The 70,755-nt window shown below is 49.2% G+C and overlaps 1 protein-coding gene across 2 annotated transcripts; it reads right to left on the reverse strand.

Annotated features, from left to right (window-relative positions):
- Positions 1-953: 953 nt before the first annotated feature.
- On the reverse strand, positions 954-19,729 carry Csf1 (colony stimulating factor 1). Of its 2 annotated transcripts, none has more exons than XM_074050801.1 (9): positions 19,376-19,729; positions 16,235-16,357; positions 15,011-15,073; positions 13,305-13,475; positions 9,734-9,881; positions 7,647-7,777; positions 7,049-7,101; positions 6,674-6,732; positions 954-3,006 (listed from the first exon to the last, which is right to left on the reverse strand). In XM_074050801.1, exons 1-8 carry the CDS (start codon positions 19,646-19,648, stop codon positions 6,687-6,689), a joined length of 1,008 nt encoding a protein of 335 aa, XP_073906902.1. In that variant the 5' UTR covers positions 19,649-19,729; the 3' UTR covers positions 954-3,006; positions 6,674-6,686. The 2 variants fall into 2 exon arrangements, with proteins under 2 accessions (XP_073906902.1, XP_020032552.1); XM_020176963.2 differs by having other exon boundaries at positions 7,647-8,671; positions 19,376-19,724.
- Positions 19,730-70,755: the final 51,026 nt, after the last annotated feature.

The raw sequence follows: 70,755 nt of genomic DNA on the forward strand, positions 1-70,755 counted from the left end.
AGAATTTCTGCAGTGATGCAAATGTCCTATTTCTGTGATGCCCAACATGGCTGCCACATGCCAAGTCCTTGAGATGTGGCTAGAGCAGCTGAGGAACTGAGTGCTTACTTTGCTTTCATTTTTAATGAATTTAAATTTAAATAACCACCATAGTCCACAATGTGGTTCTGGGTGCTTCTTACCCCGAATCCCATCTGAATCCTTTGAGGTGTGTTTTAAAAATTCTAGTGCCTAAGTCTTAACCCCTGACCCCCCCCCCCCACTCCCCGCCATGAGAGCCCCTGAGTTTGTTGATCTAGAGCAGGCTTAGTATCAGTGCTTTGTAAACAACCCAGATGATTCTCTGGTAAGCCAGGTGGAGAATCCTGGATCCAAAACTGTCAGCTCATTTGTCTCAGCTTTGTCTCTCTCAGGGAGGACCATGTTGTGCCAGTCCTGACACCTCTTTCCCAGGTGAAGGACACACCTCTGCTTCCAGTAGAAAGTTCAGGCCCTTGAGGTCTCTCATACAGACCACAGCCTCCCTTCCCTGCTAACCTCCCCCAGCCTGGAGCCAGCATCGTCCACCTCAGTGCACTGCTGGACCTGGCCAGCTCCCCTGAACAGCAGAGTTCAGTGGTCAAGGAGCCTTGCTGAGGATTCTGGGGCCCTTGGCCAGAGCCCAACCAGCCATTTTCCCAGGCTGGGCTGGGCTGGGCAGGAGCAGGGGCCAGTGGCCAGGCCTGAGGTTTGGCGCCTTTCTGCCCTTCTATTAAACAGATATGCGGATGAATGTGTTTGGGACAGCAATAGGACAGGAGGCTTTAGTAACAAGACTGAAATTTAGAGACAGCTCCCTTCCCCCTATGCCTTGGAAACGCTCTCTGAACTGGGGCTCACCCAGCAGCTGCTGTCCACCCACCCCTACTGCTGCCACCCACACCCCAAAAGCAACTTCTCCCATGACTCACACGTGGCAGCTTGTGCACTTCTTTTATTATTAAATATATAAGCAGCTTCCTATTTTTTAAATAGATATTTAAATGACCTTATATAAAATAATTCACCACTTCCAAGTATAAAAACGCAGTCTCACAGTTCGTGAGCCAATGGTCCCTCTGGGCTTTTTCAGAGGAAAGAAGGGTTCCTGTGCAGGTGGAGGGGGCACCCAGAGGTGGCTCTGGGGTTCCTCCTGCGCTGGTGTCACCAAGTGCCCACAAAGAGCTTCTGCAATGGGTTGAATTTGCCTTTTAAAAATACTCTGTGTTTAAGGTGGAGGGGTAGTGGAGAAATGCCTTTCTTTCTGTGTTTTTCCTTCCATTTAAAAATACGTATTTTCTAGCGTGGAATATAGAGTCTGTGACTAGAAGGATAAGCCCTACCAGAAAGTTCTTTGCTGCCCTTCCCTCAGCATCAGGACAGGGGTGGCAGGGCCTGCCTGATGACCCTCCCTCTCTCTGGCAAGAAGGGAAGGACATGAGTCCAACAGTTGGGGAGAGCAGGTTCTCTGAGTGGAGGGTCTGGGGTGGCAAGAAAGGAGGGACACAGCAGCATAAGGGGACTGAGGGGCAAGTGACAGCCCGATAACCCATTGCCCAGGTCTCAGAGCCACAGCCAGGGGCTGGCCCAGGAAGCCCTCAGAGCACAGTTGGAAGCAGATGCTTGATCTCCTGGTCCCTCCCCAGCCCTGGAGGGCCTGGCCAGAGATGCTGGGGGTGGAGGTGGGGTGGGAGAAGGAAGAGCCAGAGAGGATGGGAATTCAGAGTTATACTGGTAGGGCTGGATGATGGGGACAGCCTGCCAGCTCCAGGCTGCAGGCATCAGGGGAGGGAGACTGGGCTGACAGGCCGGGGTGCACACACCTCTCCCAATCTCAGGGCACACCCATATTTCCAAACCCATTTTCAGTCAGAGCTCTTACTGTGACCTCTCTACCTCTGCCTCCTCTTTCCCCCTCCCCCTAGTCACTTCCCTCTTGGGAATGTCAAAGTGCAAAATGCAGAAACCTGGGCAACCAACACAGCCCGAAGACCAGCTCCGGCTGGGGGCCCTGCAGCTCTCCACAGCTCCACCCTGGGGGAGTCAGAGGCTGGACAGGGGAAGGTCAGGGCTCAGGGGCTCCCCCAGTCAGCAGATGAGGCCAGCTCAGGGCAGGAAGCTGGGGAGAGGGGCGGAAGGACATTGGAAAGGATGATCATGAGGGTGGGACAGGGCAGGCCGTTCAGCAGGCAGGTTCAGTCTTCACAGTGCAATGGCTTCCTTCATGAGAAGAGCCTCTGCCGGGCCTCCCAGAGAAGCACTGGCAGGGGCTGGAGAGAGGGAAGAGCAGAGGCCAGAGCTTGGTCCTCCTCTTGGCATCCAGAGCCAGGTCAGGCAGGTCCTGAGGGCAGGGTTGGCCACTCCTCACTGTACGGTGACCAGCAGAGGGCACTTAGGCAAGTAGAGGATGTAGAAAGACCCCTCAGAGCTGTCAGCAAACAGCCAGAGGCCTCCTCTTCCTGTCTTTTGGGCTGCACGCCTTTACGGGAAATCAGGTGAACGCTGTCCCGCCCCATGAATCTCAGGCTCCTCTCCCTGGGGACAGGTCCCTGCCTGTCCATATGGGGAATCCTTGGCACCAGATGGCTCCTCTGGGTGCAGGGCTCTTCCATTCCTCAGCACCCACTCTGGTCTCCCACATGCCACAGGCCAGGAGCTGGCTTGTAGGAAAGTAAGAGGAGGGTGCAACCCCTAAAGAACAGGGTCCTGAGCCCAGCTTGCCTGCCTTCCTCAAGCACAAGGGGGCCTCCAGGGCCCACAATAAATAGCGGCAGCGTGGGGTTCATCTTCCAGCCCTCTTTCAGTCAGTTGAGGATCTAAGGGTCAAGGTGGAGGAATCCTAGCATGGCTGCTCTGATCCAGTCCTGGCAGGCAGGAGCTCTGGTTGGTGGTGGGCAGGCCACATTCCCAGGAGGACAGCCAAGAACAGTGACGGTCGATGTCCCTATCACATTCTCCTCTCATGGGGAGATGGTCCTGTGCAACCAGCTGTAGGGAGAGAAGGGAAGGCTGGTCAGCAAGTGGGAGTGTGGGGAGGGTCGCTGAGGACGTGGCTGGGGGGAAGTGTGACGTTCCTGTGGGCTGCTGGTAGACTCTGGGCAAGACTTCCTCTTATCCTGTCCCTTCCCTTGCCCTCCCAGCCACCTCAGACTCCGCAGAGGGATGAAGCGGTTTCCACTGGCAGCAGCCCAAGTCTCTGGACAGACTGGGCCTTACCTCCCACCTCCCTCTGGGGAACCAGGGACCACAGAGGGAGGTAACGGGACCTCAGTGAGGAAGGGGGAGGGAATCATTGCTCAGGCAGATGGACCTGAGGGAAAAGGGCAGTGGGCTTTTGAGCTCTGAGACGCCCTCACCAGGCAAAAGTGTCTCATTGGCTTTGGTCAGTAAACTAAGGGTGACTTAGTTTAGTAAATAATTTTTTATTTCCACCTTCACACTATTCACTACAAGAGGGTCCTCACAGATGATAGGCAGGCAAAGATAAATGAAGAGGAAGGACTTAGGCCCAAGGGTTAGAGTCTAGAGGTGGTACTGGGACAAGGAAACTCCCACCCTGCCATTAGGCATGCTAACGTCTGAGCAACCTAGCCTCCTCCCGGATGAGCCAAGGGACTTGCCTTGCCTCTCGCATCATCCATGAGAGTCAGGGTCCTGCCCTCGCCTCACCCCACCCCCATCCTTGTCCCCTTGCCCAGCATCCTCAGAACACTTTGTTCCCAGAGCAGAAATCCCCTGGACTCTATCCAGCAATTTGACTTTGGACCCTGTGTGGTGCCTCCCTCCTAACGACATCCACGGCCCTACTGGCAAAGCCTGTGATGGATAAGGAGGGAAGATGGGACCCACAGCCTCTGGCTTCCAGCACATTCCCAAGTTCTGGAGGGGAAATAGGGGGAGCTATAAACCGGACAGGAGCCATGCTGGTATGGCTAGGTCATAGGCTCTGCCAAGCCCCAGAGGGCATGCACTGGCATGCTGCTCCCTCTGCCAGCTTTTGGGGACTGAGGTGCTGGAGCCTGAGTTTTCTGTAGTTCTGTGTCCCTCATTCAGTCTCTCTGCCTGTGTTTCTCACTCTCATCTTCTCAGAGCAGCAATCTGGATAGAGGCACTCAACTTCCAGAGCCTTCTGGTGCTCGACATGGGGGACCACCTTAGGGCTAGACCCACTGAGCCAAGCAAGTCCCTCTCCAAGTGAAATCTTAAGGGGAGGAAGAGGCTGGAACAGGCCTGAGTAGGGAGGTGGGGAAAGGAGAATGATGGCACAGAGGACTCAGGGCAGAAGGCCAAGACCTTGGAGGGGAGCAGTGAGGAAAACTGGTGGCTCATGGCGGTGGCTAGCACTGAGCCATAAAGTCCCCAGGGACCTCAATCCTCTGTTCACTAGTTCTGAGGAGCCCTGGGTCCTTCTCACAGCCTTACCTGGGCCCCAGCTGATCCACTCACCCATCCCAACTCACCCTACTACCAAGAGGACCCCCTGCCAGGATTCCAGGTATATTGTCACTATTTGTTCTTTTCCAAATGAGTTCCCCTGATTTGGTTCCCTTCTGTAGGAGGGGCCAACATCTGTCACCTTACACATGAGACAGCTTGCTTACAGGAGGGAAAGGGTGTGACTGGAAATTTGAATGGGTAGCCCAGCTACTCTGCTGGTCAGCCACTTAGCTAATCAATCAGGCGATCTGCCAGCTATTTAGTTAACCAGTCAGCTCACCAATCAACAACTAGCCAGTTAGGCAATTACCAGCTAGTCAGTTGGTTAGTCAATCACCCAACTAGTTGGTCAGTTGGAGTTGATTAGTTAGCTGGTTAATTGGCTAGCCAGAGGCTAGTTAGTTAGAAATAGCTGGCCAGGGTCAGTCAGTGAGTCAGTCCTGAAGTCAGCCAGTTAACATTTATTGATTTTTTGGCAAGCTTGAAGGGCCCTCTCTGTACTAGAACCCAGGATGGAAAAAGAAATGAAAAAAGTGTAGGACAGTTCCTGCCCTCAAGGAACTTACAGTCTTCTTAGTAGTGCAGAATATATGTATGCAGATTAAATGAATTTAAAAAATATAACAACATCCAAATACATGCAAATCGATACAGTATTAACCACATACAACAGAGCAGAAGGGGAATGAATTAAAGGAGTAAACCAGAGTGTGGTGGAGACCGTCAGGAAGGTTTCCTGATGGTCTGATTGTGGGCTGGGGTTTGGAGGGGGAAAATCCTGATCACATCTTTGTAACAGTGTGGGCAAGGCTAACAGAAGGCCCTCATGGATGTGTGCATGGGACACACCTGGGAGGGCTATGCAGGTGGCAGAATTAGGAGTTAAAACAATTTCGGTAGGCTCAAAGCATGGGCAGAAACCAACGGAGTGGTTTTAACAAGGGTGATTACAAACTCCTGCGCTTTGGTTTAAAAAAAGTTAAGTTGTACAAGAATGGGATGGTGAAGTTCTGCTGGACAGAGGGTCACAGAAAATAGAACTAGGGGTTTTAATAGACCACAAGCTCAATATATGACAACATTCTGATGCAGTTGTTAAAACTAAAGCACCCTTAATCTGCACGAATAGAGGAGTACTGTCCAGATCAAGGAAGGCAACAATCCCACTGTACTCTGAGCTGGTCAGACAACATCTGGAGTACTGTGTGCAGGGCTGGGCACCACATTTTCAGAGGGACATTGACAAACAAGTGTGTCCAGGATGATGAGGGGTCTGAAAACCATATCATATAAGGAATGTTTGAGGGACTTGGCCACACTTAGGACAGAGAATTTTTTTTTTTAGTACTGAGGATTAAACCCAGGGCCTCTTGTATGCTAGGCAAACACTCAACCACTGAGCTACATTCCCAGTACTAAGGATTCTTGAAGGGAACATGGATGGCTGACTTTAAGTATCTGAGAAAGTGGGGAAGAGCTGTGAGAAGGGGCAGGGAAGGCAGCTTTGCCCCACATGAGGAAGGCCCTTCTCCCAGCGTTTTATGAAGGTGGCACAGTTCCAGGAAGGGAGCTGGCCTAGAACAGAGAATGTATGGCAGAAATCTGACTGACTCCCTGATGGGTATGCAGAGAGGGGTGGCTCCTTTGGGGAGCCCCTAGGAATCTTCTATGTCCTCAGATGTCCTCTAGGAATCTTCCCAAGCCTAAGGTTCTATGGACCGTGATTCTAAAACAGGGAGGTAGCAATGACCTTGACTAGGGAAGAGGGCCAAATGGGGAGCAGTCTGGCAAGAGGTACATGATGGGGGCAGCTGCTGAAGGAGTTTGGAAGCCAAGCTGAGAATGCTGGGTTTGATGTGGCTGGCCATGCAGAGCTACAAAAAATTTCCCAGGAAGGTAGAGACCTTATAAAAGTCACATTGGAGGAAGAGGATGTGGTTACTTTGGGATGGAAGGGGCAGCAGGACTAGAAAGGCAAAGGTAACAGTATCTGCCCTTGGGTATAGGGAGGGGATACAAGGGTAGAGGGAGACCTGATGCCTGGAAGGGAGGGACTTAGCTGGATCTGGTGACAAATGGGTGGAAAAGGGAGCAGGACAGAGGGGAGAGTGTCAAGTGTGGAGACCTTGGGAGTTGGTGTCAGCAACAGGGGAGGGAGACTAGAAAAGAGTACAAGTTCTTTTTAAGGGGTAGAGCAAGATGAAAATCAGAACCTTACCTTAGAATTCTCTCTACACTGGAAGTTCCACCTGTCTGTCCTCATCCTGGGTCAGGGGGCTGCAGGCAGAGCACAGGGTTGACATAAGACTTCAATTCAGCAGGAGCAGGAGAGTGAGGGGGCTCTCTAGGTCTGCCCCTAACTGCACACATTTGCCCAGCCCTCTCAGAGTTAGAAGACCCAGGGCTACCCAACTCTAGGAAGAATCAGAAAAGCCCTGATATCTAGAAAGAGTGGTCTTTCCTCCTCCTCACCCCCACCCTGTTCCAAAGCTCCATTTATTTAGAGCAAGTAGAAGAAGACCCCTCAGTCTAGAGGTGAAATAGCTCCCAAGCTAGGACTCGGATCCTCCCAGAGCCCTACCCAACTGCTCACCTGCCTTCTGGCTGCCCCATAGGAGAATCCAATGTCTGAGCCTCTCCATGGATCTGGGGACAGAAAAGAGAAGGGTCACTGAGAAGCTGGGGGAGCTGGGAGACACTGTCCCCATTCTCAACCAGGGCTGCCCCAGGTATTAATGAGAATTTCACAGGTCCTTCCTGAAAGTGTGGGTCATTCAGAGGGCCAGGGGAGGATTCCTGAGGCCTCTCTGTTGACAACACTCCCTTTCCTCTCCCCTCCATGCAGTCTGCCTCCTACAGGTCCTCATGCCCAGGTTTGCAGAGCTCCCAGCGTGGCATTGCTCTCCTCCTTCTTTCCCCTTCCTGCCCAACTGTTATCCTGCTGTCAGCCCAAGAATCTTCTCTTCCCCTCCCTTCTGCTCCTATCCCTTCCTGTTGATCTCCTGACCAGAACCTTCCCAGTTCTTGAAGAACCCTACATCTCTGACTCCCATCCTCGGGGCCCAGGAAACCCTGTCACCCAGCATCTGCAGGACCCAGTCAAACCCAGGTTGTCCTCCAACCTGTACCCCAACCCCAGCCTGTGCCCTGCCCTTAAGGGACACCCTCCTCTCCTCCTGGGATGTCCTTACCCTCCGCCTCCACCTGTAGAATAGGAGGCCACCGACAGCAAGCAAGACCAGGATGATGCTGGGCACCAGCAGGTGGAAGACAAACCCCGAGAGCTGGGGGTCGGAGGATCTTGAATGCTGCCTCGCATGGCCTGTGTCAGTCAAAGGAACGGAGTTAAAGTGGGCTGGGGGTCTGGCTGCCCCCTCACTTGTTCGTCCTCCTTCCAGCTCTGTGAGGCTCCTCCGATCCCGGGTGCTCCTCTTGCCCTCCAGCTCTCCAAGGGGCAGCACAAAGCCCCGGGAGTGGCTTCCAGGAGGCTGTGACTGAGCAGAGAGGGTAGCAGGGTTGTCCAGTCCTTGCGGGTGCAGTGATGAGGTCTGGGGAGAGCCTGGCTCCTGGTGATCTCTGGGCAAGGTAGATGAACCATCTGTCTTCTCAGGAGTGTGATTCTGAGTCAGGCCAGTGGCTCTCATGGGGTCCATCTTGAGCAACGGGGTGCTTGGTACATCTGCTGGCTGTTGGTCCTCTGTTGATGTTGGAAGTGGCGAAGATGCTGAGAGGAGGTGGCTGGGTCTGGTGGTCTCTGCCTGGATGCTGCCCCCTACTGGCTTGGAGGGGGATAGCTCTGCCTCTTGGGGCACAAGACCCTCACGAGCCTCTCCAGAGGCCTCTTCTGGGTCCCAGTTAGTGCCCAGTAGAGAGTCAAGAATATCCTCCACTTCAGGGATGAGGGTCTCAGCAGAAGGGTGAATCTGTGGTGAACTCTCAGTGGGGCTGTCCTGGAGGCCTGGGGTCTCTGTTGACTCCAGGCTTTGGCAGGTGCTCCTGGGTAGTCGCTGCTTGGCACTGCCTGGGTCCACTTTGCGAAGGGGCTGCTTACTGGGCAAGAGGGAGTTGCCTTTTGGCCCCTTAGAATCAGCCCAGGTCAAGCCAGTCATAGGGGCTGTGGAGGGAGTGAGGGGCTGGTGTGGGGAGACAGAGGCCGGGTCACTGCTAGGGGTGGCTTTAGGGTACAGGCAGTTGCAATCAGGCTTGGTCACCACATCTGAAAGAACGACAGAGGGGGGAGAGAGAAAGACAGGGAGGAAATAGAGTCACCAGCCGCCAGCACAGCTCCCCGAGAGGGATCAAGAGGGGGAAATGGGTCCTCTCCTAACTTAGCCCTGGGGCTGAGGAGACGACAGATGGACAGATGCTCATGACACAGAGCACAGGCAGGAAGGTGCAGCGTGCAGTGTGTTGTGGGCAGAGAGCGGGGACACAGACACACACACCAAGGTCACAGAGTGAGGAAGCCTGTACTGGGCTCCAGGCAGCCAGAGACCAAACTAGGAGTGAGCAACAGCCTCCTGGACTAACACAAGACACTCTGAAACCCTCAAGACACCAGTTTCATGCTCAGCCAAGAAGCCACACAGCCACAGCCAAAGGCAGGAACAGGCTGGGGTTGGAAAGTGGCCAGTGGGATTGAAGCAATAAGACTGGACTTGGCCTCTACAGGTCACAGGGCCTCAGCCTGTCTCTGGGAGCAAGGATGAATGTAGGAGGGTATATGTGGCACAGGACTCAGAGATGAGGACATGCAGTGTGCACAGGTATGCAGCTGAGCCAACGGTGGGAGAGTTTAAATGATGTTCAGACTTCAAATCCAGCCTTGTCCCTTGAGGGGACATCCTGGGGGCTTCTGGAGCCAGGGTATCCTGGTGATCCACATCAGGGCACCTGGAGCAATGACCCTGACTCCCAGATGGAGCATGTGCTGTCTCCATGAAATTCCCATTTGTCCAGTCTGCAGAGCCCAGTGGGGGAGTCACCATGCCTACATGGCTGTCTGAGAGGGGCTCTTTTCCACTTCCTAACATCACAGCTACCAGCATGAGTCTCTAGATGACTCCACATGCAGACATACTAAGTGTACATGCACACACATGTCAGAAAAGGTGTGTGCCTGGGACCTCGAGGTGTATGAAGCCACATAAGGTACATGAAAGAAGCATATCCACACACAGAGAAACACACATAGCAGCTAGTCTGCCTCTGGGAGTTCCTCCATCCCACAGCTCACCTTCCACACACCCTCCCATGTGCTGGCCCCTTCTGTGCTTACCTTGGCTGGAACACTTAGCAAAGCTGTTGTTGCAGCTCTTGCTGAAAATATTCCAGTCCTTTTCAAGGAGATTCTTTGTTTCATTAAACACATTCTTGATCTTCTCCAGCAACTGGAGGGGAGTCTCATAGAAAGTTCGGATGCAGGCCTGGAAGGAGAGATGGACCTTTTGTGGGCATGACCATCAGCCCCCTGTCACAATCTCGTTTGTCAAATTCCACTGGGCTGGGCTGGTGGTGTTTGAGCCACCAGCCCAGGTAAGAGTGCCTGCCTAGCAAGCATGAGTCCCTGAGTTCAAATCTTAGTACAGCCAAAAAAAGAAAAAATTCCCTTGGGCTGTCTCATAACCGTCATCACCCCCACCTATCTAGTTTGCAGCTGAATCAGTCCTGAGGTTGTCAGAGACGTCACTCACTCACGAATCCATCCAACACATATTTAAGTGACAGGCATATGGTAATTACCTGGGCATTGTGCAATGGACAAAAGAGAGGTGGTTGCTGGCCAGGTCGACACTGGGTCCAGCAGGGTCATTGTAACTAATCACATTTTTTCCTATGCAGTGAGTCCTACTAGGAAGTGCTGAGCAATCTGAAGGTATATAACGAAAGGGAGCTGAATGAGGGTTCAAGGACAACTTCTTTGATCACAGATCAGCAAGAGTTAACCAGGAAAGGTGGGGTTGGGGAGAGTAGCCCAGACAGTGAGAGCATACTGTGAAAAGGTCCTGAGGTGGGAAAAAAGCACGAAATGCCAAGAGAATGAAAGAAGTGACTGCAGTAGTGCCACCTAGAAGTAGAAGGAAAGCAGCAAGTGACATAAATCGAGTAAGTTCAACCTGGGCTCTGTGAGCCAGGTCAGGAGCTTTTAATTTTAGCCATAGAGCAAAGGGAAAATTTTGAAAGGCTGTTGGGGAGGTAGGAAGTGGCATGATAAGACTTGAGTTTTAGGTCTGGGTTGCAGCTCAATGGTACAGCGCTTGCCCAGCGTGTGCAAGGCCCTGGGGTTCTATCCCCAGCAATGTAAAACCAACCAACCAAAACCAAAAGCAAGCAAAAAAGACTTAAGATTTAGAAAAATCATCCTGCTATGGTGTGGAAGATGGATGGGGTGTCCACAGAAGGTGAGGGTCCTTTGCTGGTGCTGGGCGGGCTGAGATGTCCCACGCCTGTGTGTTGGCTGAGCCTCCTGGGCTCCTTCCATCTCTCCAGCTGCTTCTTCAGGCTCATTACCAGGTTCCTGACTTCTAAATGTTAGGGTTCCTCAGGGTTCTGTCCTGAGCCCTTCTCTTCTTTCATACCAGGTCACACCAAGTATGACCACAGTTTCATCTACAGCCACTTGCTGGTGACTCCCGAGTGCCAAGTTTTTCCTTCAACGTTTTGAACAATAGCAGGGAGGAACTATGAGTTTCCCTAAGCTACTGCAAAGTCCTTAAAGGCATGGCTGCGTCCTCCTGGCCTGTAAACAACAGCCCATAATAAACTTTTGGCCTGGGCTCAGCTGCAGCACTCACCAGCTAGGTGACAAGACTCAACTGAACTATCCTGGTTATTTCCTCTTCTCTCCTCTCCCATCCAGCCTCTCCTCAGGGCTGTTGAAGCTCCCACCTTATCTTGCACTTAAAGAAAACAAGAATCCTCAGCTGGAGGCTCTGATGCCCAAGCTCAGTAGTGGAAATGCCTGCCCTGCTTAGGAAATCCCTCCATGCTGTTTTCTCAGGCCTCTGCTGGGGGCTCACTTCTCTGGCTCCTCCTCCTGGGCCCATCCCTCGGCATTCATTGGCTGTCCCGTGGGTGAATGGGCACCTAGTGAGTCCATCAAAGGACCTTCCATTCTCAATTGCAGGTGGATCAGCTTCTTTCAATGCAGAATCCTGGGCCAACCTGGCACCCAGGGAAGCAGACTCTGTGTTCACTGGGACTCTGCACGTTAAACAAGCTCCCCAAGGAACCTTCGTGTTGGAAAGGCATAGGTTTAGTAACTCTCACTAAAGGGCTGTTCCTCCCTCAACCACACTCTCTCCAGTCACATCTGTTCTTCTGTCCCCCTTTGGAGCCCAAGTTCTCCACGGTGTGATCGCCACTTCCTCTCTTTCCATTCTCTCTGATTTGCTTTCAACAGCCACCTCCACGTTGTCAAATCCCACTGATCTACAGATACTTTTCGGCTTTTATTTGTTTGACTTTTCAACTCCATTTGATATAATTGACTACTTCCATCTTGAAACCCAGTGACAAGGCTTTCTGGTAGAGCAGCCTGAGGAGGATCAAATGCTTGGGTTCCTGGGCCTGTTTCTCTACTCACAGTGGGCAACGCTGTGCAGTCTTGCGGCTTCACAGAGGACCTCCTGGTGTGTCCTCTATGTGTGTTGCTAGTTACACTCAAGACCAGTGTCTCCTGCTGCCTGCTGAGCCTCACCTGTCTGTGAGCCCCAAATTGAACCCGGCTACTCCCCAAACCCACTCTGTCTGCCATCATCCTCATTTTGGCATCCTTGACATATCCAGGTGACAAAACCATCTTGACTCTTCCTTTCCCTCAGCCCCTCCCATCCCCTGCATGCACCAAGTCCTGTGGGCCCAAGCCATAGGAGTACAATCTGCTCGCCTCCATTCTTGCTACACCACCTTGACCCAAGCTGCCTCTATCTCTGGCCTGGGTTTGAACCTCCTAATGGCCTCTTGGCTTTCATTCCTGCTCCCACTAGCCAACTCTCCATATAACAACCAGAACAGTCACCCGTGATGTCTCACGATGGCTTCCCTTGCATTGAAGACAAAATCCCACAACTTTGGCACCCCAAGTGGTCTGTTTTCTGCCTTTTTTCCTCTTCACTATTTATGCCTTGGCTGTGCTGGTCACTCTGTAGGTCCCTGAATATGCATCTTCCTGTTCACCTTTGGACTCATGCAAAGCATGCCTTGTTCTAGAATGTTCTTCCAGTGATTGCTTTCTAACTCTTACTCATGTTTGGAGTGACAATGTTTTCTTATTCAGGAGTCTGTCTTTTCTTCCGCCCTCCCAGTTGTTCTCTCAGAGCCCCAGGTTATTGGTCATGGCTCTCTCACCTCTTTCAAGCCTCCCCTCCCCTGTTTTTCTCTTCTCTAGTACAGTTATATCCATCCTCCACCCACATAATTTACTTGTTTATTTTGTTAACTCTCTCACTCCTCCCCCATGTAATCTCCATGATTGTGGGGATTTTTGCCTGTTTTGATCACAGCTGTTTCCTGGTGTTTAGAACACTTGGTACACAATGGGCACTGGATAACTATTTGTTGAATGAGTGAACAGTCCTCCTGGTTTGTAATTATATTCACTTATACCATTGTTTAACAGCTGCCCACCTCTTGTGACCATAGGCTCAGTGAGGGTAGGAACCAGGAATTTCTTGCTCCTAGGGTGTCATCAAGGCACTACACCTCCTGACTAGTTAGTCCTTAGTAAAAGTTTGTGGCATGAATGAATGAGTGAATGGGAGAGTGTGTGAGCGGTGGCATGAAGCAGGGTGGCACCTCCGCAGCTGCCCTATGTCCTTACTCATGCTCCAGTCTCCGGGACCTCCTACCTTGTCATGCTCTTCGTAGTCCTTAGTGAAGCAGCTCTTCAGCCTCAGAGAGAGTTCCTGAAGCCGCACGATGGCATTGGCGTTGGGGGTGTTGTCTTTGAAGCGCATGGTATCCTCCATTATGTCTTGCACCAGGGGAAATGCTTTCTTAAGGTAGCACACAGGATCTTCCTGAAAAGCCGGAACCGGAAGCTTAGGCCTGGCCAATGTGGCCTGGGAACTTGGGCTTGGTACTAGATGCCCACTAGCCCAGATAGATGAAAATCCTTTCAGCCTGCTCAACTCTGACCCCTGGGGAGGTGATGCAACACTCCTGAGAAGAGGAGAATGCTGGCTTGGCTTGTCTTGCACTCTCTCTGTTTGGGATTCAACACTACTGGGGACTAGGCTAGAGGGAAGGAAATGTGGATTCTAATTAGGGAGATCTTTGGGTTTCTAGAAAACAAGGGTTTAATCAGGATGATGTACAGAAGAAGGGTGGGCTTTGGTGACCCCAACCCCTTCTCTCTTTCTCTTCCTTGCAGCTTACTTTCACAAAAGTACTTTGCCCTATGGTCCCTTCAAATCTTCCAGGACATAGAGGTCCTAAGACTACCTCATGGTTCAAAGAATAACCTTAGGTTTTGTCTTCTGACAGAGATGGTGGTTACCTCAAAGATAGAAACTGCTTTAGCTCCGTGTCCCTAGTGTCCAGTCCACTGGGTATCTAGTAAGTGTATATTATGGTCCCATGCAGGCGTGAATGAATGAAATACAGGCTGTTCTTTGGCCTATGAGTGGGCTGCAGTTTTAACAGAGGTGAGCGTGGGTCTGATGTATGGGAGCTCAGACACAAACAGCTTCTGGGCAGCATGGCTGTTTTACATAAGGTGCAGATAGCCAAGCATGGCATAGAGGGTGAGGTGTGGCTCTTGGAAAGGCATGGCAGGCATTGGAAGGAGTGTGTGCAAAGACTGAGAGACAAGAGGGAGCAGAGAAGGGGGATGGGAGTGTGCCCATGTGCTGGAGACACCAGGCTAGACAGCCTGGGCTTTCTCCTGGGATGATGGGGGTCCTGGCAAGTTTTAATAAGAGAAGTGATGGCAGTGAGGTTTCAGGACATTCATCCTAGGTTTCTCCCTAAAGGTGGGATATGGAGTGCCCCAGTAAGGTGGTTTCTGAAATTGTCCAAGGGATTGACTAGGGGAAGGGGGTGAGATAGAACTTCAAGCTGCTGGGAGACAGAACCTGCCACACTTGGTGACTGGTTGGATGTGGGACAGGAATCCAGGCTGGACTGCCTCCCTGGCTGCTAGTGGTCTGGTGGATGCAGGTACCATGATCTCACAGAGCACATGATCTGAAGAAGTGTCTTAGTTTGCCTTCTGCCCTAGGTTCAAATCAGACCTCTACCACTTCCTAGCTATTCTCTTTAACCTTTGCATGAATAAATGAACAGTATTTGTGGACCTCATCAGAGTACTGTCAGAACCAACTTAGAAAAGTGCCTGACCTTCAGTAACTACTCAATACATGCCAGGTCAGGGAGACAGAAAAGCAAGGAACTTGGGCCTGGACCCTGCCCAGCTCTGGATGCCGAGCAGCCACAAACCCTCATCCTCATACATCATGCTGTAGAATTTCTGTTACCTTCATGATCCCACATGTCCCTACCTTGGGGGAACACACAGGTGGGCACATGGGCCTTGCAAGTAGTCACAACTCACCAACTGCTCCTGGTCTACAAACTCAAAGGCAATCTGGCACGAGGTCTCCATTTGACTGTCAATCTATAAGAGGGAGAAGGTCAAAGGTTACTGAGCTGGCCTCACGGCTGGGACCCTAGCCTCTGGGTGGATCAAGGTTTGAACTTCATCTGCCTCCCCCCCAGCTATACCTAGAAAGACAGAGACAAGGCTGGGGGAAGCCCTACGCCTGTCACAGCCCCCAGAGGAGGGCTACAGAAGAGCAAAGCTTCTCATTTTACTTCCCACCCCATGAAATCACAGATGCTAGTTGATTATAAGGCAGAATCATCTCAAGGAGAATGTAGAATATCATTGCTGTGGAGGGAGTAAGCACTCTATTGTAGCAGGAATTCAAGCAGAGACTGACCACACTCTGGGGAGGGAGGATCTGGGAGGCTTGGAGTAGATGCCTTAAGGCCCTGCCACCCCTGCCACTGACTAATGTGTTCTAAGTCTCAGAGGATAATGTGGCACGTGGTCTTCCTTGGACTGCTGCAGCAGCATACACGGGCAGAGCAGTGAAGTGGCAAGGGAGGCAGGAGGTCCAACCAGCAGGCCCCAAGTTCAGGGCCCTGGGGCTGGCCTTAGCCAGTGGTGCCCCACCCTGCCTGGCTGGCCAGAGGGATGGTAAATTCCCCTCTGAGAAGGACAGGGGCCATGACAACAACCTGACCCTGCCTGGCTGGACCATGTTTGGAATTGTTGACGGTTCTGTTGGCCTGATTAGAATGAGACATGGGCTCCTTCATGGCCCAGATGAGCTGGTCACCCCAGCTCCAAGGGCAAGAGCCAGGGGAGGTGAGGGTGGAGAGCTGGGAGCCGGTCAGGAGCCTCTCCCCTCCAAATCTGGGTGGGGCCTTGGTGCCAGGCTGGCTGCATAACTGGGAGTTCAGAAGATGTACACAACATCTGGACCCGGCAAGCAAGTTGGGCCGACTTCCCAGAGGAGGCATTCCCTGAGTGAGATAGGCCTTAGGGAGTTCACAGTGGACAGTCCTAGGCAATTGTTCCCCAGGTAGTCACCCAGAAGCCCACCGACTTATTGTCTGTGGGAGTTGGTGGGACCTGAGGTCCTGACTTGGGAAGGTCAGTGAGAAGACACAAGGCCCAGTCAGCTCTATTTCCTGCAACCCCTCTCTTCACCTGCTCCCTGGGCCATGTCTCCGTTTCCCCAGTGGGAAAAAGGCATGGCCACACACTCACCAGCTGCTGTAGGAACTGCAGGTGTCCTTTTCCAATCATGTGACTACAGTGCTCTGACACCTCTTCGGCAATACTCCTGCTTACCAGGAGACAGACCAGCAGCAGCCAGGGTCCCAGCCATGTCTGTGACGGAAAGGGAATAATTTCTCTCCTGCTCTCACTCTTCCCAGGTACCCTCATGCCCTGCCCAGGACACAAGATCTCACGCTCTGGCAACCCAAATGTCACCTTTTCCAAGAAGCCTTCCCAGATTAACCCAGGCCAGCCCAACTACACGAAGAACACCTCATATGACACAGGTGGTATGCCAGTCTAAATTCTAGAGGCACAAGAAATTCCTGGAGGGCAAGATTTTCACCCACCCATTATTGGATCCCTGCAACATTAATACTGAGCCAAGCACCTTTCGAGCTGTCCTCAAGTTCATGTTTATGTAACAGCTTCCAAAATGCAAGCCAGAGACATTTTCCAAGGGTGGGGGGCGTAGCCCTTCCTCCCACCTGGTTCCACTCAAGTCTAACTCTGCCACTAGAAATGACAGGGTACCAAACTCAGTTTCACTGGGAACTCATCCCACGCCAGAGACCCCCTGGAGTCCTGAGTATATGTTTCAAAAGGAGCTCAATTGATTAATCAGAGGCAGTGGTGCCAGCTCTGGGCCCTCCCTGGCTGGCACCTGCCTGTCAGAGTCCCATCACACTGTGCATCCAGCCAGCTCTTGCCACAGCAGGGAAGTCTTCTCCCCTGTGCCAGCAACTACCTGGCCCAGTAGCTGCTCAGTCCCAGAGGAATGGGACTGGCTCCTGATACCCAGTCTTTGGCCTTTCTTCTTCCTTCCTCCCTCCTCCTCCCCAGAATCCTCTCATCCTTGTGGGCTCCTATAGAAAGTCCTAGGGCTCCCTTTCTCCAGCCAGATGCAGAGAAGCCTTGGACTTTCCTTCCTCAGCTTGAGGTTGCTTCCTGAGAGCAACTAAATCCTCTGGCAGTTGATACCTCCAGATTCAGGGAACAGGTTAAGGTGAGGGCTGGCACATTCCTGGAGCTGGGCTTTGCCTGAGTAATCCAGATGATGCCACAAATACTGCAAATAAGTAGCATATTGGAAAAACACAGGAAAGCTAGAAGAACCCACAACAGCTTGCTGATAACATCTAAAAGCCCACAGCCTTTCCAGTTCTTCCCAGGGTGAAGAGGCAGCTCTGACTGTCCCATGGGGAGCTGCAGAGGGAGGAGGGACCCAGTGAGGCCTTAAAAGATGGTAGAAGTTGATGGGGAAGGGGATAGAGGAAAGAGGTAGTGGCCCAATTCAGCACAGGGCCTGTGAGGGTCCTGGCCTGGCCTGAGAAGGAGTGGGGGCGAGGGGGAGAACAGTCATGGGTAGTGGGTACTTCAGGCTCTGATGGGAAGTGGGGGGGGAGTGTAACTCTGGGTGGCAAGGGTTGCCCACATCCTCAGGATCCTTTGGCTCAGAACCTATTAAAGGAAATGGCTGCCCCAGGCTGGCTGCCACTGAGGCTCTGAACCCCAAGTGTGAACAGCATGTAGGAAAAGACTTTGTGGACTGACATATTCAGGAAGATCTCACGCCAGGCACTTCAAGACATTGATGTCTGCGGACACAACGAGAGGGCAGGGCTTAACCCCTAGAGCTGCCTGGCTTTGGGCTGTATTTTAGGCATCCTGAAATACGTTGGGCCTGGGGGTGGAGGTCAGGGGGGATTACAACAACCATATGGAAGGCTGACTCTGAAGATAGCCAAAGGTGGCCACCCTCAGACCTGGGGCCCCAGTGTCGCCACAGAGGAGGATCCAGATGGGCGCCCAAGGGTTAACACTCTAGCTTGCATCTGGCAGGGCAGGCTCTTCCCGGCTTCCATTCTTCCTCCCACCCACCCTCAGTTTCTGCCTGTGGGAGCAGCCCTGGAAGGAATCCCTGAAGCTCAGAGAGATGCAGGCTGTCTCGGTACAACTGTCTATTCTCAGCTGCCACCGATCCCATTTCATCTTCCCCTTCAACAAGGTCCTGGTACAACCAGACCCTTTGACTTGTCTAAGCCTGGTTCCTTTTCTTTCCTCCTGCTCTCACCTCCAGCCCCTTCTTTGCCTGTTGCCTAGGGCCTAGCCCTCCTTCCTTTCTCCATCCTCTGCCTCTCAGTTGGGAGCTTCCTCCCTCTGGATCCACTCTTCTCCCTCTCACCTTCTCCTTCCTCTCACCCCACTGACAACCTGCTCCTTTCCACACCAAATATTGTTCTGCTCCTTTTCCCCAAGTTTCTCCTCTTGTTCCTCCTCTTGTTCCCCTCCAGGGCAGCAGAGAAGCAAACCCATTATGCTATACATTAAAAGTGCCAACCTGCACTTTCTAGAAGCTGCAGCAGTTATGGCCACTATTGGGGCAGAGTGTCCCCTTGTGTACTTCTGGCAGTCCTGTCTGAAGTTTGCACCTCCAAACTCTCCTTCTACCTTCCTCAATTAAGTGGAGCACAGAATATTCCCAACTCATTCACCCAGATTCTGCAAGAAAAAAGATTCAGGGCTAGCCCCATGCGGACCTGGGGCTCGTTCCCTTCAAATAGCCACCGGAGTCCTTAACAGCTCCCTGTCCATGGGCTGGAACAAGAAGCGGCTTGCCCATTTCTTTTTCTTTCAGTAGGTTGCTCAGCACAGGATGGGATGACCCCTGAACTTTGCACACCCCAAAGTGCCCACTCCCCAGCAGGGCCTGGAAACACGTGCGTTGGGGGAGGAAGATGCCCACTGGGGTGGACACCACACTGAGCGAGCCCACTCCACCTGGAGACAAGGCAGGGCGCCCTGGCTGACACTGGGCCTTCGCTGGTGGCTGCAAACCCCTCTCTCCTGCCTGAGGGTGGCTCAGTGTTCCCCTCTGTGCAATGGGGTGCACAACTTTCCCTTCCCCCTGGAAAGCGCTATAGTCCCAGGAGCAGCTACAGGGCTGCCATCAGGTTCAACCCAAGCGCCTGGAGCTTCCGTGCAGTGCCTGCGCAAAGGCGGTTGGAAGAAGCCGGAGCCCGCGGCCGCGGCGGGAACGCCAGAGCAGCCGGCGCGCCCGGGCTGTGGGCTCCGAGGGGCCCCCGGCCGCCGATCGTCTGCCCCAGCCCGGCCGCGGTCGTCGCTTACCGTGGGAGGGCAGCGCCCGGCGGCGCCCCGCGCGGTCATACGGGCAGCTGGGTCCCGGCCGGGCGCGTCGGCCGCGCTCGCTGGTTCGCTTGCTTGCTCGCTGGCTGCTGCAGAATCCGAGCCCCGATCGAGGGCCGCGCCGCTGTCCCGGGATGCGGAGAGAACCGCGGTGGCGGCGCGGAGAGGACCCAGGCAAACTTTCACTTTCCCCTGGCGGAGCTTCGCTGGCCAGCCCTCGGCACAGCCTTTTAAGCGGGCGGGCTCGCGGGGCATGTGGTTTATGGGAAATCACCCTGGCCAGGAGCCAGACGCGCGCACACACACACAGCACTGACACACACACACACACACACACACACACTCTCTGACAACACACTCCGCAGGCCCACTGAGCCTCCTCCCCCTCCCCCGCCCCTCCCCTCCCCCGCCCCTCCCCTCCCCCAGCGCGCCGGCTGCTCGTCCCGCTTGCTATTCCCTAGTCGCGCTGCGCTCTGGGCTCACTGTGCAGGCTTCAGCACAGTAACGCGGGCTCCACCGCTTCGCCATCCCGCCCTTCCTCGCACCCTTGCTGCACACAGCCTTTCCTTCCGAGCTCTCCAGGCCGGCCGAGCCGGTGTCATTATCCTCTTTCTAATACTGGTCCCGAGGGACTTTCCCTCTAGGCCTGAAAAAAATCCCCAGATCAGAGTAGGAAATGAACTAGAGCAGGGACAGTTATTGAGAAGGGGTGGGGATGTGGGGAGGCTAATCCACCCTCAGGAAGACTGACAACAGGTTTGCAGGCAGTAGCCTCCTTCCTATGCAGCCCCCAAGGAGCTGGCCATGCCGCCTGTCCCCTGTTCTGTGGGGCAGGGTACAGGCCAGGAGGCCAGCTACCCAGCGAGGAGAGGAGGGACTGTGTCCTGTGATAGCCAGCTGGGAGGTTCTGCCCTCGGTGCCAGGAGACACTTGACCCTCAGTCGGATGATGTGAACACTGGCTGGTACCCATGCTCTCTCCTTTCTCCAAATGCAGCTCAAATTGGAAAGGCTCTGCACCTGGGCCCTAGATTTCCCTTGATGCTTTTGGAATCGCGGTTACTGAGATGATTAATTATACTTTGTCTCTATATGAGAATGAATCTATTAGGATGAGCCTATTAAACTATAATGCCAGCACCACGAGCTTTCTCTTTCTTCAATTCATTATGATTTCAATGTGTTTCAATCCCTCTGTGAGACTTTCCTGTCCTATCTCCTGGTCTTTAAGAGGTATCTCTTGTCACTTGCCCTACATATCCCTTGCTCCAGCCCCAAGCAATGATTTTACACCCATGTACCTTTGCTCAGACCTGTCCCTCCGCTGGGAAGGCTTTTTTCCCCTGCTGACCTTAACGTCATCCATTAAGTTTGAAATCACATTTCATCCTCCTCCAAGAAAGCTTTCTCAACTCCCAGACAGATCAATGGCTCCTTTTTCCTACTGGACTTAGCTCCTTCCTCCCCATTAATTGTTTGTTACTCAGAAGTTGTTTGTTGTTCATTCTTCACATTCATTTTAGATAGTATTTAAGGTGGTACTGATGGTTACATTCTGATCCCACCCCAGCCTGGACTTCTTCTAAGGAGCATCCATTTCACTTATCTCGGAATCAGCAGAGCTAGCTTGTAATGGAGTGAACAAGACAAGTCCTTCATTTGATGCATGAGCAATGCCTACTGTGGCCCAGGCACTGCACTGGATCCTGGAATGCAATGATGGACATGCCAACGTGGACCTTGCTTTCATGGGTTTGTAGGTAGCAGATGCGAAAGACCTGGGGCAGTAACTGGTGCTCAGAGCTTCCTTGGAGGAAGACAGAGACAGAAGCCCAGCCACAGAAAGAAGAGTGAGAGGTAACTTCTACCCCCAGAAAACTTCCTTTAAGTGGACTTGGTACAATAAGACTTAAGATAACTTGTTGACACCATGGTTCTTAAGCATGATAAGAGCTTAGAGGAAGTCATGTTAGAAAGATAAGCCTGCAGACTTGTTGAGAAGGGAGATAAATTTTACTTGCTTCCCCTTTACCAACCCACCTCTGTCCCAGGCTCACTGAGATCTGGCAGAGGGCAGCCATCCTCTTGGGCAGGCGCAAGGCATGAGGTCCTCATTCTCCCTCTCCTGAAATCCCTCACATACCCAGCTTTGAACTTGACCCCACCACTTACAAGCTATTTGCCCTTGACAGCTCTGCCCAGTCATTTGCTGTGTGACTTTGGACATTTGCTATGTTGACTTTTTATAGACTCAGTGTCTATGAAATAGAGATGGTTTTCATCAAGAAGTTAGGAGAACTGAGTGAATAATGCCTGTGAGTGTTTAGCGAGGTCTGTTGTTGCTGTTTTTATTTTCTGCTTACTCAGTGGGTCTCCAGCAATGACATAACAGTGGTGTGGTGGACTTGGTTTGCTTGTTTTCTTGTGGTACAGGGGATCAAATCCAGGGCCTTGTGCATGCTAGGCAAACACTCAACCACTGAGCCACACTCCCAGCCCAGTGTGTGGTAGACTTGGGAATCCCAACACCTGAGTTTACTCTCAACTCCACCACTCATTTGCTGTGGGACTTTAGACCAACCCTTCATCTCTTCTGAACCTCTCTTTGCTCACTTGTGCAATGGCAATGATAAGCTCTTCCCCCAGGAGTGGTTTTGGGGTCCAGTAGGGTGATGTCAGAGTCTAGCACCATGAACAGCTTGGTTATGAAAGGCCTCTTTGGATGCATACACTGTGGGACTGTGGGAAACGATACCTGTGCAGAGTTGCAGAGGGATGAGCAAGGCCCTCTGTAACTGTGGGATTGCATCCATTTCATCTGTTACCTTAAAAGGAGAGACTGCAAATCTGCTCAACCCTAGATAAGCTTTGCCTCCAGCCTCAGGGAAATCGAGGCTGGAAGAGCAGATGACACAGCTGAATGGAAGTGCCTTCCCAGCAGTGGTTCCTCTATTTGCTCCTGCTCTAGGGCTGATTCTCTTGTCCCCCAAACCCACCACCACTTCTGCCTGGCTGGGCAGACAGGTCTTGGCTAGATCACAGGATCAAGTCCACAAGAACGCATCTGTCTGTATGTGGCTCCGTACAAACCCACGTGAGCCCATCATATGCAAGGAGTGATGGAACCACAGAACTAAATTCTTTTTCACTCTACATTGTGTTGGATGAGAAAATGGAGATCCAGAGAGGCTAAACCACCCGCTCCAGAATCACACACGAGTTAGTGGGATCTCAGGAGTGAGGCCTGGAATGAGAAGACTGGGTCAGATCAGCCACTGTCTTCCATGCTGACTACTGATGGAGTCATGTCCGGAGCCAGGTCCTGGGGGAGGTAGAGAGGAATTTGGCTCCATCTGAGATTGGGGTTTCAATGATTTCCTAATGTACTATCATCAAGGAGGCAGCAATCAGCTGACCCTGGGGGAGGGCAGGGATGATGGGAGAAGAATGAGCCAAGGGAAGGAGGAGAGATGGAAAAAAAAAAAAGAGAAATGGAGATGGATGGATGGCAGAAAGTGGGAGGAAAACCTCATTAGATGGCTGTCAAAATGTCATTTCCTTGAAGTTATTTGACAGGCAATTTCCTCTGGAGTCCTTTCCTAGAGAACTGACTTCTATGGTGCGGGGGTGCTCTCTCTTCTCTCTTGCTCTCCTATTCCCTCTCCTTTCTGTTCTTCCCTTTCTTCTTCCCGCCATTTCTCCCTTCTTTACTCCTTCCTTTCTAACTCTCCCCTCCCCCCCGCATCTCTTTCTTCCACCAAAGTGGTCCCCTGGCTCTTGAAGAAGTGGACCAGGATAGGCAGCAGTGGCTTTGGAAACCAGGGCTGCAGAATGCTGCACACCTGTTCCAGTGTTCCCTGCAAAGTGCTACAGAGACCCAAAATATAGTAAGGATAGGAAACAGGAGTCAGATCCTGGATACTCCTTCTCCCAGACTGCCCATCAGGACCTGATTCAGTGGCTGCCCTTCTTGTTGCATCTTTTCCCTTTTTCTTAGGGGAGGTTAGCTGGAAGGGTCAGGGTCGTAAAGCCATCAAAATGGAAGGACCCTCAGACTGAGTTTCTCTATCACTTAAGTGGGAATGGTAGCTCCCAGCCTGCTGGCTCCCAGGGCTGCTGTGAAGACTGCATATGTAACTTACCAGGAGCCAATGGCTGATACTATAGAAAACTACCAAGTTTATTGAGCTCACATCTTCCTCTGGCTGGAAGTCAGCTGTCTCCCTTGTCCCCATCACTGCACACACACCTGCTGGCTTCAGGGCTCATGCTGTGAGCTTCCTGAGGGCCCCTGCCCCTGGAATACAGTCACTGCTGGAAGACCTGACTACTCACAGTCCAGCTGCCTTCCAGGGCCCCAGCTTCTTCTCCTGCCTGGTTAAGCTCTGTCTCCTGAACTTTCAAAGTTAATAAATCTCACCCAGAAATTAAGAAATGACTTAGCCACAGTGAATTTTGGCTTCCTGAATGTCCTCCCTTATCCTCTGAAGTCAAAAATCCTCTGCTGAAGACCCTCCTTGAATAAAAACTTTTAATCTTCCTTGGAAAAAGAGAGTCACAAAAAGAGTGGCATGTTGACTGGTGTCCAAGCAAGGCACAAAGCCGGCTTCCTTTCCTTGGCTTTGTGTGACTTCAGAGCCAATGAGGCTGAGAATCATCTGGAAACAGGAAGTTAGAGACTCATCTGTTAATACAATGAATGTTTTGAGTGCCTGCTGATTGCTTGACCTGTGCTTGCTCACGGTTAGTTCAATTACGTGCTACCAGGGTCATTTTACCAATAAGCAGTGATGGTAGAGGAGCGTCCTGGAGGTGCCCAGAGTGGCTTGGCTTCCAAAATTACCCAAAGGAACCCAGAAACCAGAAGCAAAGAAGAAACTGGGAATTGGAAGAGTTTGGGTCCAGATATAGCCAGGAGAGCAGACCTCTCTGGAGATTTTCTTACCTTGGTTCTCTACGCTGGTTTGCCCAGTGCCAATGGGGAGTCCAAGAAGAGGCTTCCTCATGTGAGGCTGGTGTGATTGGGATTGGGGGAGGCCCAGGGCCAAAGAGGACAGGGAGAGGATGCCTTCCTGGGGCTACTGCATGCCAGGGAAGGGGAGGCCTGGGGATTCCTATTCTAGCTTGCTCATCTCTGTGGCTGTCCTGGCCCCAGGCCAGGGTTCCTGCCAGCCCTGGGCTCTCTATCCTGTCGATAAATCTCCTTTCTGCTGACTGGTGCTAAGCATTTCTACCCAGGGAGTAGCAAAGATTACAACATCGCTCACAGGTGGAACATGGAGGCAGAGAGCATTAGCTTTGTGGACAAATTGCTAGGGTTGCAATCCTAGGTTGCCTCCTGCTGGCTCTGTGACCCTGGAGGTATGTCCCCTTTCTGTGCCTCAGCTTCTTCATTGTAAAATGGGGATAACAATGTGGTTGCTGTAAGAAGCAGGTAAGGAGTTATTATGTGTCAAATGCCCAAATATAAGATGCTATATAAGGTAGAACTGTCATTAGAGCTGGTGAGGACTGTCATCTAAGCAGCGCCACTGCAGGCACCAGTGAAGGAGGACTCCAGAGTGGCCATGCCAAAGCCTCCTTGACCAGGGAACATTGGAGGTGAAGTTGGCATATGGCCAAGGCTGGTTCGTTCAAGAAAGCCCCTTCTAGGTCCCACGGTGGGGAAAGCCCCTGCTGTGGGGGCTTGGGGGATGAGGAGTGGGCTTGCTCCTGCAGCCAGGAGAGTTGGATGGGACCTGTGCTCTCATTTCTTGGTCCAGATCTTTGGGAGTTACTGACAAGAGCAGGAATGCAGCCTTCCTCAAGACACTCCTGCCTTTTCCTTACCACAATGGACTTTCAAAACCCGCATTTTGTACATTCATTAGAAAGCTTCCTGACTGCAGGCACCCAAGCACAGCTCTTCACCCTTCTCCCTCCATGCTGGCTCCCAGAGCAGCTGACCATTCGACCTGGAGCAACCTCCCCTTCCCTTCTCCCAGGACACAAGTCTGGGGCAGAGTCCAGGCAAGGCCACTGTATGGCACGAAGGCCCTTTGGGGACTGTTAGGTGAGGATTAGACTCCCAGAATTAAATTCCTTCTTCAACACATCAGTTCCCAGCTCTGTGCCAAAAGTAGCTAAAGGACCCAAACTAGATAATTCAGTCCCTGCTACAGTGTAACAGCAGGAATCCAGGGTCTGGCTTCTACTCAAATCTTGTGTTTATCATTTGCTCACAGGACATTCAGCAAATTGTTTGAACCCCCAAGCCTCAGTTTCTAAGAGCCATCATAATTTGAATCTTAGGATTATTGATAGAATCAAATTAGAAATTTACTGGAAATACTCTATAACCTTCAAAGACATATACTGTTGTTTGTCTAAGACTTTTTGAGTCTGAAATCAGAGCATCTGCATTTTGGTCCCAGATCTGCCGTTTTTCTAGCTGTGAGACCTGGGGCAACACTAGAAGTTCTACTCTTTTGTCCTTCAGTTTGCTCATCTGTTAAGTGGAAATCACATGACCTGCCTTGGAGCATGCAATAAGTCAATGCAGTTTAGAGCTGGGCCCTTGTTGCAGAAGGGGAGCCCAAGGACTGCTAGCCACAATGTCCCCCTGAAGTCAGGTTAATGGTATGATTTGAGGGAAGTCACCACAGAGAGCAAACCAGGCTTGCACATGTCTGTGTTCCACTCAGCTACAGCTCCTCATGCTGTGATCATCCAACAAACATTTGCTGATTGATTGAGGGTGATCAGTCCTGGATTCTGGGGCCAACTTCCTGAAACGTTTGAACTCCTGTCACTCCCAGTCTCTGCCTACGAGATGGAACAGCTTCCCTGGAGCCCTACTCCCTTCCCTTCACCCCGGCTTAGATCAGATATTTGCTTCCCTAAAAACTCATAAAGTGCTATGTCATTAAATTGTATTTTCACTTTCGCAAGAAAAGTGTCATGCCAAAGCTATTTTATTGTGAAGAAAGCAGAAAACCAGAAAATGTATTTTTAGAACACAACAATAGAAATTGTACTCTTGTTCTTCCTTGAATTTTAAAAATAAAATCACAGATCACATGTCTAATTTGGAAAGCCAAAGTTAAAAAAGGCACCTTCCCAGAGCTGAGTTTTAGGGGTTTGTACACTGTGGGCACGTCATTTTGGATACTATGCCCGTAAGGAGGTTTACCCGCTCTTGTAGGGAGGAGCGTGGACTTGAGAGGGAAGTTGGATCGAGTTTCTGGAATCACTAGGAATCTCCATACATTACTTACTTCATTTGTTTAATAAGTATTACTGAATGCCTACTCATTACAAGACCCTAGGGACTACAGTTAAAACCACTGACCCAAACCCATCCTAAACACCAGAGGACTCATAGTCTCCTGGAGGAGGCTGGCTTGTATCACACCGTTCTCACACAGTGAGAAGTACTTGGGTGGGAAGAGAGCCAGGAAGGCTTCTTGGAGGAGGAGAACCCGGAGCTGCGCAGAGGGCAAAAGTGCACCTGGCGCAGAGGTAGGTAAAGGAGCATTCTAGCCAGCAGCGTGCACAAAGGTCAGAAGGGGTGGCAGTGTGGTGGGCTCTGGGTAGTGTAATTATTCTGGAATAACTGGAGTGGGAGAAGAAGACTAGAGGAAGTGGGACAGAGGCCAGGTCAGCCCCCCCAGCCCCACTTATAATGCACCTTAGGTCATCCACAGGACATTTGACTTTACCTTGAGGGCCACTGAGGTAGCTGAGTCAGGTGACCCATCCATTTAGCAAATGCTTTCTTTTCTCCTCCTCCTCCTTCTCTTTCCCGGTGCTAGGAATTGAACCCAGGGCCTCAGGCTTGCTAGCTACACTCCCAACCCTAGCAAATACTTCCTGAGCCCTGTGCACCATCCTTAAATTCTGCAGTGCCCTGGAGAGGCATACAAGGTACTGCCTGAGCTCCTGGGCTTGGGAAATGCAACCTCTGCAGGTATTTGGGGAGTACCAGACTTAAGCACACTTACCAGCTAAAGGGGAGGTGCCTGTAGAGGAAGGGGCAGAGACAGAGGCCACTGAAGGAGCAGGGTTCTGTGGACAAGCAGGAGTAAGATCGAGGACATAAGGGGAGTCTTCGAGGGGCTAGGAGAAGGGACTTTTCACCTCTGCAGCAGAAGGAAGGGGGCTCAGGAGACCAGCACTGGTGAGAGTTCAGGTTCGATCAGGAGTGTCTGGGCAGGGAGAGGAGGGGCGCATCTGGACACATTCATTGCTGCATTGAACAAACAAGACAAATGATTATTGAGCACCCCGGAATTCGGGGAGGGACCTAGTCGCTTCTGCCTAGTCTGCTGCCCCTCTCCACCCTCCCGTGGCTTCTCGTTGGAATCATGCTTTTTTTTTCTTAATTGTAAAAAAAAATGGGGTTTCATTATGACATCAAACATGCATGTAATGTACTTAGATCAGATCATATTTTCTCCCCCGTCACCTTTTCTTGTCCTCTACGGACCCCTGGTCCCCTTCCTATTCCCAAATAGTTCTCCTCCCTTCTACTTTCCTATCTCCTCCCCATTTCCCCTGTAAAGAAATCTAGGGATTGAACTCAGGGCTCAGGATTGCTAGGCAATCCCACTTGCATCACAACCTCGTCCTTTTTGCTTTTTTTTTTAAGATTATTTTCTGAGTAGGGTCTCTTGCTTTTGCTCTGGCCAGCCTCAAACTCTAGTCTCTCTGCCTCCACGTCCTCAGCAGCTAGGATTACATGTGTGTGCCACCACACCCGGCTGTTTTTGTTTTTTAAAACCTAGATTCCCTATATGAGAGAAAATGTGTGATATTTGTCTCTCTCCGAGTCCTGCTTATTTCACTTTGATGACCTGCAGTGGCATCCATTTTCCTGCAGATGACATAATTCTGTCCTTTATAGCTAAATAAAACTCCATTGGTGACTGTGAATAGTGCTGTAGTAAACATGACTGTGTAGGTATCTCTGTAGTGTGCTGACGTGGATTCCTTTGGGTGTAATCCCAGGAGAGGTATTGCTGATCGTATGGTAGGTCTACAAGGAACCTCCATGTTGATTTCCGCAGCAGCTGTACTAACTAACATTCCCACCAATGGTCTATAGAGGTTCCTTTCCCCTCAATCCTGGCCAGCATTTGCTGTTTGTTATCTTGATGGTAGCCATTCTGGCTGGCGTGAGGTGGAATCTCAATGTAGTTTGGAGATTTGTACTCTCCTCCTACTGAACTATCAGACTGCTTTCATTTCCCACAGAACTTGGTACTCAGTAAAGGGTTGACTGTATGAAAGAATGGGATGGATGGATGGATGGATGGATGGATGGATGGATAGATGAATGGGTGGATTTCAGAGTCCAAGTAATTCTCAAATGCTGGAGATGACCTCTTCCCTTCCCTTGCTTCTAAGCCACGGGTCCCTCTGTTCACCCAACTGTGGCCTGTCCCAGACTGGCTGCTGGGTCACATGCTTGGCACAATCCCTCTGCACTTGCATGAGGTCATAAATTCTGGTAGGGTGCTAAAGCCGTGGGTTAGAACTCACACTGTCAGTGAATCCAGGTGTGAGCAGAACCTGAGGTCTTGTCCAGGCTCCCACAGGCTCTGGAGACCAGTGTGTACACAGGAGGCTGGAGCAACCATCAGCCTTTTGTTTTTGCAGTACTGGGAATTTGAACTCTGGGCTATGAACTTCAGTCACACCCCCATCCATTTCTGCCGCAGGTATTTTTCAAATAGGATCTCATTTATGTGCAGACCAGCTAGACAGTGATCTTTCTATTTGTGCTTCTGTGGAACAGGATGACAGGAGCATAGCACCGCTCCTACTTTTATTGGTTGAGATGGGTTCTCTGGCTTTTTGCCAGAGCTAGCCTCAAATCATGATCCTCCTGATTTCTGCCTCCCAAGTAGCTAGGATTACAGGTGTCAGCCACCAGTGCCTGGAAGCCTTCTCTCTCCTTGTTTCTCCCTTTTCCTCTCTAGTCCTTATGTGGCAAAGAAACCCTGTCAGTGGGCACCACTAACCACACTGCATCCTTGCCTAGAGCTGCCAGCACCTACACACACACACACACACACACACACACACACACACACACACACACACCACACACACACACACAGCATCAATGCTGGCACCCTTGCCTGAAGCCAGGCCCTCAGCTGGGTCCCAACATTCTTCTGCAAGCTCCTCTTTCCTTATATGCCCCTAGGCCTCGCATGCATTGGATCCCAGAGCACTGGGTAAATCTTTACTGAATGTTTACTCAAGGTTAACTGCTGGGATCTCCCAAATAAAAGATGGGCTACTGTCAAAAGCTCACAGTCCAATGGGGTTGGAGGGGGTTAGGCAAATAAGCAGCAGATTAACTGCACCCCATAGTTAATATGATGGGGGAGGAAGCCCAGGTTTCTGCGGGAATCCCAAAGAGGTGGCGTGGCAAGGGACAGCTTCCGGAGGAGTTGTTGGATGAATCAAAGAGATGGATTTTCGTGAGCTTTTTGCCAGGGCTAGCCTCGGATGAATCAAGGAAAGTAGAGAAGCTGGGAGAAGGGCAGGGCATCCCAGGCAGAGGGAGCAGCAAGGGCAGTGGGAAGAGTGCCTCCATGTGGCAGAGTGTGAGGGCATGAGCCAGAACCCTGGAGGGAAAGGAGGTAAGCAAGAAGCAGGGCATGCAGGTGTCACCATGTCCCAGTCCTCAAACTGTAGAAATAAACCCTCCTGAAGCCCTCTCAGTGCCCACCTCCTCCAGGAAGAGTTCCATCTCCCCAACCCATGTGGCTTCAACCTCCTCGGAGCCCCAACAGGGTTTTGTACCCCTTCCATGGCCTTCTTCACGGTCCATCTCGTTTTAGGCTCAGGTCTGAACCTGCCTTCCCACCCCCACCACATTGTGCATACCTCCAGAACAGGACTGATATTTCAACCCCTGCACAAATATCTAGTGAGGACCTACTCTGGCAGGTTTTGGGCACCAGGATACAGCAGAGAATGAGATGGACATATTGAACTGAAATCCCTAAATCGCCACCCAGATCATCCTGCTCCCAGATTGGGACTCTCCAGAGAGTTCTCAAGAGTTTCCTCCAAAGGATCAAGGAATCCATTCAAAGGAAAGGTTGTTACTTATTTGGTGCCCCTAACTCTGTGACTTTTACCAAGTTACATAACCTCTCTAAGGGATAAAGTAATTCCTCTCTCAGGTCCTTGTTGAGAGGAAATATGACAACGAATGTAAAGCACTCAGTAAACCTTGAAGTGGCCTCCAAAGGCCAGGGGCTTAATGGCAGGGACTTTCCCACTGCTTCTGATGGCATGCACCTTCCAGAACATTTTCCATCAGACCTAACTCTCTACATGGATGAGCTCAGTTCCCCTCCAGCTTGCCCTATCCTCCCCTAACCCTTTTTTTTTTTTGCATTTCTTATCAGCAAGAAGAAATTTCCAGCACTTGTAGGAAGCCTTGTGTGTGGGGCTATGGTTTCCAAGACTGCAGTTTATCTGCTGATTCTAGAAGATCTAATTCTTGTTTTCTTTAATTTCTGGGTTGAACTACATCCACATTTCAACATCAGAGGAATGAGAAGTTCTCAAACATGTTCAAACAGCTGAGTCCCCTAGCAGCCAGGACATTTTGTAGTGTGTGTGTGTGTGTGTAACTACAAAAATATTTTTAAAAACAATATGTCCAACTTCACATTCTCCTTATCAGTACTAAATCACTCAGTCTTGGGTTTTCATATAGCTAGACCATAGCCGGGATCAAAGTGTTAATAAATTCCAAGTGGAAAGTATTTGACAATCTTCAGATAGGAGGAAAATGAGGTATCCTTATTTATGTTTAGGGGCATAGCTTCTGCTCCAGGAACCAGAATTTGAGAGATCGGGGTCTCAGAGCAGAGCAAACCCTCAAAAAAGATGGCCCAAAGCTGGGCATGGTGGTTCATGGCTGTAATCTCAGTTCTTGGGTGACTGAGGCAGGAAGATCTTGAGTTCGAGGCCAGTCTGAGCTATACAGTGAGACTCTGTCTTAAATAAACACACATTAAAAACAAATAGATAAAAAGCAATGGCCTACAGCACTCCGCTGGCCTCCCAGGAGCCCTAGGTTTCTTTAATTTTCATTTTCCTTTCCTTTTTTACATTTGTGCTACTCCCATGGTGCCTGTGACAAGCCCAACACCTCTCCTGTTCATTCCTAGAAAAGACATGGAACATGGTAGCTAGCTGGGAATATAGGCCTGGGGCAAGACAGCCTGGGTTCAAATCCAGCCTCTGCACTTATTAGCTGTGTAATAGACAGGGTCTCAGGGACTTATTAGTAAAGTAGTGTCAATAACAGCTCTGATTTCCATGGCAATGGTGGGGACTGAGTGACTTAATACAGAGGCCAGCAGGTCTTTCCTGCAAAGGGCCAGACAGTAAACATTTTTAGTTTTCTGGCCATACTGTCCTTGTTACAACTACTCAACTCTGTATCACGAAAGCAGCTGTAGAAAAACCATACATGACTGGGTGTGTGTCCCAATAGTTATTTACAAAAACTGGTGGGGAGCCAGATTTGCCTGGAAGCCCAAAGTTCCAGGCTAACCCTCCAGTTTATGCAAAAGAAAGTGGTTGACACAAGGTGAGCACTCAACAAATATTAGTGGCTATTACTCATTCACAAATAAAGTAAGTATGTGAGCACCTCCTCAGTACTGAGCACTGCCCCACTGCTTGAGGTATAGCTGCCAACAACACAGACAAGGTTTCAGCTCTTTTTTTGGAGACAGGGTCTTGCTACACAGCCCAAGTTGGCCTCAAACTCTTGATCCTCCTGCCTCAGTCACTGAGCACTGGGACTACAGGCATGTACTACTGCATCCCACTAAGTCTCTGATCTTGTGGAGCGTCTACTGTGTACAGGGAGACAGAAATAAACAAGGAGGCTGATAGAGAAAATGCTGGGTAATGGTGAGTGCTTCATGAAAATAAAACCAGGGCTATAATAAATGATGTCAGGACAGACTGCATCAAAGGAGGCAGTCAGAGACAGCCTCTTGGAGTATGTGACATGTAAGCCAAGACCAGCTTGATGAGAAGGAGCCAGCTCTGTGGCAATTTCCAGAAGAGGATTTTCTAGGCAGAGGATAAACCAGTTCTGGCTCCCATTTCTGCCTTTAGCCCAGTTCAACAAGGTCTGCAGGCTGGATGGGCCAGGAGGGGATGGATGGAGGAGAGCAAAGAGGAGGAACAAAGACTGGACAGGAAAGACAACCCCAGTGCTTTGGAATTTTGCACATTGGAGTGCTGAGATGGCTGGGGGAGGGGAATGCTTCTCTCCTCTTCTTTGTCCTCAACCCCTCTCCCAGTAGATGTCCCTTTTTCTCCATGTCCTGACCCTGATCCCAGCACCTCCTTCATCTCTCTCTTCCCTCACCAACTGGCTCAAATCCCTCAGCCCAGACATGGCATTTCTCTTCCTCCCATCTGCCTTTCAGTCCCAGACTTGCTAAGGCCAGCTGTCCACCACCCAATACCAATGAAGCCTCCCTTCCTGCCTCCCAAAGAGGAGGAGGAGAAGGAGGGTCAGGACCCTGCTGCCTCCTCTTCAGGGAGGTTGAACTCCACATGGGGAATGGTGACACAGACCCTGTCATAAGGCTAGCAGTCATGTGGCATAGCTGGTTCCAAGCAGGTAGGTGGTGGCATGGGTTGGGGTGGGTGTGTTCTCCAGCCCACTGAGGAGATGACCTCCCCACAATTTTTTGTCTTTTGTTGCTGTCTTGGTGCCTGGGAAACTGGCTGCGGAGGGGAAAGATTGACCCCTCTTCCTGTCAACAATGACTTTCTGCTGGGAGCTGACCCCTCTAGGGTGAGTCACCAGGAAGGGCAACCCGTCTCTGCCTAGTAGAAGAGGAAGCTTGCCTTCCAAAATCATGGCCACCACAGGCTCTCAGCTGGATGAGGGTCTTCTGGCTGACAGAGGAGCTCAGAACAGGCTCCCTGCCGACCCCTAGAGTGGGGGTTTGTCTCTAATTCCTCCTCTCTCCCTTCATCTTCTACAGTGCAGCCACAGCACACTGATGTCCTTAACCATTGGTCTGTCCAGGTCTCGTCTTGTTCATCATGCTGTATAATGCAGTACTTAAAAGTTCGAATGCCTTGGCTTGGCTCTAACCTCCTTTGTGACTTGTCGCCCTTCACTACCCTCATGTCCTCAGCTTCAGGCAGGCCGACCTCCCACGAGCTAATCATGACAGAGTGCACATGGCCATCTCCACACTTGTGCCTTGCAGTGCCCCTTCTGCATTGATCCCAATGCTGGAATGCCTCTTCCTTTGCAGATATTCCCAGACTTTAGACACCACTTCCACTCTCACATTGGCCAACCATCTATTTGAAAAAGAGTTATTGACTGAGTGTGGTGGCTCATGCCTGTAATCCCAGCACTCAGGAGGTAGACGCAGGAGGATTGAGAGTTCAAGGCCAGCCTAAACTATAGAGAAAGACCCTGTCTCAAAAAAACAGTTATTGAACATTTCCTGTGCGTCAAGTCCTGTGCCAAGGGCTGAAGTTTCTACCTACTGTAAGCTAGTCTAGCACTTATGAATCCGCCAGGCCCAGGGAGACTACAGAGACATATACAGTCTCTCATAGTGTTGCTGGGTGACTCTGGGTGCCAGAGTGGATGAACGCGTCATCCAGCCTGGAGAAGATCAGAAAAGGAGTCCGGAGGAGGGAATCCGCTGATTTCTTGAGGCATGAGTAGAAGTTGGGTAAGCCAGGGAACCAAGGCAGGAGGGAGAAAGCAAGGCTATTTTACTAGTAGAAGCAAAATAGGAAGACTGAGGCAGTACGCCATGCACTCTAGGAACTGAAAGTTGATTCAAATCTGGAATGGGGGGAGGGGAGAAAAGCAATTGGGTTACCCAGCAGCCTGGCAGAATTAAAACTTTATCCTAAGAGCCATGAGAAACCAATGAAAGGCTGGTAACAGAGGCTTGTAATGAGCAGATTTGCACCTTGGAAAGTCCAGTGTGTATAGAGTGTAGACCACAGACTGGAAGAAGTAAGTTTCAGGCTGGGAGGCCCCATAGGAGGGAGTTTACAACATCTAGACAGAAGCAGTGGTGGTTTGAGCCAAGAAATGGCCAGGGAGCTATGGTAAAGAGGGAAGGTGCAGGCTAGGAGCAACGTAGCTCAAGTCTACAACCCAGCTACCTGGGAGGTGGACATCATGACTTGAGAACAGCCTAGGCAAAAAGTTTGAGATCCCTCCATCTCAGCAAATGTCTAGGCTTGGTGGTACAGGCCTGTCATCCGAGCTACACAGGGAAGCACAAATAGGAGGATCACTATCCAGGCAAGCCAAGGCATAAAGTGAGACTCTATCCTAAAAATAACCAAAGCAAAAAAGGTTACCAGCATGGCTCAAATGGTAGAGCACCTGTCTAGCAAGTGTGAGGGTCTGAGTTCAAACCCCAGTACTGCCCTCCAAAAGAGGAAAGGGTCAGGGTACTGTTCGGCAGAGGACTGGAGTTGCTGAGGCATGGGGTGGGGTGGAGGAGGCTCCCAGGTTTCTGATTAGTGGGCCCGTTTCTGAGAGGATGGGACGATGACGAGTGCAAACTCGACGTGTTCATGCTGAGCTCCCTGAGGAACAGTGGAGGACAAGTATCCAGGTGGCGGACAAGGCTAGGTCTCTGGACAAGTCTGTGTTGGAGGGATAGATAGATGGTGGCCACTGGACTGGAGAGGATGACATTCCCTCTTCCATGAAGCCACCCACAGGCCCCCAGCTTGCTGCATCCATGTAGAGATTTGAGGAATAGTTTAAGGCGGCACTGGTGGGACTGTGATAACCGGGGTGAGTGGGGTGACCAGCAGAGGGGGAGGAGTGTGACCGCACACACAGCTTACCAGCTCAGGTGATAGTTAAGAGAACAAGAAGAGGCACGGGTTTGGGGAAAAGGAGAATGTGTAACTCCAATGAGTTCGTGGAGATGCCTAAGGAAACTAGCTGGAAAAGTTTGGTGACACACTGGACATCGAAGTCTGAGACTAAGAAGCATCTGAAGATATTCTAAGGCAGTCTCATCTATTCTACCCCCTCCAGTCACATCGTTCTCTTGGCCAGCTCATTTCCCACCTCAGGGCCTTTGCACTTGCACGTGCCTTTGCTTTTGCTCGACATACTCTCTCCCTAGACAATTACAAGGTCATGCACTCAAAAATTTCAGGTTTCTAGCTAGAGTTGGATCCTTACTCCCATCACTCTATTTGCCTGCCCTACTCTAATCTTCTTCTTCTTCTCCTTCTCCTTCTCCTTTCTTCTTCATTTATTTTTGGTATGTGCATGTGGAGTGCTGGAGTCTGAGCACAGGGTCTCTACCACTTGAGCCACATCCCCAGTCCTTTCACTTTTATTTGTGGTACTGGGATTTGATCTCAGGGCCTACACCTTGAGCCATTCCTCCAGCTCTTTTTTGTGATGGGTTTTTCAAGATAGGATCTCAAGAACTATTTGCCAGGCTGGCTTTGATCTGTGATCCTCCTGATCTCTACCTCCTGAGCAGCTAGCAGTGAGCCACTGGCACCCAGCTGTCCTTTCACTTTTAGTTTGTTTTTCAGATAGGGTCTTGTGCTTTTTGCCCAGGGCCTGTCTCAGACTATGATCCTCCTACCTCCATCTCCTACGTACCTGGGATTACAGGTGTGAACCACCACACTCAGCTTGGTTTTTTTGAAATAGAGTCTCACTAACTTTTGCTCAGGCTGACATTGAGCCTATTCCTCCTATCTCTTCCTCCTACTCTAATTTCCATCTGTAGCGTTTCTCGCTTCCCAACATTATGTCATAAGGTTGTTGATGCACTTTTCTGTCTTCTCCAGTAGAATGCAACCTCCCTCAGAGCAGGAGTTTAGTCTGTCTGTTCACCTTCACTTAGCAGGCACCTGAGGAGTACCCTGAGTGCACAGGCAGTCAACACTGGTGGTGGAATGCAACTTGACTGGACAGGGCCTGTAATACTGCACCTGCGTCAGGCGGTGGGAGAGAGATGACAGTAGAGACACAGAGTGGGAGGAGAAGGAAGCAGGGGCAGAACATGGGAAGGGGGAGGAGCCCAAGAGGAGGACCAGTCTCTCAGTGGTCCTTGGATACTTGCCTTGTGCAGATGCTTACATTTTCTGTCCCGTATAGGAGCTCCAGTTAGCATCAGATCGTGCTAAGGTGCCTAAGGAGTGAAGATTCCATCAGGGAAAGGGGACTCGAGAGCATCCTGGGGTTCAGAGAGCTGTCGTCTGCCTGGAGGCAGCTTCCTGGAAGGAGGGACAGGGTCCAGACACCAAGGGGAATAACTGCTGTGACTGCATGACAACAGCTGAGGTGGGGGTGGGGGCTGGGATGGTGTGCCAGGCTCTGGGATAGCTGCGTGAGGCCAATCGGTTGTGGTTGTGATGAATACCGACCACTGCTTCCTAACTGCTCTCCTGGCTCCACTTTGGCAAGGAATTCCTCAGAGTAATCTTTCAGAAGCCTAATCATGCCCTGCTCAAAACCATGACCTAGCATGAAACCCACACTCTTTAGAGTAATAAACAAGGCCCTAGGGGATCTAGCCAGGCCTGCTCTGGCCTCATCTCTCCCTTCCACCCCTGCTTACTCCACTCCAGCCTCACAGGCCTTGCTGGTCCCAGATCCAAGATGGTCCCTGCCCGAGAACATCCTTCTGTCTGCAAGGCTCTCCCAGTTTGGTCACCTGCCCTCTGCCTCACCTTATTCAGGTCTCTGTTGAAATGTCACCTCCTCTAAGAGGCTTTTTCTGAATGCCCTAAGAAAGAACTATCTCACACTCTGCTTAAGGTTTTGCATGACAAAAGTTTATATTTATTATATGTTACCTATTTATTTGCTCATTAGTCTCTTGTTCGTCTTCTCCACCAAAGAATAGCCTGTACGAGGACGAGGTTTTTTGTTGTTTTATTCACTGCTAGGTCTTTAGCATGTAGAACAGTGCCCAGAACAAACAATGCATATTTGTTTGTTTGTTTGATGGTGGTACCTGGATTTGAAGTGAGGGCTTCACGCTCTGCCACTTGAGCCAGGTCCCCAACCCTTTTTTCACTTTGATTTATTTTTCAGATTGGATCTCCCACTTTTGCTGTAGCTGGCCTTGGATTGTGATCCTCCAGCCTCTGCTTTCCACATAGCTGGTGTCTTAGGCATGTGCTACCACACCCAGCCCCTGAATGGATGTTTGAGTAAAGGAATAATGATCTCTGTGACTGACTTGCAGAGAGCCCTCACAGACAGTAGCTGTGCCAAAAGGCATTCCAGTTGGGCGAAGGCACAAGCCTGGGCTTGGAGCAGTTCAGTAACTTTTCCCAAGACAAAGCCAATGGCCACCGCAGCTGTAGGCACAGCAGGGAGCACAGGCCAAGTGCTCCTGGCTCGCTGTTTTCCTGGCACTCTGGGGATGCCCCTCAGAGAGGAGCAAATCAGTATCTCTCCACTTTCTCCTAGTGTAGGTGGGGAGATGAGGGAAAGACAGTGAGGAGAATAAAGTGGCAGAGAGGCAGGAGGAGAGAAGGAGGACCCTGCCAGGGAGAAGAGCCAGAGGGACAGGAAGTGAAGGAACCTGCCTGGGCTCCCTGCCGAGATCTGGCAGGACTGCTGGGCCAGCCATGGGACGGTGAGACCAGAGCACCTTGGGTTCCACCAGTTCACTTCTACTTCCAGGGGACAAGCAGGGACTTGCCTCAGGAGGACAGGGCCCTTGCTAATGAAGAATTGACCATTTGGAACTTTCTCCTTGAACTGCTGGGAATTCCCCATTTCCTGGTAGGAACTGTGGAGCCCTGTGGGATTTTCCTCACCCTTGGGTTTCAGGACACATTCCAGCTTTTATCATAGTGTCTCACCCTTCGCATATCACCCCCACTGTCACACAGAAGTAGAGGGGTGGGGAGAAAGAAGGATCCACTGGACACCCCTCTCCCACTCCTCCTGTACCCGGCTTTCTCTGCACCTCACTTTCTCTTCATATTTTTTTAGAAGCTTCCAGCTGCTGGTATTTGGGAGCCACCCTCACCCCCTCTGCCCTTCTCTGGGGTGGTGACTGAGTGGTTGACACCTCCCAAGATGAATCCACAGCCTCCAAAGCCATAGGGTCCCAGTTTTCTGGCTAGGGAAGAGTCGCTTTGCTAATTGGGCTGTGTGTCTCCACAGACCTCTCTGCTGCCTGTCACAGTGAGCCACTCCAGAGCAGCCTCGCAGTTCCTGACCCTGTCTCTACTTGCTGGAAGTGTTCCCTTCTGCCCCTCTGCACAGGATGGAGTGACGACAGAGCTAGGCTGGGAGGTCCTGGTCAGTCAGCAGCCTTGGGGACCCTGGTGGGATGAGAATCAGCCCACTGGTGTCTGGGGCCTAGACAGCAGCTGCATGAATCTTCATTGCTTGTCTGGTCTGAGACACGTCCCCGGCCAGCTGTTTACTCATGGGTCCCCTGAGCACCTGCTACATCTGAGACATGCTCTTGTAATTCATTTCAGCAAATGCTGTCGCTGCCAGGCCTCAGATGGAGGCATCGAAAGGAAGAAGAGTGACAGAATGATGACACACCTCCTGCCTTTTAGAAGCCCACAGGCTCATCCTGACAATGATACAGTGCTGCTACTATGACTGCCAGATTGTGGCTGGGCTGGGGTGTGGGGACTCAACTAAAACATGTCCCTGAACTCAAGGAGCTTAGACTAGCTGCAGAGAGACAAAGGAACCAGTAACATCACTACATGGTGGAATTACCTGAAAAGACAGGCAGTTCCTCCTTCTAGCCTCAGCTTAGATACCACCTTCCCCAGGTGGCGTCTGTCTGTATCCTTTGTGTCTCACACCACTGAACACATTTGTGACCTCGGAACAGTTAACTGTAATACACACTATACAGAGATGTTAACAATATGCCGGCTTTGTGGCAGAGGGAGGGCTGATTGGATCTGAATAGTGAGAATCAAAGAAGGCAGCAGAAGGTGTGATTGCAGCTAGGTCCCAAAGGACACCCAAGCTCCTGTCAGGCACAGAGATAGGAGACGGGCATCCCAGCTGAGGGGACAGCAGAGGCAAAGGTCCAGAGCCAGGGAAGTGCATGGCTTATGGTACATAGTGCCTCAAGGGAGGAGCAGAAGATGTAGGGGGCAAGGAAGTGGATCAGGTCACAAGAAGTCTTGGTGGCATGCCAAAGAGTCTGCTCTTTGTTCTGTGGACACAGAGATCTTCTGACAAATTGCAGGGGTGGAAGTCGTGGAAGCTGACCAGCATTTTAGGAAGATCATACTGACGGCTCTGTGATGGGTCCCTTGGGGAGTTCTTGCCTTGGCTTCTGCCTCTTATGAAGGGGGAGCAGCAGAGAAGTTAGTTAGAAAACAATTGCAATGTTAGGAGACAGATGACAAAGATATGAATCAGAACAGGGGAAGTGGGAATAGAAAGACAGGCAAAATGAATGACAAATTGGATATGGGGAGTGAGACTGAGTTATCTAATTGGAGTGGCTGAAGGAAAACAGAAGGGCAGATTCCAAGTCGGGAGAAGATGAGGCATTCCATTCTGGATTTTAATCAGGACTGTAGTTCCTGGGGCTTCCAGAGTAACAATGAGGAGAGAAAGAATCTTAGAAGAGTCTGATGCATCTTAATAAGAAGCTATGGGTGTCTCTTGCCTACAAGGACTCAAAGGAATCCATTGTGTTCACAGCTCACACAAATGACAAACTCTCTTTCTCCTATGGAACCATCCCACCACCACTTCCCCTCTTCCCACCCATCACCATAGCAACCCACATGCTGACCAACGGGGAGGTGCAGCCAGGAGAGGTGGAATGTGCAGAGAGCATAAGGGAGGCCCTGCCATCATCATGGATGACTTCAGAATTCCTGAGAATGGTCCAGCCCACATCCTAGGCTCTTAGGTACTTCATGTCCCCATCTCTGTCCCAGTATGTCTTGGCCACCCACTCCCATTACCACTCCCTAGACTTAGTCAGTACCCAGATCTACCCCACCTCTGAAATTACTAATTCTGACATCTTTCTAGAGCTTCATCTTCCTCACTTGATCTCTTCGCCTACACTGGTCCTCCTGCTCCCCTGCTTCCTCCTTGTCTATCAGTCCCATTCTTTCTTCACTCTCCTTTCTCATGGCTTAGAATCTTAGTCCTTCTCCCCATAACATAAATCCCCTTTTGCTGCATCCCATGGGAAAACTCCAACCAGCTCTCCTTTCCCTCCGAGCAGTGTCTCCATCTCCATGGCAGTTGATTTCTGCTGGAGAAGACTTCTTGAACAAGTTCTGTGGCTGCCAAGGTTTACTGGGGGCTCAGAGCTCCCTGCTCTGCTTTCCTCAGACCACACCCTTGTAGGTCAACTTTGAAAACTCTACCCCTTCAACATCTGATTCTTTGAAAATGAGAAAGATTCTTCCTTCAAAAATAAAATGGGCCGAACATGGTGGTGCACAGCTGTAATCTCCTCACCAGGGAGGTGGAAGCAAGAGGATCATGAGTTCGGGGGCAGTCTGGGCTACATAGAAAAGTCCTGTCTTAATACACCAAGGGTTGGGGATGTAGCTCAGTGGTAGAATACTTGTCTAGCATGTGCAAAGCCCTGGGTTCGATCCCCAATGCTGCCATACCAGTAAAATAAAAAATAAAATAAAATAAAATGAGCCTAGAGGCTAGAAATCCTTCAACATCCTCTAGTCTCCTCCACCAACCTGCCTATACCCTCCGTCTGCACTTGGCCTCCTGGTTTAATGAAAGGTACATGTCCTGTCTGACTTTGCCACTTAGCTTCTGGATCCTACCCTTGCCTCTATCTCAGGACCTTGCCTGTCCTCTTTTTTCCTTCCTCTGCAACCTCTCCCTCTTTCCCGCAGCCCCTCCTTCAACACTGAAGCCAGTTGACATCTCTACTACAATACCAAGCTCCCCTGATCCTATCTCTTCCCCCCACTATGATCCTCTTTTTCCTAGAAAGATATCTCAAACACCCACCATTTGTTCTGCAATTCGCTGAGATGTGTTTTTCCTCCAACACAAAATCTAAGAAAACTGCTGTCCTCAGACCACTGATGACTTTCTCCATATGTTCAGTAACGCTTTTAGCTTTTGCATGTGTGAATTTTCCACTGTGGGTCACTTCTTCTTTCTGCAACCTTTAGATTCTTGGTTTTTTTTTCTTTCTCAAACCCTAAATATTGGAGTAATGAGGTGCTGTCCTAGGTCTTATTTCTTCCGTAAGTGGATCCTAAGCCACCTGGCACTTCTGACACTTGAAATACTCCTTCATACTTAACTTTTGTTGGGTGTACAGCTCAGTCTACACCTCTCTCCTGAGCTTCAGGCTCTGCACAATCAATGATTTTGGCGTTGTCAGATTTTACAGACAAAAGTGCAGGATGCTGGTTAAATTTGAATTTCAGATAAACAATGTTTTTATAGTATGAGTATGCCTCATTTAATATTCAGGACATAATTATACTGAAAAACCACTTGTTGTTTATCTGAAAATCTTTTTTTTTTTTTTGGTGGTACTGGGGTTTGAACTCAGGGCCTCACAGTCACTAGGCAGGTGCTCTACCACTTCAGCCACTCCACTAGCTCTTTTTGCTTTGGTTACCTTTGAGATAGGGTCTCCCCATATGCCTGGGCCAGCCTGGACCTCCATCCTCCTATTTGTGCTTCTCTGTGTAGGAGGGATGACAGGCGCTTACCACTGCACCCAGCAGTGTCTTACAAACATTTTGCCGGAGTTGGCCTCAAGCCACAATCCTCCAAATCTCTGCCACCTAAGTAGGTGCGATTATAGACATGACTTACCATGCTGTCTCTGCAATTCAAACTTAACTGGGCATCCTTATTCGAACTGTCACCCTTATGTGACCTGACATCTTTACCTGAGATGACACAAGCCACTCCACACAATATGTCCACAACTGAACTTCTCACAGGACAAGCTCCACCATCCACTGGGTTGTACAAGTGAACAAAGCAAGGTTGTCTTGATTCCTCTGTTCTTTAGTTCCCAAATCCTCCTAAATAGCCCTAAAATGCAACCACTTCTCTCCAGCAACTGCCATGGTCTTCCTCATGTTTTAGTTAACCCAGTATCTTTGTTGGTGCTTATTATGTAATTTTACTTAAATTCATATTTTATCGTGGCTCTCACTGGTTTACATTCTAAAATCCAGATCCTTAAGAGGGTCCCAATGTCCTGCATGACAAAACCTTTGCTCATCCCTCCCTCCTGTCTATGGGCCACCCTTTCCCTCTCTACAGCCATTCCAAGCTGCTCTCAGGTCCTCGAGGGAGCCTAGTCCACTCTGGCCTTGGGTCTTCCCACGTGCTGTTTGCTCAGCCTGGATCCATCCACTCTTCTTCCACTTTTCTTCTTAGCGTCTGATAATCCTTTGGGTCTCAGCCACAGTCCTCGCTCCCCCTCAGTCCTGTACTTCTTAGAGCACTTGTCACTCTCTAATAACTTTGTCAATGCCTCTGTGACACTGTGCATTCCATGAGGGCAGGAACTTGCCTGTCTTCTCTATTGTGTCACAAGTCCCTAACATAGTCCCTGGCACCAACAGAAATTCATACTTCAGGGATGAATGAGTTATCTTTCTCTCCCTTTTAGCTTTGGAGGGTTCTTCTGTGAGCCTTCAGCACGGAGTATACCTCAGAAGCTGATGGTTTTACACATTCATGGTGTTTTTGGTTTTGGTGGTACTGGGATTTGAACTCAGCCTCCTGTTTGCTAGGCAGGTGCTGTGCCACTTGAGCCACACGCCCAGCTCCAGAAGTGGATGGTTTCCAGATGGATTTAGAATTTACACTGCTATTTTCCTAAGCTGTGTGTCTTAGTCCTCTTGGTTCAACGTCAATAACACAGTCCTTGCTGGGGTTATTCAAATCATGCATGTCTGTAGTCCTGAGAAAGAGGGAGGACCAGAAGCCCCCACAAGGATGATGGTGGGCCTGGTGCTGGGGAACCGAAGTGAGAAGTCAGTAACCAGGGTAGCTTTGTCTCTAGGCCTGGCTACTGAAGTGTGGCCTTCAGCATGGCTCACTAGAGTCTCATGCAGACCTCTCAACAACAGATATGTTCTATCTGGGGACTGGGAACGGTATCTGAATGCCTGCTCAGCAGGCTGTTACAAATGAAAGCCTAGAATGGAAGAACTGACCAGGGCTGAAGGGAATGAATTTGGGAGTCACCGGAAGCAAGTGATCATCACAACTGTGTGAGTCAAGCGAGAGCATGGGGAATGTCTAAGGAGAAGTGACCAATGAGAACTTGGGGGGCACCTGGCTTAAACGGGTATGGGAAGAGAAGTCAATCAACAAGAACTGAAGAAAGAGGAACTGGAATGGGAAAGGAAAAACCATGAAGGTGCAGAGACCGGAAACCAAGGGGCAACATTTAAAGAAGCAAAAGTTGAGCAACAGTCAGCTGCCCCAGAAACGGAGGGCTTTGAGAAGTGGCTTCTGGGGTTGGAAAACAGGACGTCAGCAGTGATGTCTGAAGAGGGACATTAGCTTACCTCTGGTTCCAGCTCCTTCAACTTTGGCACTGATGGGTCCCAAAGAGCAAGACCAGTGTTGCCCTACCACCGCCCTGCCTCTGCCCATTTCTACGAGTGGAAGAGGAATGGACAGGAAGAGGGAGAAAGTCAATTCCATGCTAGCAAGGTCACAGCTTCTGTGCCTAATCTCCAGAACCTGGGACTAGATGCTGAGAGGTGGGGTGGAGTCCCACCCTGGGAGGTCTAACGGGAGTGTCCAGGCATGTCTGCTGTCAATCTCTGTCCTTTCTCAGATAAGAGGCCTCCTGGATGACCTGAGAAGGCTCTGTGGGCTGTACCCCTCTTGCCACCACCTGCTCTCTGTCTGAACTTTGCCTCCCACCTTTTCCTACTCTGATTCCCCAGAACCTGCCTGCAAAAAAGGGCCACAGCCTCCCCAGTTCTCTGCTTTATTCTTACCCTCTCCCCACCGGGCAAGCCTGTAAAACATTTTACTTACATCTTCTCAGGGTGGGGAGTTAAGGTGCCTGACAAGCACCCAGAGCTCTTGTAACTATATGTGGTTCCTGGTCTCTGTTCCTGCTCCCTCCTGGCAGTGACCTTTGGGTTCATTCCTGAGGGTGAGGCCTCTGTTTCTTCTTTATCCCAACTCAGCTATGGAGATCCCCTGCAAGTGGGCCCTCATCTGTCCCTCAGAGCCATCAGCCTTGGGAACTCCTGCCACAGAGCTCTACACTGACCCAGGAATATTCCACTGGGAGGTATTTTCTTTTTCCTAAAGGACGCAGGACATATTAATCTTTTGTAATAATATTTATGAACGGGTGCCAGTGGTTCTCGCTTGTAATCCAAGCCACTTGGGAAGCTAAGATCAAGAGGAATGTTGTTTCAAGCCAGCCCGGACAAAAAGTTAATGAGACCCCATCTCAACAGGGGAAATAAGCAGGGCATGGTAGTGTGTGCCTGTCATTCCATTTATAGCGGAAAGCATAAAATAGAAGAATGGTGGTCCAGGCTGCCCTGGGCAAAAAGCAAGACCCTATCTCCAAAATAACCAGAGCAAAAAGGGCTGGCAGTGTGGCTCAAGTGATAGAGCACCTGCCTTACAAGTACAGGGCCCTGAGTTCAAACCCCAGTACCACCCAAAAATTGTGAATATCACTTTTGTCATAGCTGTCATGCTGTAAAACTTTTGGTGGCCCCCTGTGGTCTTGAAGTCGGAGGAGAAGGGAACGTTCATCAGTGCTTCACTCCCTCCAGATAAGGAGAAGTGCCTTTCTCTGGGAGGAGAGACAAGGGAGGGAGTTAGTTGACTGGTTTGTTTGGCCCAGAGTCTCCACCGAACCTGAGGGTCCCTCCCTCCCTCCTCTCCATCTGCCTCCTCATGGCTTTCTAGCATGTGAGGCCTGGGGGCTTGGACAAGCAGGGGAGAGGGTGTCCTGGAGTGCAGAGTGAATTCAGCACTCAGGAGACCTTCACGTGTGCCTTGCCTCCTGTGTGGCCAACTCCAGATCTCAAAGGATCAGGTATTAACTCAGCTGCTCTGAGCACCTAGGCCCCAGCACTGCCCAGTGGTCAGGAGGTGAGAATTCCAACATCCTTTGACCTGGGGCAAATACTTTTCTCTCTAGCATTTTCAGTGCAAATGAGGAACCTAGATTCTGAGGTCTGCCATCTGATAACTTGCAGACTTGACCTTTCCGCTCCTCTTTTCCATGACACAAGCTCTCTACTCTAGCCTGATGCATTTTCTTATACTGTGAAAGCTCTAGACCAGAAGGACCAATACACGATTTCCACCTATCATCTTTAATTGACTTATGATGGCTGCACTGAGGACTCTATTCCCAGTCAACGGCAAGCAGCAGTAGGACCAATTCACAATAGCTGCTGTGGTGGGAAACACATGAGAGTGAAATCACAGGTCATATTGGCCTATGGCCTACACCCATTCAGCCTTAAACTGAAGCAATTTCCTCTTTCCAGAATGTTTAATTGTAGTGTCTTCAGTATTTTAGTTAAATTAATAGATTAAAATGGTTCTCGTTACAGGGGAAAAATGAGTAACTGTTAGATGACAGATTTGTTAATTTATTTGTTCCATTACAGTAACCATTTTACTATAACATGTATACCTTAAATATGCACAATAAGATTTAGTTTAAAAAAAGGAAAGCAGTATGAAGAAACCCAGCACTGTTTGAAGGGGTGGGAGAGGAAGGGATTGGGGATAGTATGACCAGGTCTACTGTGCACATGTACAGAATTTTCACAATGAAATCCCTCCTTATTATTAATGTATGATACATCAAAACTAATAAAAATGACCTTTAAAAAGGAAGGCTGGCTGGGTGTGGTGGTGAAGCAGAGGCAGGAGGGTCAGGGCTTGAGGCTGGACAGAGGAAAGTTAGCATGAGACCCCATCTCAAACACAAAAGAACTGGGAAGTGGCTCAAGTGGCAGGGCACTGGCCAACCAATTGTGAGGCCCTGGGCACCACAAAAAAAAAAAAAAAAAGAAAGAAAGAAAAGAAAAAACAACCCTTTCTCCCCCCAAATTTTTACAGGTAATAACTTTTGAGGAATGTTTAATGTGTTTCTAGATTTTAGAGATTATCACTCTAGCTGCTATAAACAAAAAGATAAATAAAACAAAGCAAAATGCTGAAGGTAATGATACTTGCTCACTAGACATTAACCAGAGGCTGCCTGGTGAGGTTAAGTTCATCCTGACTGGTATCTGCGTTCTTTCCCTACGGAGGCTGTGGGAGGGAGAAGCCGTGGGCCTGGCACATACCATACCACTTGGTCTTGCACTGATGTAGCCCAGAAATAAGCCTGGAGCTGGTTCTGGCAAGGGTTTGCTGAGTAAAAACTTGTTTGTACACAAGAAAGGCCGGCGTGAGATATGGACTGATATAGCCCATCCACTGGGCTGCCTGCACTGATCTTTGTAAGAGTGCAGGTCCCTTGGGCTTAGTCAAGATGGCCGGACTTGGGGACCATTTTCCTAGAAACCAGTTTCAAAATAGGGGTGGGGCTTATAGATGAGAGGAGGTGGGGAAGTTCCAGTGGGGAAAGAGTGAAGGTTCAGAAGTAGGAACCAAAGAATCTGCTCTGGGAAGTGTCTCTGGACAGCTGCGCTAATCTTTTCCCTTCTTCAGACACAAGGCTGTCGCACTTTGCCAAGTGGCTCTTCATTTTTTTCCTGCCTGTGTGCCATCTTTCTGAAAACCACGCATGCCGGCTATTCCCACGCTGGAGTCAGCTTGTCAGTCAACGGGTGTGATGTTGCTAGTGTCCGGAGGCTGGTGTCAACAGTGAGATGTTGCCAAGACTCCTTGGAGTCCCTGATTTACTGGGAGACTGTCCCTGTCCTTTCTTTGCAGGGGGCTCTGTGTGGGGTGGGGGATGGTCGCAGGAAAGGCAAGCAATAAAAACCCACTGCCTGATGTTTAGGCTCACTGATTAAGACTGTCCCTTGTCGCCATTGCACTTAATCCCCAGGGCTTGCTGCTTACATATTCTTAGTTACAGTCTGATTTGTGTGTGCTTGTTTAATCTCCCCTACTGTTTTATAGGCTCTTTGGAGGCCGACCATAGCTCATATTTCTGGGGTCTGCCTCCCCTGCTCCCATGCACACTGGGCTCGCGGGAAGGCTGAAAACACATGGGGTGACTGGACTAACTAACTGGCCAAACAGAAAGGAGGAGGGGCAAATTAATCCTAGAAGGAGAGCCTCCTAGAAAAGCCCCAGCTGACTGCTCCCCCAAGGGCCTGCAAACCTCTCCAGGGTACCTCTGCCAGCTCAGTGCCTCCTCGGCCTGGTGCTGCCACTGCCTAGGTTGTTCTCCCGCAACCTCTGGGGAGGTGTCGCTGGCCCTCAGTTCTGAGTATTTCAGTTAGATCTTTGAGCTGTGCCTGCTCCAGAATGAATCTGGCCACCTCCCTGTCAGCTGGAGCTGACAAACATCTCCCTGCCTTTCTGTGCTCAGAGGGAGCAAAATCTGAGCCATGATGAGTGTGTTTCCCCTTGACGCCTTCATGATCTTCTCTCACATTGAGCTAGGCCTTGTCGAGTCCTGACTCTGGGAATGGGTGGGGCAGTGACCCAGGAAGCAGTTCTAGAAATTCATGGGAGGCCCCCCGCTTTCCAGTTGCTCCAAGTCCATGGGGGTGACCAGAACACAAGGCTCATTGCGAAACCCTGCAAGGCGATGCTTGCGTGATAAGCACCACATGTGTGGAGAGAGAGCTCAGCCTAGCCTAGCCGAGCCTAGCCAGGGCTCGCCTGGGTGGGCTAGGGTCTGCGAGGGACCCATAAAGAATGAGAAGAGGATTCTTCCAAAAGTCTGGAGAGCCAGTTCAGTTAGTCGCCAGCTGTGTGACTTTGGGCAAGTCACCTAACCTCTCTGGACTCAGGTTCCTTATTCCTATACAGAGTCTGGGATTTTGACCAGACATGGCACAAAGCTGCAGCCTCTTTGCTGCAGTTCCTTGAGCACTTGCTGGTCTAGCAGCAGAATCCCACAGCATGCCAACTTCAGTGGGCATGAGGCCTGCAATCCTATGACAACTTCCTATAACCTTTGGGTAGAACAGTCATACCTGAGAGGCCATGGGCCAGAACTGCACCCTCAAGTCTGAAGCTCAGGCCTTAACTTCAGTCACCACAATATCCCCTTGAGTCCTAAGGCTGCATAGAGCAAAGAAAAAAGGACCCTAGTTGGGCAAGGAGTTTGGGGGGTGTGTGTGCAGAAGCCACATCAGCACCAACAGGAACAAAGATGGCCTGTTCCCCCCAGCTCGAGGTCGTTAATTTGAAAACAACAGTGTTTGCCCTATACACTATTCTCGCGCCTCTCAGGCCAACAGAGGCTGTCTGTATGACTGCCCCACCCCCTCCCAGGCTCTGTCTCTGGCCTCCACCAGGGCCTGTCCCATGTACGGAACCCCAGGCTCTCTGCAGTAGCTGCCCAGCCATGGAGAATGAGCAGATTCGGCTCCAGGGACAGTAGGCAGTGGTGGCTTGGGAGAGAGTGTCGAAGGGGAGCACTCAGCTTTGGGGATAGCCAGCAGCATCTTAGGCAGGGAAGGTGTGTGCTTGTCACACCCCAGACACCTGTCTCTAATCACAGCTCTGCTGCCTCACCCACATCTCAAATCTAGGGCCAATTCCTAAGTCAGCCCTGGTCAGGACCCACAGTGTGGGAAATCAGGGCTCCACACCTCTGGATGAGACCCAGATCAGCCCTCCCTGAAGGTTTGCTGAAAGTGTGTCCTGGGAGAAAGGTCCCCATGTTTTGGAGCAGAGGCTCAGGGCTGGGATGGGGGAGAACAGGTCCACAAATACACTGAGAGCAGACACTGTCCCAGGGAGCTAAGGGCGTCCTAAAGACGGAAGGCTTTTTCCACACCCATACTCCCATCCTTGCTACCCAAGAAGACAGGAAAGATATGCCACACAGCCCCCTTCTTTCCCCACTCAAGGAATCAGCCATCCCCACAGTTGTCCTCATTCCCCAGTCCTGGCTGGGAGGCCCCAGAGAGGCCCAGGTTCCTGGTAAGAAATCCCACTGAAATCACCCTTCAGCAGGTTTACGGGCCCAGTCAGGAAAGGGGTCAGAGAGGCTGTATGGTGTTGGAGATGTCAAAGACCTTGAGCCTCAGGAGCCGTGAAGTCAGGCAGCTGAGGGTATAATCGGGGGTCCCCTGCTGTGTGGCCTCTTCACCTCTCTGAACACTCTGAACTTCGGTTTTATCCCAGCCTGACGGTGATGAGTGTGTGGGAGCTCCCAGCACACAGCAAGTGCTTGAAGATGTTTAAAGGCTCCTACCGTGGGACTTGGGCAGGTAACAGGGTCTATCCCCAATTGCTCAACACAATTTAGCTAGGAACCCAGGCATCCCCAGGCCAGGCCCATTAAGTCTGCTCTTAGCAACCTGGTGTTAAACCCTTGGCACCAGGCCAGGCTGGGCAGAGTGCGGCATAGACAGGTCGAAGTGCATCCGAGTCTTTCTTGGGCACTCTTAAAGGGAGGTCCGGGGTGTCTCTGGGCTGGGCCAATGGTGTTCAGACCCCCAAAGTCATCTGTGTTTGTGGATGTCCATCCACCCTTCCTAACTATCTCCCCTACACATACACACAAGCATCACACCCATGACTGAGGAAGGTCAGTGTTAAATCCTTGATTCCATGTATTTGGCCTGCAAATTGGGACTTGGGAGTCTAGAAGGGAGAAAGAAACCCTGAAGGATGGAGAGCAGCCAGTTCCACCACTCAGCAACTAGGAGCTGGCTCTGTTCACGGGAAGGAAGGCTCGATTCTTACAGGTACAGCTGCCGGACCTCCCTCCATTATCTCCCACCTGTTACCCCTGACTCATGACCCACCCATCTCTCCTAGGCCTCTGAGTTAATTTCCAGACGTCCTGGTCCTGCTCACCCTCTACTCAATTTCAAATACCCAAATAAGGAGTTTTAAAGTGTGTCCGAGAGAAGTCCTAGCACACGTAAAATGTCAGGCCTTGGGAACTTTGTGGCTTTGAGGCAGCTCGAAGGAGGGAGTGGAGTGCAAGTCCAGGCAGTTGGTGAGTGAGAAACCGGTATCTGAGCCCTGAAGACACTGTGTGCATATCTGTCCCGTGGGGACAGACCTGCCTGGGGCATCTGTACTTCTCACTTACATGCTGGGTGACTATAGTCAGATAGCTGCTCTCCTGGGATTATGACGAATGGAAGGGACCAGGCTGCAAAGTGGTTGACCCAGGAGTGGGCATAGAGTTAGTAGCTATAATAACACGCCTGACCATGATGCAAGGTAATGGCAACTCCATTCTTCCAACAGCTCAGGCCAAAAACCACGGAGTCCTCCTTCATTCCTCTAGCTCTCGCGCCCCACACCTAAACTACCAGAAAATGCGGTGGTCTCTCTGTGTCTCTATCCAGCATCCTCTTTCCTCTCACCAGCTTCTGTTACTCTTCCCAGATCCAAGCTCCCATCATCCCTCAACTGAGTATAGCAGCAGCCTCCCAGCATGTCTCCATTGCCCCTCAGTCATTTCTTAGCACAGCAGCCAGTGGTACCCAATCCTCCATGGCTCCCTAGTTCAACTTCCCAAGCCTGTGCAACGGTCAGGAAGGGACTTCATGATCTGCCCACCATCTTCATCTCCAGATACTTCTGGCCCCTCTGTTCTGGCCTCCCTGCCTCTCTTGTTCCTCAACACTCAGAGCTGGTCTCCATCTTCTGGGGTACATGTCCTCTGATACCCATGCAACTCAGTGTCTCCTTCCCTGTGTGGCCATCTTGACCACCACAGTTACCACTGCCTCCTGACTCAACCCAGAATCACTCTCCTACTGGTCCTTTTCCCATCGTACTTAGTGCCTCAGCACATACCAGTAACTTACTGATTCAATCTCTGTTGAGTTACCTGATGGGTTTCAGGCACTGAGGCACCTAGAACCCACAAGGATTGACTGTGAAAAATGCAAGCTAGCCTAGGAGGTAGCTGGGACAAACTGCTTCCGTTCATGGCAGAAACCCCCAGGTTTTCTGTGGTTAAGTTCTGATCATCTCCAGATATCTGGGGTCAGGGTTGGGAAAGCAATGAACAATGGTTCTCCTGTCTCTGGCTCCCTCCCCTTTATAATTCTTTCACCTAGGGACCTGGTGCAGGCATGGGTGCAAACCCATTCCCTTAGCTGCCCTCTGTGTTCCTGAAGCCAACTGGAGCTTTTATGGTTTTCTACTACTTCCTAGAAGGGAGAAAATTAGAGGAAAACACACAGACAACTGGGGTATGGTGTTGCCTATAGAGATGGCTGATGTCTGGCTTACAAAGTGCAGACTTCTGATCCAGTCCTCAGAGAATACAGGCTCTGTCTTGTTTCCAGTACCTTCTAGGGTGGCTGCATTCTTGCATCAGAGGCCTGCTTCAACTATCCAGGTGTCGGCCTGCTTTCTCTCCTCTCTGAGTCTCAACCTGTCTGCTCAACCTGTCCTGCTACCTGTCTTGCGCCTTCTCCTTCCTGCCTCTAAAGATAGAAATTTCTCCTGCTATTTCCTAGTCATGGCCTAGCAAAAGCCACTTCTGTAGGTAAAGTCTTGGCCTTGAAGTACTCGTGGGAGGTATAGACAATAACGGGTATGGTAGGCAGGCTGTAGGAACTTTCAAACCTACAAAAATTGTGAGGTGTGTCGGTGGGATGGAGGCCTGCCCCAGTGCCGTATGACACAGCTGGTATCTGCAAAACTTGTCCTTGTTGGCGGGTCTTGCAATGCAAAAACCTGCACTTCATAAATTAGACAACTTTGTAATTCTTTTTTTGGTGGTGCTGGGGTTTGTACTCAGGGCCTCACACTTGCTAGGCAGGCACTCTACCACTTGAGTCACTCCACCAGCCCAGCTTTGTGATTCTTGTGTTGTCTGTGTTAAACAGTGACCCTTGACCTTCCACCTACCTGGTTGTAGATGAGACAGAAACGTAGGGAACGGGAATACAGATGGAAACTTAGGCCCAAAGTGAAGCTGTGCTCGGAGATAGCCAAGCCTGGTACAGGATGTCAGAGGAGCTTGTTTCAGCAGACTCCTTAGATGCTCCTGGAAGCCTTACTTGGCATAACACAACCCAGAAGGCACCTGCTTCGTGTTGGTTGCTGCTGTTGGTGTTGGGGACACAGCTGTGAGGGAGATAGGCAGGGTCCCTCGGCACCAGGGTGTGCTGCCAGACATTGAGGAAATATACAAATGGTCATCATCAATAATAAAGACCAGGCTCAGAAGTGTTAGGGTAAGAGTGTCCAACAGGGGAACACAGCTTAGCAGACAGGATGCCAAAAAGGCTTTCCTGAGGAGGGGTCTTCGAGCTGAGCACTAGTTGCGGGACCTGTTATTTTCAGAAAAGCACGATTGGTTCCCAGAAGACTCTGCAGTTCCCAGGAACCTGGACAGGATGCCTGAGGTCCCAGACAGGGGTAAGAAGTGCAGTGATGAGGCAGAGAGGCCCTGAAGGGACAGCCTGGGCTGGGGCTAGAGCCATTTCAATGCTGCCCCCCGACCTTTCTGCCCTGCCCGGGTCCCAGCTCCCCCCTGCACACACTGAAGCCAACAGGACAGGACAGATGGGAAAGTTCTAGCTGCATGGTCACTGTGGATGCAGTGGGGCAGGGCCACATGACCTCATTGCAATGGTTTCCTACAGCCCTGGCAGCAGGAGGAGAAAACAAACACTGAAAAGTCCCCTGGTGCTCCCCTTGCCTGCTGAGGAAGTCTGAGGTGCTGCAGGCCTCTGCTCCAGGCTGTGGTCAGCATGCCCTACTCGGGAGGCCTGAATTCGAAAGTACATGTTTCCTGCAGAAAAAATTCCAAAGATTGCTCGACATTCCTTGGACTCCAGGAACTGGGATTTAGCAGATGCCGAGAGCCAGGGAGCCTGTGGACTGCCATAAGACCCAGGACTGTCTGAGAACAGCCCCTCTGCCAGCTGGCTGGGAGTAGAGGGGGAGAGGCAGGAAGATCAGGACCACTCCTTCCACACACTGGGGCACCATGGGTGGGTGGATGTGGGTGGAGTGAAAGATGACGGGGGTTCATTCCTCCAGGCCTCTGCGAAGGGGAGGTGATGCCCGTGACCTCCCATGATTGCTGCCCTGTGCCCAAACAGGCCTGAGTCTGGGAGCCCCAATTTTCTAGCCCTGAGCAAAAGCTTGTTTTTGAGTTCTCAGGAGCCACAGTAGCTTACTGTCTGATTCCTGTGGTTACCAGGGAGGTGAACTCCCTCTTTCAGCTCTTTGCCAGAGAGGGGTTCAATGACCCCCCCTCCTCTCCCCTCCCCCTCGCCTCTCCCCCTCCCTTCTCCCGTCTCCTCCTCTAAGCCTGCTTCCTGCCTGGACTGGGATGCATCTCTTTCTCTTTTCTGATAAGGCATATTATCCCTCATATTGTAGCTGTTTCCATAAATGTTTGCTTTCCCTTACTAAATTGAGAGGGGAAGACAGGACGCTTTTTCGGTCCATGTCCGTATAATCCTTCACCTGGCCCTGAGAACTGGATACTGAAGTGACCGCCCGCATTGCGTTCTACAGGGGAAACAGCAAGTTCCATCAGTGGTCAAGAGTGGGGGGCTGACTACGTAAGTTAGAGTATACTCACCTGCCAGCACACTAAGCAACCACTGGCAACTTCACTTCTTCAAATGTTCAAAGATATGGAAGAGTATTTCAATCAGCAAACTTCTATCACACAGGGCTAACCACTGTTAACATTTTAGTATTTCCTTTACTTTGTTTTCTGTGTAGTCAGACAGATACAGTACAGTCCTCCAACGAGTGGTGTGTGTGGGGATACAAATTAAATTGTTTAAAGTGTGGGTTACGTTATTGCGAAAGTGTTGGAAAATGGCATTTGGAGTGTGTGTTTGTGTGGGGTCTGTATTTACATAAAATCACAGTATGAAGATGGTGAAATTATACCATACTCAGGACTCTGTACCCTGAATTGAGAGAAATTCCCAAATCCCACAGGGCTGTCCTAACCTCACCCTTCTGATCCTCAGAAGGGAAGAGTCACAGCTCTTTTGACAATGAAGGCAGCAGGGAACAAGCCTATCCACCCTTCCATAACCACTGACTTTCACACCACTATATATTAAATTCGAATCCATTAAATTAGAACCATACCATCCATATGTCTCTTACCCTGTCTTATGCATTGTATCTTAAGCAACACTCCGTTCTATTAGATATTATTTTAAAATGTGTAATTATTGTAAATGTCCCTGTGATGGGATTTGGTGACCCCTTGGGTGTGGGTGGTTAAATCACGAGATGGAGAATGATGCTGAGGTCCTTGGTTTGGTTGGAGAAACCTTTATCTGAGAAAGGGAAAAAAGAAAGAGGATTGGGGTCAGGAGAATAGAAATTGGATTTGGGGATAGTGCACATTTAAAATAAACAAACAAAACACCACATAGCACCCCATAGGTAAATAAACAAAAATTGTTTTCCCAAAAAAAAACATGCAAACAGTTAAAGAATAAGAAAACATCAATCTCACCATTTCATTGTCTGACATTCATCCCTTTGAAAATAATAGAATTTAAACGTTCACGATTTTAGTTAAAGGGGAGACTTGGCGATGATTGGCATAAGACCAGAGAGCAGAGAAGTACAGCCAGGGAGACGCCCTTACACAGTGAAAATATTCACTCTCTCCCTCATCTTGGGGGTACTGTAGCATGGCAGAAGCAGGGATTTTGAGAACTTATGACTTATTTTTCATACCTTTATCTCCCGAGAGCTACTAAAATCTGTTCTCTCTCTCTCTCTCTCTCGTCTCAAGATCAAAAATCTCAAGGAAGGGGTCTGGTTGATCCAACACGGTCTATCAACTGGTGTCTCAAGGGTGAGCTCTTTTCACTCATATAAATAAACTGTCCCCAGTTCTTTTTTCTGGTACCAGAGCTTGAACTCAGAGCTTCACACTTGCTAGGCAGGAGCTCTACCACATGAACCACACCTCCAGCCCTTTGTGCTCTGGTTATTTTGGAGATAGGCTCTCACTTTTTGCCCAGGCCAACCTGGGCCTCGAACCTCCTATTTTAGGCTTCCTACCATCACTGAGATGACAGGCATGCACCTCCATGCCCAGATTTTTTCCCCTTGATATGGGGTCTCATAAACTTTTTGCCAGGGCTGGTCTGAAACTGTGATCCTCTAGATCTCAGCATCCCAAGAATCTAGGATTACAGGCGTGCACAACAAGCACTTGCCTCAAATGAACTCTTTTAATGTAATGTAACCATTGCTATTTCAGCAGGATGTCTCTCAAAGTCTTCAAGCTACAGCATCCAGCTGCAAATTCAGCATCTACCAAATGGGGAATTTCCTTTTCCCTTTAATAGCAGTTAAGATTTTCTTGAATTTTTTTTTTTTTTTTGCAGCACTGGGGTTTGAACTCAGGGCTTCATGCTTACTAGGCAGGTACTCTTACCACTTGAGCCACTCTGCCAGCCTTTTTTATGTTAGGTTGGATATTTTCAGGATAGGGTCTCACAAGCTTGGCCTGAGCTGGCTTTTGATTATTCTCGATGTTCTGTGAATTGATGATTTATTCCGCTCAACATTCAGTGGCACTTTCTATCTAAGGATTCTGAAGAATTCTTGGCCATTATCTGTTCAGTCTCTCTACCATTTGCTCTCGTGTCAAACTTTCCCTTCTCACAGTAACTGCCCTTTCATTATTATTTTTAACTTCCCGTACTGTGTTCTGGGTGAATTTCTCAGCTCCATCTTCCAAAGCAGTAATTCTTTATTCAACTGTGTTCTGTCCAGAACTTCTCCATCTGTTGAAATCCTGGATTTTTCATTTCTAAGCCTTCTAATTGTTCCTGTCTCGTGTGCCCTTATTCTTGTTCATTTCTTCCCTTATCTTTTGGGTATTCTAAACATTGCTTATTTTCTAACCATTTTCATCTTGCTCTAGTATTTTCTTTTCATCTGGAGGGAGCTCATCTCTTGCTCTTTGCTTTTGTTGGCAGTCTTCCTTCACATTCACAGTTGTCCTGTTTCTTTTCCATGGAGATCTTTGTTTTCCTTTGAAATGTGGCAGTACAATTTTTTTTTTCCTTTCTTTCACTGGGAGGCAGCTCAGTGATGGTTAGGAGCTCAGGTTCTGAAGCCACATGGCTGGTATACAGATCTTGACTTTGTGACTCCATAGCTGCACAGCCTTCACAGGTTTCTTCCTTTCTTCCTTCCTTCCTTCCCTTCTTCCCTCCTCACCCCTCCCTCCTCTGCTCTCCCTCCTCCCTTCCTCCCTCCCTCCTTTCTTCCTTCCTTCTTTTTCTTTTCTTTCTTTCCCCCACCCCCCTTCTTTCTTTTTCTTTTTAAGGTCTTTGGAGAAATGGTCTTTGGTTGGCCTTGAAATACAGATCTTCCTGCTTTTGCCTCTGGGATGCTGGGATTACAAGCATGTAATCTGGGTGCCATCACACCCAGGTTTGGAAGGTTTCCTCATCTCTCTGAAGCTCGGTTCCCTCGTGTGGAAACAGTGGGGTAATGATAGCTCCTACTTAGTAATGTTTTTCTTGGAGGAGAGAGGTTCATATGAACTGTGTAGATGGCGCCTAGAACATGGTGAGTTCTTAGTTCATGTCAGCTATTACTTCAACATTTTTGGAGAGAATGAATGAGTTTGAAAGTGGTGAACTTAGAAGGCCATTTGGCAGCAAGTCCAAGTCCAGCACTCCTGGGTGTGTCCAAGGTCAAGCTTTCTTGTGGTTGGTTCCTCTTGCTTTGCTCTTGTTCGTTATGTGATTTACTCCAATCACCAACTGCCTCCTACACACTTCATGTACAATGCTGGTGACAAATGGGGTAACCATGACAAGCGCTAACGTTTGAAATGAGTGGGAAGGAAACAAGACTCGGTGGAAGTTGGTCCAACACCCAGCCAGATGGGGATGGTGAGATCAGGGCCATAGTTACTGAATATCTCTGAATAGTATGCAAGGAGTGAGTTCTCTGGTCAGGTTCTCCTGCTGGGATCATTTCCTTAGTCCGTAGCCTGAGACTCCCTCCTGAGTATAATAATGGGCAGGATCCCCTGTCCAGGGCTTGACTTCCCTGCAAACCACTTCCCGCAGGTGTGGGTACCTGGAGATTACCTCAGGGAAGACTTTCCCCAAAACCTGCTTGATGACATAAATCTCCTGGGGAATTTGGTAAAATAACAGATTTCCAATCACACCCCAGATCCACTAAATTTTTAGGAGTGTTGCTTTGGAAACAGCATTTATAGCAATCATCTCGAGTGATTCTTGTCACCAGGAAAGTGACAAGAATAACTAGTTCAGTGGTTGAGCAATCACACACCTCAATTTGACAGGCTTAGAAGTTTTCAGATCTAAACCCTGCATCATCTGACAATGACTTTCATTTTGGGGATCTCTAGGGGCCAGTAACAAACTCCAGAAATCCTGTAGTGTGTGAGCTGTAGTGGACCCTTGTCCATGGCCAGTGACTCTGGGGTCTCTGTTCATCCACCCTGGGACTCAGCAGGAAATGATGGTGAGGGAAGGCAGGACTACTGTGCCCTGCGGTGCTGTCCCTACCACTGGGACTTTTACCGTACTAAGGCGAGTGGGGACAGGATGGCAATTCCTGGTCAGGCAGGGAGTGCACAGTGTGGGGTGCTTGGCTGGCTATAGTATAACCAGTCCATTCCAGTCTCCAGGGTTCTGTCACTTCTTAGTGGGTGTAGAACCTTTAGTGTGGGCTGCTAACAGACAGACTTCTCTTAAGTTTTATTTACTCATCCAGGGGCAGCTGCTGCTTCTTCTTCTTCTTCTTCTTCTTCTTCTTCTTCTTCTTCTTCTTCTTCTTCCTTCCTTCCTTCCTTCCTCCTCTTCCTCTTCCCTTCCCCCTCCCCCTTCTCCTCCCTTCTATTTCTTCACAGTGCTGAGGTTTGAACTCAGGGCTTCATGATTGTTCTACTACTTGAGTCATACCTCCAGTCCTTTTTGCTTTAGCTGTCTTGGATATAGGGTCTCACTTTCTGCCCAGGCAAAATGTCTGGACTCTGATCCTCTTATTATATGCATCTTGCTGTCTCTGGGATTACAAGTGAGTATAATCACACCCAAAATTTTTCTGCTGAGATGGGGGTCTCACAATTTTTTTTGTCCAGGATGGCCTGGAACCATGATCGTCCTGGTGTCAGCCTCCTACATAGCTTGAGATGACAGGTGTATACCAACTGGCACCCAGCCCTTGGTTGAGACAATGTCTCGAGAACTTTTTGCCCAGGTTGACCTCAAACCATGGTCCTCTGGATCTCAACTTCTGAAGTAGCTAGGATTACAGGCATGCACCCAGCCAGAAGCATCTTGGGTGCTTGCTGGGTCTCCCTTTCTCTCCCTCCCTCCCTTCCTCCCTCCCCCACACCCTCTCCACCCTACCAAAGGCAGCATAAAATCACCAGCACATTCTATTACCCTGGCATACCAAATCTAAAACATAAGTCTGAATGGCACACGCTCTGAATCCCAAGAGACCCTGGAAAATACTCTAACCATTTTCCCTGATAATACGAAAAAAGGAAACACAAGTTTCCCCAGCCTAGGATCTGGGGCTGCCCTTCTCCCTAACTAATTTGACTCAGCCAGGTGGGGCTCACCAATGTTCACATCCCAGTTCCAGTTCCACCTTCTGTATTGACTCTGCTAGTGATCAGTGACAGACACACAGCTCAAGGTGTTTCTGGCGGAGGAAGCATTCTCTGGAAGGGTCGGTGGCCAGGAGAAGAGCAGAGTGTTTGTACCCCTCACTCTTGCTTCCCTCTGCCCCCTGGTGCCCTGCTCACAGACAGGCTTGGTGAGATGGCAAGAAAGTGTTTCCGTAAGCAGTAGCAGCTTCCCTCAGCTCCCAGAGAGCCAGAAGAGTGGGGATTGTTTTGTTTTAGTTGTAGAATTTTAAATTACAAAGAAACACTCTGCTGGCTTAGTTTGGTTCTTTTATCCCCCTTGTACTTGGCCCACACATTCAGAAACATTTCCTAGAAAAAGGTGTTTTCTGGGTAGGCCAACAAAAGACATGTCCTTGTCTTTTCCAGCTTCTACAAGTTTCCCTCATTTTCTTGGCATCTGGCCCTTTCCTTAACCTTTACAACCAGCAACACAGGGCTGAGTCAGTCTCAGACAGCTGACTCTCTGGTTCGCTTCTGATGCCCTCTTCCACGTTTTAGGACACTTGTGATGACATTGGGCCCACCTAGATAACCCAGAATAACTTCCCTCCAGGATTACACAGCCTTAATCCCATTTTGTCATGAAAGGTTCTGCAGACCAGGGCATGGACAAAGGCTATGGTTTGGATATAGTGTAGGTGGGTCCTCTGATGGTCACTTGGTCCCCAGTGTGGCAATACTGAGAGATAGTGGCACCTTTAAGAGGTGTGGCCTAGTGACAGGTTCTTAGGTCTTTGGGGGTGTGCCCTCATAGGGGATTAACACAGTTCTTGTGGGCTCCAGTCTTGCTCTGGCTTCTTTTCTCACCATGTGATCTCCACCAGTCCTGCGTTCTGCCGCCATGATGGTATTTACCAGAATGTGACCCAGCCAAGGTGCTCTCACCAGAGGCCAAATCGATGGGATTACCCTAGCTTGGACTTCCAGCCTCTAAACTATGAACTAGATAAACCTCTTTTTTTTGTTTTATAAACTACACAGCTTTTGATATTTTGTTTTAGCAGTGGAAAGCTGACTGGGCAGGTGGGAAAAGAGCAATTGACTCTTATAACGGGTAAGAGTGCAGTGAGTAGATCCTCTCAAATTCTTCTAGCAAAGATGTAAATTTTCATTGCATTTCTCGAAAGCAAGTCAGTATTTTTGTAAAATGAGCTTTAAAATGTTCATATTTGTTCATCCTGTAACTCTAATAACCTGTCCTAGAGAAAATGTTGAATGTGAGCGTATGTGAGGAGGGGGAAGTTATGCATTTAAATGTTGATTCCTCTTTACTCAAAAATATCCAATTGTAGTAAGGCTAAGTAAACCATCTGTCCATATAAGGAAATATTGTGCTCATAGTAAAAATTGTATTTATGAGATGCTTTTCATGAAATAAAAATTGTTTGCCCTAATGTTCAAACAAGAGAATTTCTATAATTTCCACTCAATTTTGTTGTGAACATAAAATAGATTAAAAAAATTCAATTGAAAACAAATATTTTGAGGATACAAAAGAATCATGGATAAATATGACCTCAACTGAATAAAAATAGATTTACAAAAACTCGGAAAGGAAGTGTGAACAGTGGTTACCCATGGGTGGCAGGATGATTTGCAGGTGATTTTTTTTTCTGTATCCCTCTTTATTTTTAAATTGGCCCTTAGGTGCACGGAATTGTGTCAGTCGTGTTCCGTGTTTCATCATTGATCTAGAGCTGGGCACTTGTGGTTATTTGGTTAGCTATTTTGCTAGTTATTTTGATCATGGAGAAAGTACCCACGAACTTAGCACTCAAGACAAAAGCATTCCCGCCGCAGTCACTCCTGTACACACGCACGCACACACACCTCTTCATACTCAAGGTAGCCGTGTTCTACATCCCATGTCAATCTTTGCTCAGGCTTTCCTTTCCATACAACTTTATTGCATATGACATAGGAAAACAGCTTCTTTCAAATTCTTCCCCATCATTTTATCCTGAGAGTCTCTTAGGGGGGAAGGTGGGGAGAAAGGGTTTTCATTGTTAGACAAAAAATTTCTTCTAGACTCAAGCATGGACTATTGATACAATAGTAAATGATGCCAGGCACTGGCGGCTCATGCCTGTAATCCTAGCTACTTGGGAGGCTGAGATTGGGAGGATCGCGATTCGAGAACAACCTGGGCAAACAGTCTTTGAGATCCCAATCTTCAAAATAACCAGAGCAAAGTGGAATGGAGGCGGGGCTCAAGCAGTAGAGTGCCTGTTTTGCAAGTGCAAACCCCAGTCCACCAAAAAAAAATAGTAATTGACAACAATGCCATTTTAATTCAATTCTTCAAACCGTTCATGCTAACAATACCCACACTTGGTTCTGAAGGTTCAATTCAGCCCCTCAGTACATACGATCAAATCCCATACTCCTGGTGAAGGGAGGTTTTGGGGTGCTCTGAGTTTCATGTGGAGTCTAGGCCTTCTTTGAAGGGTCTGTCTCAAAATGGTGCCAGGTTACTTCTGCTCTGACCAACACAGTGGATCCAACTGGGGCCCTTACAAGGAAGTCAAGGCTTCTTGCACAACCCTTGGATTTTGGAATAGGATAACCAAGTCCTGGAACCAAGCCCCCTTAGGATAATTCTAAAAACACGTGTCAGTTGTGGTTTATGATGCAGACGTGACTGGTACCCCCTATCATGATGTGCAAGACACCTGCTCCTTTCACTCAAGGAAAGTAGATTTCAACAAGCTGGGGAATTTGCATGAGTCAAACTCTGAAGGAGAATCTGGCTAAAGAGGGAGAGAGAACTCTAAGCCATAAAGTGCTCATTGTGCAATCACCAATTAGCCAAGGAAAAAGGCTTGGCCCTTTCTTCTTCCTCCTTTCCTGTTTCCTCCCCCTTCAAGTGTTGTCCAATTGAAGTCCCACCTGTGTCGTTCTCCTTCTTCCCATTGTCATATCATCTGCTCCCTGATGGCTACCTTTATTTCTTCCTAGCTATCATGTCAGCTTCCCTATGTCCTCTCTGGCCCTGTTCCAGAGGCCCAATGTACTTTCCCTGTTGTAGCCAGAGTAAGCATTTGAAATATAGATCTGGTTATATTTGCACCATCTCTGGCCTACTTGTGCTCCCAAAACCACTCAATGCCTTCCCACACTTCCAGAATAAAGAAAAGCAGCCTTTGTGGATTTGAACCTAGGGCTTTGCATTTTGTGTTCTGCCACTGATCATGTCTTCAGTTCTGTTTGCTTTAGGTTATTTTTCAGATAGGATTTACTGGGGACTTTTTGTCTGGGACTGGCTCCTAGCTATGCCTCCTGCATAGCTAGAATTATAGATACACACCACTATGTCCTGCTTGTTTTTGAGATGGGATCTCACTAACTTTTTGCTCCAGCTGGCCCCAAACCATGATCCTCCCAACCTCTGTGTCTGGAGAAGCTGAGATTACAAATGTGAGTCACCACACCTGTCCAAGAAAAGCAGCTTTAAAGGTCACCAGGCCTTGCAGTCTGGACCACACTTGTCTCTTCAGCCCCACCAAATGCCCTCTTATGCTCTCTAATTCATCCACAATGGCCTTCCTTCAGTTCTGCATCATCACCAAGCTTCCCTATGCCACAGGGCCTTTGCACATGCTAGTTTCTTCCTAGAAGTTTCCTTAGCTCCTCCCTTTATCCCCCCACTTTAAAAAATTAATTGGCTTTGTTTTTTGGAGTCATTTCAGGTTCATGGAAAAATTGAGGGGAAGGAACAGAGTTCCCATTTACCTTGTCTTCTTTCTACCTCCATGTCCACACAGCCTCCTCCACCATCAACATTTATTACAACTGATGAACCAGCACTGATACATTATTAACCCCTACAGACTGCAGTTTACATTCATGTTTGCACCTTGCACACTCTATGGGTTTAGACAACTGTGTAACGATAGGCACCCTTATGGGATCATACAGAATTGCTTTAAAAATTCCTTGCTCTTCACACAGTCCTCCTTCCTTCTCCCCAAATCCCTGGGGAGATCACTGATCTCCATATTATTTCCATAGTGTTGACTTTTCTAGGATGTCATCTCACTGCAGTCATACAGTTTGTAGCTTTCCAGGTGGGCCTCTTTCACTTAGCTGTGTGCTTTTTAGATTCTTCCGCATCTTCATGGCTTGATAGCACATTTCTTTTTCATCTGAATAATATTACAGTGGGTGGATGCACTGGTTTATCTTTTCACCTATTGTAGGACATCTTGGTTGCTTTCAAGTTTTGACAACTACAAACACAGCTGCTAGAAGTGTAAACATCTGCGTGCAGGTTTTTGTATGGCTGTTAGCCTCTAGCTCACTTGGGTAAACACCAAGGAACGTGATTGCTGGGCCACAGGGGAAGAGGGTGTTTAGTTTTGTAAGAAGTCATCAAACTCTCTTCCAAAGTGGAAGATGATGCCTTCCCACCAATCACAAATCAGAGTTCTGTCCTCTGCTGCTGTTAGTGGTTTGGATTTTACCCATTGCGATTTGATGTGCATGTATGTGTGTGTGCTCGTGTACTTGTGTACGTGTGTGCGTGCATGCCTGTGTTGCTGGGAGTCCATCACACAGGGTCTTGCATACAAGGCAAGTGCTCTGCCACTCATACACACCTCTAGCCCTATCCTGGTCATTTTTACTTGCCATTTCCTAAGCACTGTGACATTGAGCATCTTTGCATCCTTCTTTGTCCTCAATATATCTTCTTTGGGGAGGGGTGTACTCAGCCCCTCTGCCTACTGTTTATAGGATTGTTTCTTACTCCCTTTTGACCTCAGTAAATCCACCCCACTCACATCTTAGATCCTTGTGAAACTTTCCTTGCATTTTTTTTTTTTTTGTGGTGCTGGGGTTTGAACTCCAGGCCTACACCTTGAGTCATTCTACCAGCCCTAGTTTTGTTTTTTTGTTTGTTTGTTTTTTCAACCAACTGCATCACTTTATATATAAACCTTGTAGACTATCAGACACAATAGCCACAGCCTAAAGATAAGAGACAAACCAGAGTCCAGCCCTAGTTTTGTATTGGATTTTTTTTTTTTCAAGATAGTCTCACAAACTGTTTTGCCTAGGCTGGCTTTGAACCACAATCCTCCTGATCTCTGCTTCCTGAGTAGCTAGGATTACAGGTGTGAGCCACTGGTGCCCGGCTCTTTCCTTGTGTCTTTAATCAGATTTAAGAAAGAAAAAGTTAAAAATTCTTAGAGCACTGTGTGCTTCTTCATAGTTATTGTAGCCATGATTTTATATTTTTTTTGTGTAATTAGTTGAATAATGTCCATTTCTCTTGAGCCTGTAAGAGCAAGCACCACATCTGGCTTTATTCCCTGGAATAAGGAAAGCTAGCAACCTCACTGAGAAGAGAGGTTGGACTGGGGGAAGAGAGGTCATCTAAGAAACCACCTCCAAACTGGCTCCAATAGCTCACACCTGTAATCCCAGTTTCTTGAGAGACTGAGATTAGGAGGATCGCTGTTCAAGGCCAGCCTGGAGAAATAGTTCGTGAGACTCCATCTCTAAAATAACCAGAGCCAAATGAACTGGCAGTGTGGCTCAAGCGGTAGAGCACCTGCTTTGCAAGTGTGAAGCACTGAGTTCAAACCCCAGTCCCACCAATAACAAAGAAATAAAGAGAAATATAGAAACTACGTCTATTCCAGGGTGAGTTCAGAATTTCAAAGAGTGTGTGTAACAGTGGGAGGGGGCAGAGGGCCAAAAACACATGCCAAAAAGCAGCACAGCCCGTAAGGTTGGTGTCACAACGCTAACATGTAAACTGAGCTGAGGCTTAAACAAATGGTAGAAACCACAGAACACTGGAGCAAGAAAAAGACCAAGGAGGAGCCAAGCCTCACACTTGCTGCAGGAGGCAACATTTTCACTGCATTATCTGTTCTCCCTCAAGAAGAGTATTTCTCAAACTGGAAAGCATAAAGGCAAATTCCAGAAGGAGAATGCCAAGTTCAAGTTCAGCGCAGAGGTTTCAGATGGATCAAAATTACAGAGCCATCATCCACGATTTCTGAGAAATTTGGCGAAGGAGCCAGGAACAGGGAAGTGTGAAATGTTTGTCCATTTTCAAAAAGAAAGAATGTACAAGTGGGGTAAATTGAATGACCTCTGACTCCCGGAATTGAAATTCATTTATGGTACAAATCTGAACTGGATTTGTAACACAGTGCCTAGAAAGTGGAATTTCTCTTTTTTTTTTTCTGCTGCAATAAGCTTCCATTTAAAAGTTGCCAGCTAGCAAGATAAAGGCAGCTAACCTCCTTGGAGGAAGTCTTTGTCTCTAGAACAATCTCATGAATGGATGGACGCCTTCAGTCCGGTGCCATTACCCCCAGAATAGGATGTAACTGACACTTCCGCCTAACGTGTCACTTGACAACAGCTGTTCTCCACCTTTCTTGATATGAAGAGCTGATTTCTAGAAGCAGTTGGGCAAATTTACACAGTTGGGCAAGTAGAAAAGGGATCAGAACTAATTTCTTCTCAATGCAGGCTAAATAGTATTGAATCTAGAGGCCAGGTGTGGTAACTCACACCTATAATCCTAGCTACCCAGGAGGTAGAGATCCAGGGGATGGAGATTCAAGGCCAGACAGGGCAGAAAGTGGAGATTCAAGGCCCCATCTCAATAAATAATCCAGGTGTGGTGGTAGATGTCTGTGGTCCCCTCCTATGCACGAGGCTCTATGCAGAAGGCCCAAGAGAGTCTGCAGGTTGGAGCATCATCCAAGGCAGACACAGGCAAAGCACAAGACCCTATCCAAAAAATAACGAGAGCAAAATGGGCTGGGTGTGTGGCTCCCTGCCTACCAAAAGGTACGGTACTTTTCTAGCAAGCTTGAGGCCCTGAGTTCAAACTTCAACACTGCCAAATAAATAACTGTATAAATATTCTTAGATCTCTGATGGTTAAAATGACATGCATAGCTTCCACCTGAAATGACCAGGAGTTCCCTCCCAAGGAGGCAGCTCACCAAGTGGGAAGAGAAAGTGTGAAATAGTGACTTGATTGTCCTTCTGCACCTGTGGCTGAGGCTAAAGCCCCCTCCCAACCCTATGCCCCAACAGAAATAGGGGGACTTCTGCCAGGAACCAAGTGTGTGGCATCCTGGTCTCAGCACGGCTCTAGGGAAGACTCACTTTACCTTCCCTCAATGAGGGAGCAGAGATATTGACATCAACACAGCAGGACTGGGTGAGGCCTGCTCACCCCGTGGCAACAGCGGGAGGGTAGGGAGGAGCTAGGTTCTCTTGGCCAAGTACCACATCAACTCTATAACCACACACAGAAAGCCAGGAAATAGGGGTCTTGCTTAGTTAGTGCACAAAGCTAAATATTATCCTTCCAAAATTCACGTCCACACGGAACCTCAGACTCAGGTTTATTTGGAAATAGAATCTTTGTAGACTGTGATTAGGGCAGATGAGACCCTACTGGATTAAAGTGAGATATAAACCTCACACAGCTGCTATCCTTATAAGAGGAGACACACAGAGACACTCAGGGAAGAAGGCCAGGTGAGCAGGAGGCACAGTTGTGATGCACTTGAAGGTTAAGGGACAGAATGACAGGCCCTGCCAGAAACCCCAGGAACGCCCCCAGAAGAAATAGACCTGATTGCAGATATTTGGCTCCTGTGACAGTGGGAGAATAAATTTCTGTTGTTTGCATTCAAGTCTGATATTTTGCTACAGCAGCCAAAGGAGCTCATTGATTTGGGCATGTGAGGATTCAAAAGATTAATATGGACAAGGAGAAGCTCTGTGAATCATTTTTGAATCCTAAACTAGTAAGACAAGTCACACTACTTCCAGATTAGTAAGCAGATGTCTGTTCTAATGAATCAGGAAATTGCTAAGCTGATAGCACTTCATAACATTTTTGTGGCTAAGCAAGAAAAATGGGAATTGGGTGCTAGCACAAGTCCAAGGGTCACCAGCTGGCTATACGGACCCAGAGGAGGACTGTGTGGCTGCGTCCTTCCCACTGAGCTGGAGAAGACTTTGACAATGTTCTTATCAAGTGTACAAGTTACACAAAGTGGGCGGGGACAACTAGTATGATAAATATCAGCTCCTGATTTATCAGGACAGGTAGTAGGGACGAACCTAACCAAGGTACATTGTAAGCATGTATGGAAATGTCACAGTGATCCCCCCTGTGTATTAACATACTCATATATGCTTATTAAGGTGTTGGGGGAGGAAGTTTAGAGGTTTACAGTTGATGCAGGCTCAGAAGGAGATAGGACAACCACTGGTACAGATGTACCAATAACAACTAACTCCCTAGTCAAGTTTCTTTTTTCCTTTTCTTGGTGGTACTGAGGTCTGAACTGAGGGCTTCAGCACTTGTGAGGCAGGTGCTCTACCACTTGAGTCATGTCTCCAGCCCTTTTGGTTCTGGTTATTTTGGGTCTCCTTTTTTGCCCAGGCTTGCCTGGACCTCAATCCTCCCATTTTACACTTCCTGCTGTTGCTGGAATGACAGGTGTGTACCACCATGCCCAGTTTTTTTCCATTGAGATGGGGTCTCATGAACTTTTTTGTTCAGGCTGTCCTGGAACTATGATCCTCCTGATCTCAGCTTCCCAAGTAGCTTGGGATGACAGGTGTGAGCCACTGTACCCAGCTGTTGGTTGTGATAACTGAATTCCCTGCCCAGGCTGGCCTCAAACTGTGATCCTCCCCAACTCAGCTTCCAAAATAGCTAAGATTATAGGTATGAGCAATGAGCACTCGGCTTTAATCAAGTTTCTTAACCATAGTAGATTAAAATGATTGTAATATAGGTCATCAGAGTGTGTACTGGGGAAAAGCAGATGAATGATACACAGGAGTGATGCCATGAGTGTTGATGAGCAGAGGAAAGCAGACTCTAGAAAATGCTTAGCATATATTAAATGTGGACCTCAGAGCCTCAACATTCCAAACTGCTCCTTCCAAATGGTGCCCTTCTGCCCAGAGGAGCTAAGTGTGCACCAGGCAGAGGAGTCAGAGAAGGGGATGCAAGCCAGTAGCTGCTGCAGCCAGGGCCAGCCACTGCGCTGCACCAACAAGGTGAGCCAGCAGAGAAGGGACCAACATGCAAAGCTGCAACAGCACCCCGTGCCCTCCCTGACCCCACAGGTTCCTTCTTCTGCCTTCTGCATCTCACGCAGGTCTCTTGCGGTCCAGGCCAAAGTCAAACCATACAGAGAAAAAACTTTTTACTGTGGGAGAAGTGAGGATAAAGAAGAATGATGGAGAGGATGAATTCAACAGTGATATCTTGTGAGAACTTTTGCAAAAGTCACAATGTATCCCAGAGCAACAATCATAAATAAATTTTTTTTAAAAACAAGTCAAAATGAAAAGTAAAAAAACCAAAAACTTTTCAGTGGGCTGGGGATGTAGCTTGGTGGTAGAGACCCTGGAAAGTTTTCACTTTTAAATAATATTAGAGATCAAAAAGTTTGCAAAAAGAAGTTCCTATATTCTGGGAACTTAGGTTAACATCTTACGGACCATAGTGCAATAGGGGGTTTGGAAAGAAAGCACTTCAAGGAGACACTGCCGGACTTGGTGCTGCCAGCCTAGGGTGGAGGGGTCTTAAAGGGACACATGCATTATCTTCAAAGTGTCTTCAGCACCGGAGGGCCCTCATGTCAAAAATAGAGTTACCTTATTCTGCATTGCTCCAGTGAGTGGAAACAGAAGCAATGGGTAGATTACCACTCGGATGAATTCAGCTTGGTGGCAGGCAGATCATTCTATCAGCTGGAATGAACCACTGCCTTGGCCTTGTGCCATACTCAGCTGGATCAGAGCAAACAGATAGGCCTGAAAAAAAAGAAGCCAGGGCAGGGGTGGGGCAGCTGGCCAGAGCCTCATGACTCAAGGCTGTTGTACTTCGTTGGAGAAGGTTGGCTAGTAACAGCTGGGACAGAAAACAGCTCTCACAGGTTTGCTTCTGAGTGTTCTATTAAGAGGAAACCTGAGGTATTATCTGCAACTTTACCTGAGGATAACCTGTCCAGCTTGTCCACCGTTTTTCTCTTTTTTTTTTTTGGGTGAGACTGAGGTTTTGAACTCAGGGCTTTGCACTTGCAAAGCAGGCACTCTACCTATTGAGCCACACCTCCAGTCCACTTTGCTCTGGTTATTTTGGAGATGGATGTCTTACAAAGTATTTTCCCAGGCTGCCCTCAAACTTTGATCCTCCTGATCTCAACCCCCAAGTAGCTAGGATTACAGGCATGAGCCACTGGTGCCACACTGTTCACTCTTAAAAGGTCTATGGTGAGAAGAAAGGTACCCTGGACAGGCTGGAATTGTCTCTGGTCCGGGAGCTCAGTATTGAGAGCAGCAGCACAGTGGCAACACTTAGGGCACACTGAGGCATGCTGGGGGCTGAAAAGCAGTCAAGTCCAACTCTGGCATGACTTAGATCTGGGCAGTTCCCATTGTTGAAGGTTTGGCAGGATCCTTCAGAGGAATAGTAATCACATCTGTCTGAAATGTGTATTGTCACGGAAAAACAAAGCCATCTAAATGACAACAAGGAAAAGTAATTCAAGTAAAAGTAAAGATCTTAGTTACATTTCTATTTTCAGTAATTGAGATTTTTCTTAGTCCAGAAAACATTGATTCACTCCCATCCCTAAGAATAAGTAGCTAAAAACTGTCATTGCTGTGACATCATCTATCTGGCCACAGATACACACATCCATCACCTGTCCACCACCCAGCCATTTATACCTTCTTTGTCAAATGACACTTAGCTATCCTCTACCGTATACCAGGATCTGTGTTGGTAATGGAGGGTGAGGGTGGGGTGAAGCTGTCCCTGGGTGAAACCCAGAACTCAAGCTGAAGATTAGATTTCCGTTTTAAATGTATCCAGCCGAGCAATTTCTATATATGACTAAACGTCATCTGCTCTGCTGTCAGTAGGTGGCCTCCAAAGGTCCATGTATTAAGGGCCTGGACACCAGCCTGGGGTTCCACTGGGATGTGGTGGGCCCTTTTAGAGGTGGGGCCCAGTGGGAGGAAGTTAGTTCACTGGGGTGTGTCCTTGAAGAAGATATTTGGACATCAGCCCTTTCCTCTCTCTCTCTCTTTCACTCCCAGCCACCATGATGTGAGCAGCTTCTTCTGCCATGATGTACTCCCTCACCACAGGCCCCAAAGTAACCGGGCCAACTGACTGACTGTGGATCGTGCGTCTGAAGTCAGGGGTCAACTCTTTTAAGTTGATTACCTCTGGTATCTTGTTACCGTAACAGAAGACTAATATATCATCTATAAGGAACAGGTTAAAAAAAATGTATCTTCACAAACATGCTCAGATTTTATGTGACTTATTAGAACAAGATTCAACTGAATGAATACATACTAAGCACCAGCAAAGAGGAAAAGGATCAGTGCTCCAACCCTTTCCCGTCTCAGACTCAAGATTTTGAGGACTCACAGCTGCACTCTGGAGGCAGAAGCACGAGGATTGTGAGTTTGAGGATAGCGTGGGCTACACTGCCAGCTCTTGGCTCAAAACAACCACCAATGGCTGGTGAAGTGGCTCAGTGGTAGAGCACCT

The sequence above is a fragment of the Castor canadensis genome, chromosome 12, assembly GCF_047511655.1.
Source record: "Castor canadensis chromosome 12, mCasCan1.hap1v2, whole genome shotgun sequence".
NCBI classification, from domain to species: Eukaryota; Metazoa; Chordata; class Mammalia; order Rodentia; family Castoridae; genus Castor; species Castor canadensis.

What these genes read in the sequence shown, in the direction of transcription:
- Csf1 (XM_020176963.2), bottom strand. Translation starts at nt 19,648, where the DNA reads ATGCCCCGCGAGCCCGCCCGCTTAAAAGGCTGTGCCGAGGGCTGGCCA. An exon ending in CCGGGCGCTGCCCTCCCACG is followed by an intron (nt 16,358 to 19,375) that starts GTAAGCGACGAC and finishes TTTCCGTCACAG; the next exon opens with ACATGGCTGGGACCCTGGCT. An exon ending in ACTACGAAGAGCATGACAAG is followed by an intron (nt 9,882 to 13,304) that starts GTAGGAGGTCCC and finishes CTCTCCTTCCAG; the next exon opens with GCCTGCATCCGAACTTTCTA.